Consider the following 72089-nt stretch of genomic DNA (forward strand, 5'->3'; position numbering starts at 1 on the left):
GTGGCTTAGCCACTGGTCTAAAGTGGCACAGCCCCTCGCTGGTTCTGGACCTATTTGTTCCTGGGTTATTCTCCCTGTCCTTCCTCTTGCTGGACAGACCCCTTCTGGTGCCTGTTCTGGCTGGTTGACTTAGGTTCCTCAGTGCCTGCTTCATGCCCACCCCCCGTTGTGTGTGTGTGTGTGTGTGTGTGTGTGCGCGCGCGTGTGCGTGCGTGTTTTCCCCTCGCTCATCTCCGAGTTGCCAAGTGCCTTGTTTGGCTCCTCAGCAATTCCTTTACCTGAGTAACCAGCTCCCTGCATTAAAGTGCTCTGTGTTGAACAATCAAGAGGGTTCTGTTTACCGGCTAGACTCTGTATCAGGCAGGTCCTGGCAGGAAACAGATGGTGCACTCACCAGGGGAAGCGAGAAGCCTCGAGAAGAGGCTGTTTACACTGATGTGGGCAGGAGAGAGGGAGCTGACAGGGCATGGCAGGGAGCTGCTTAGGGACTCACCTTCCCTGGGCCACCAAGGGCAAGGGGAGGAGGGTACATTACCAGAACCAGGCAAGAGCTATAGCCTTGGAAGAGAGGGCCCCTGCCTCATTGAGCTGTGGCTGTCAGCGTGGGAAAGCAGTGGCTGCCAAAATCACATCTAATGGGAGGGAGGGAAATAATACACCTTTCTCTCTTCCCACCCTCTTGTGTCCTGCTGCTGTCTCCCACTGACCAAACCCGACTGAAATCCAGGGGGCAAGGGTGATGAGGTCCACAGAGGTCAGTCCCCAGGGTCACAGCCAGGGCAAAGGAAAGAGGGAAGGATGTGGGTGTGAGTGTGTGTGCACGCGCGCGTGTGCGTGTGTGTTGGGAAAAGAGGAAGCAAATGGAGAGCAATCAGTTTGACTCTGACTCATAGAGCCAGTAAAATGTTGAGTCAGGACTAGCACACTGATGTTCTAATTTCAGGTCCCGAATTTGTTCTAGGGTTGATTAGCCCCAGAAGAAAGATGACACAGAGATCTTACCTTAGTTTCTGATTATTTTTATTGCATACAAAGTGTTGGATATTGAGGTAATTCCAGCTTTGACCTGTTACTTTGGGGTGTTCAAGCCCTCTCTGGGCATGGTGCCTTCAGAAAGAATATTTATCTGATAGATCTCCTAAGAATAACCTCATTCTGATGGAGATTTTAGCTAATTCTGACTTTTTTCATTTTGGGGTGTGTGTGTGCGTGCGTGCGTGCGTGTGTGTGTGTGTGTGTGTTGCTTTCATTGTTTTTCAACGAGCTCATAGTTTTATAATTTAAAAAATCGTGCTCTTCTCTTTTCAGGCTTTATAAAAAGATGATTTTCAGGACAACTATACCTTCAACCCCCAGGCCCATTTCTCCATTATTAATAGTATTCCCGAGTTTCTACGAGTAGAGAACTTCCTTGTTTGACAGACAAGGAGCCCTGAGCCCCTTAAGGGAAGCAGATTGTCCCAAGTGTCTCTGCGAGCTGGGGGACTGAGCTGGGGCTGGACCCAGCTCTCCTGTGTCCCTCCAGCTCCCCGGTGCTGCTCACAGGGAAGACTGATTTTTGCCTCTGCAAAAGCAAGATTCACTGACTTCTTCCCTGAAAGCTTTTATTAGACTAAGAGCCCGTTTAAGTGGAAGAAGCAAAGAGAGGACAATGGAGGGTTGGGAAGACGGACCAAGTCTGCCTGGGAGGGAGGCACAGCCGGGGGGGGGGGGGGGGGGGGAGAAGACAGGGATGGAGGCGGTGTCGCTGGGAGAAGGACTGGCTGGAAGAAGATGGGGGCTCAGCGACCAGCATACATAAACACAGACCACAGTGACCCTCCATTGCTGTTCCCCAGGAAAATGCGTCCTAATATGGTTTTACTAAAACTAACATCTGTGGAACCATGCTGGGGTAGGGTTTTGCCAAGCTCAGAGGGCTTTACTGGTTTCTGCACACTATGACGTTGCCCTGCCCCCACTCGACAGCATAGGTCTTTTACAGGCGCATGCTTTGTCTTGGGAGGAATGCACAGCTGAAATGGATTGCTTAATGTTCTCGACAAGAGTGGATCTGGTAATGTTTGAGGAAATTCCAGAAAATGTGCCTTCTAATTTCACATGAACCCATTGGAGTACTTAGCGTTTATGCGCGCGCGCGTGCGTGCGTGTGTGTGTGTGTGTGTGTGTGTGTGTGTGTGTGTGTGTGTCTGAGAGCTCAGTCCACCTGTGAGTGGTACATAGCTGGTGGCTGGGGCAGGCTGTCTCCATTAAGTGGCAGAAAGCTCTGGAGCCCCTGGAACAAACGAAATATGGGGAAATGCAGGACGGACATCAGGAGAGGAAGATAAAGAAGACCCATCGGCTGGCAAGGCTCTGCTCACAGCCCACAGCACTGGTCACTCAATATTTAAAACCATGACATACCACAAAATATTCCAGCAGCTATGAGCTGAGGTGCAGAAAAATTTTGCCCAGTCGGCAAACATATTTGGTACACAATTCTTTCCTTTCCCTCTTTTTTTTTTTAAGATTTTATTCATTTGTTTGACAGAGACAGACACAGCGAGAGAGGGAACACAAGCAGGGGGAGTGGGAGAGGGAGAAGCAGACTCCCCGCCGAGCAGGGAGCCCGATGCGGGGCTCGATCCCAGGACCCTGGGACCATGACCTGAGCCGAAGGCTCCTTTCCTTCTTGTCTTCTTCCCCCCACTCTGAGTGTTCCCACCACCTGCTGCTGTCCTGTCTCCCTGAAGCCTCCAGAAGCTTCAAAGGCAGCATTACACTTGGACCCTCAAGTTCAGATGACTCTCTCCTGGGCCCATCAAGAACACTCCCATTCCTTGGGGCACCTGGCCGGCTCAGTCAGTAGAGCATGCAACTCTTGATCTCAAGGTCCTGAGTTTGAGCCCAACGCTGGGTACAGAGATTACTTAAAAAACAGAAAACAACACTCCCATTCCTTGAGGGCCCCACATTGACAGAAATGGCCCTTAAAACTCCACCCTGAGAGGGGCGCCTGGGTGGCTCAGATGGTTCAGCGTCTGCCTTCGGCTCAGGTCCTGATCCTGGGGTCCTGGGATCGAGTCCCGCGTCGGGCTCCCTGCTTGGCGGGAAGCCTGCTTCTCCCTCTGCCTCTCTCTCTCTCTCTCTCTCTCTCCCTCCCTCCCTCCCTCTCTCTGTCTCTCATGAATAAATAAATAAAATCTTTAAAAAAAAACAAAAAAAAAAAACAAAAAAAAAAAAACCTCCACCCTGAGATTTTTTTTTGTTTCTAAACTTCTTGCCACTTAGAACATCAAGGTGATTCTCTAATTTATACTAAAGTGTGAATGGCTTATGAAAGTTAGATGTGTTGGCTCTCCTAAGGATACTTGTACTTTTTAAAAAGTGGACACCAAATATGAAGCCAAGAGATGGTTTTTGGGTGATAGAAAAAGAACTGGCTTTGGAATTAGAAAGTCTACCCTTAAATTTGTTACCCTCATCGGTGACATCAGGCAAGTGATTTATACTCTCTCCCTTGCTAACCCTCAATCTCCTCACCTGTAAAAATGTAGCTAATTATCTTCATCATAAGATTGACGTGAGGAGTAAGTAAAATGATGTGTGTAAAAGCAATATATGCAAATATAAGGTATGATACAACTCAAACATTTAATCAATCGTGGTACAATTCCAGGCACGGTGATAGGTTGTGGCCTTCCTGTTGTCACTCCCTTTATACTATAACATGTTCTAGACAGAAACCAGTCTTACCAACATGACATTCTGGCGGTGGAGGGGGCTGTTTATTGGATTTTTCCAAGTGTGAGCACCAAAATCATGAGTGCAACAGTAGAAGGAGATCAACCCAGTCCAGGTAAGTGCCACAACTCCTGGAGGGTTTATTTAGCTCCGAACTTTATGAATTCAACAAAAGAGTTAGTTGAGAAAGAAGTATCTGAGTCTGTACAAAAACTCACTAGAGACAGGCTGGTAGATACGGTGTCTGCAGATAAGGATCAGGAAGTTGCTGGCAAAACCAAACCAGCTCAGGTCACAAATTGTTCAGTTGGTACTTGATTCCTATTTAGATTTCTTAACTATATCTACTTCAATTGTAACAATCAAGAGCAAGACAGATATCGAAGGAAAGTTGAGCGATATACCTCCATTCTCACCTCCTTCATCCAACAGAGAAGTTCCTCGTTGTTCACTGGCCCAGAGGGCTCCAGCCAAATATACATACTGGGATTTTCCCAGGGACACCTCTAACCGTTCCCCAGACAGTTACCCTTCCAGTTTAATCACTGCATACCCCCCCCCACCGGCTCAGAACCAGTGGCTGATGTCAGTCACCTACTTCATTGACTGGACTTCAGTTTTCCCTGACCCTTTGAGTTCATCACTTGCGGAGCCCCAACCAGGATGTGCAGCCTTACCAAAGAGTGTTTTTCAATTTGTGAGCCTCTCTACGTAGACAGTCTGACAAATCACCAGTTTAGACGCTGCCTTAAGTTGAAATAAAAATTGAATCACATGAAACGGGTTTATCTTAAAAAATCAAAATCTGTGCTGTCCAACAGAACTTTCTGTAACGATTGAAATGTTCTAGATCTGTAACGTCCAGTGTGGTAGTCACTAGCCACATGTGGTTATCCGGTGCCGGAAATGTGGCCAGGGCAACTAAGGAACCAAATTTTTGTTTTATTTTATTTCGCTAGTTTAAATTTATATGACCACATGTGGCTAGTGGCTACCATGCTAGTCCTTGTAGATTCTAGAACATATGGTAGCCTCACTTATTTACCTCTATTATGGCTTTCTTTTCTGGTTACATCTCTGTGGGCTTCTTCACATTTCCCTAACAAGGTAAAATGATGACGACCGCTAATGTGAGACTTGAAACTAGCATAAAAAATGTAACCATTCTGTGTACAACTATATCACCCATCAGGAGTTTCATCCTGGGAATTCAACAAAGTGAATTCAAAAATTCACAAACAAAATTAAAAAAATTGCACTCAAGGAGATTTATTATTGAACTAACACTAGGATAGCACTCTACTCTGTCAGGCACTAAAGACTTTATCAATACAAACTCATTTAATATTCATAAGAATCCTAATAGGTAGATATTCTTATCAGCCCTGTTTAACAGATGAGGGAACTGAGGTATAAAGAGGTCAATAACGTTTTATTTTTCTTTTTTAAGATGTATTTATTTCAGAGAGAGAGAGAGAGCGATCAGTCACGTGCACGCACACGAGTGGGGGGAGGGGCAGAGGGAGAGAATCTTCAAGCAGACTCCCGGCTAAGTGTGGAGCCCCACCCTGGGGGTTCAATCCCACCACTGATCAGATCTTGTAAAGAGGTCAATAACTTGCTCTACACGTCATAGTTAGGAAGTAGCAAAATGAAGATTCAAACCCAGGGAATCTGGCTTCAAAGTCCATCTAGTATTGGCTTCCAAGCTTCCAGCTTTTCTAGATCAATCCGGTTCTCCTCAAAAATCATCACCCTCTGAACTCCTACAGCACTTACCTTCTGTACAGTCACCCAGCAGGGAACAGGGGCTCTTGGCTATAACCTAGTTGGTGCCAGGAGACAGAAACCAGGTGAGGGAAGCAGCACGCCTCATCGAGATGAAGGTACCACAGGGGTACAGAATCCCCAGCAATGGATGAGTAGAGAGCGGAGGGAAATCTGAAACTGCTTATCCCCTCCCCCATCCACGCAGCCATATATCATCCTACCAGGAAGAAGAAAATACCTTAAACTACACCTGACTTATTCTCTCTTGGAAGTACACTCTTTAGCATTCTGCACTGAGTCTCAAGACCGCAGGATGATGTTTCCCCTAAATTCTGCTCTGCCGGTCCCCATTTCTTTTCTGTTTTTACACTGTGTTCTTGGAATCTGTTCCAATAACCCATACCTATTAAACTCAAGCCATGAAGATCCCGGGGCACCCCCGACTTAAGCTGCTCTCAAATGAAACCAGAACAATAATCACAGCTAAGCCTCTGGAATCTGGGGGCCTGTCAGGAGCCAATTTCTCCAAGCATAAAAGGGACAACAGCGGTTTTGATGTGGAAATTTTACCTCGACCCTAGTTCTGTATGGAATGATTCCCCAGAATTATTGCCGGCTTCTATGGAAACAACAGATCGGGTATCCCAATGCTCATCTTCATGGACTTGTTCAACTTCGCTGAGGAGATGTAGCGAAGTCAAAGAATGCAGTGGTCGCTTGGTTCTGAAATGAAAACCAGTTTTAATGATCTTTGATCATTCAGTAACATGCACAAGAAAATGGACCATTTCCTTCCCTTTATTGTCAATCATACTGCATTCCAAGGACCACGCTGATTTACCTGGAGACGTTTAACCTTTCTTTATGTTTCCAGGGAAAATGGACAGGAGAGAATATAAAGAAATATAGCTGACAGGTAAACAACTGTCAGGAGGAGAAAATCGGCCGTCTCTAATGTCAGCCTGGAAACAAGTATTCAGCATTCCAAAATATTCTTATAGTGGTGGCTTTCAAAAAGCTTGTAGTGGAAATAATGCAGACAGACATGTCCTACCAGGGCTGAAATTTAGAGGATGGACAAGCCATAAACTCCCCCCCCGCCCCCCATAACTGAGGTGCTGTAACTATGGTGGGGCAGAATAGCAGTGAGTAGAAGCTCGCTATTGCCTAATGTTTCCAGGATGAGTCTATGGGAAATATTAACCATGGCATGGCCCAGAAAAAGGCAAATATGACTTTAACAGATTGGAAGCATTAGTGATGGTTGAAGGGACAAACTTTACCCAATTATGCCTGGTCCTGTTCATTTCTGTTTTCACTGATTGCGACAAATATATATGGCAGGATTTGGTAGAAAGCTGTTCATTGGTTTAGATCATTAAATATGCAATACTTAATGGGGAATGTTTTATTTTTACAAGGTCCCCATAGAAATTCAAATTCAGTTTGTTAACAATTTGGAATTGTATTTTGTTTTAGCAATAATGTAATGACAACATCACAGGCAAAATGAGCTATTTCATCATTGCCTTTGGTTTTGAATGTAAGCTTTTAAAAAAGTGTACTAAAGTGCACAAAGAAAGCTCTAGTAATCATGAACTGTGATTTAGTGAAATACTGGGTGGTTGTGCTTTTTTATTGCAAATTGTCAAATGGTGCATTAGCAATGTATCAATTGCAATTATACTGAAAAAGACACCTTGACTTAAAGCAAAGTGTTATTTCCTTTCCTTCAGAGATTTATTTGAGTATGGAGAGAACACACTGTTACATACCCCGGTTTTGTATTCAGGCCTGCTGAATGTATGCCCACACAATATTTTTTGCTGCGTTTTCCTCCATTACTTACGAATCATTCTATGCCTCCTGTTATATAATATTTGTCTGATAATTATTGATTTGCAATTAATTTAATCTCATGAAATCATTCATTTTTAAATTATAAAGGGCACTAACGTAATACCAGCAAATTAAAACCTAATATTTTGGATTTATAGGCCATATAGGTCTATCTGCCTACTGGATATCTCCACTTGGATTCTGGGTACCTTGAACTCAAGAGTGTCCAAACTCTGAACTCTTTATATTCACCCAGAACTTGTTTCTCCTTCTCTGTTCTCTATCTCAGTTGATGCCACAACCCATCACCCAGTTGCCAGAGCCAAAAACTGGGCACAAGCTTAGATTCTTCTCCATCCCCTCACTGCCTCACCAAGTCTGACCAGGTCTACCTCCTTAATATCACTCAGCTGTGTCCTCTTTCCTCCATATCCACTGCCACGTTCTTATTTCAAGCCAGCACCATCTCATGCCTAGACTCTTGCAAAAGCCTCTCGCCTGGTCTCTGTGCCCCTGAGGTTGTTCCAACATGGCCCTCGAGTACGTACATCCCAATGTCTCCTCGGGGTCCACTAATCCATGACCTCATCCCCTTCTCCTCTTCAATCATTTTTCTCACTCCCCGTCTGTCTGTCTGTCTGACATCCTGGGTTGGTCCTCCCCACTTCTTACTCTCCTTTACCCCAAATTCCTCTTTCAAGGTCCTCCTGGGAGCCATCCCTCTCTCCCCCAACACCGCAGGCTGGCTACCCCTCCTTGGTCCACAGAGAGCACCTGTTATGTTGCATTGCAATTCGTGAGTTACTTGCCTGACTCGCAGTGCCTTGAGGGGAAAGAATGGGTCATTTTCCAGTTTGTGTCTCCAGGGTCCAATACCTCTTTTCATTATAAGTGTGCAATAAATACTTGCTTAATGAACGAATGAAATCCAGTGTACCCCATACGTGATGCTCCCTGCTTGGGGGAGTGAGAACTTGCTCGAAAGTGAAGGCAAGGTTAATAGGGCCAATGATGCTGGGTGCAGGTTCGCAGACCGTTCTCCAGAAGTCTTTGGGTTTCTGCACATCTTACAAGCAGAGACTCTGACTGCCTTTGTTCCAGACTAATTGTTTTCAAATGTTTGTATAGCAAACAGCCTTAGAGTTAGATAGAGATAGTGTGGACCAAAGGGCAGGTTTGTTTACCGTCCGGTAATAACATCAAGAGTGTCTCCCTTTAGAGCAAAGGTCAGTCATGCTTACTGACCGTTATAAAAGATTCAAGTTCCCTAAGCTCAGGGTCCCTTTCCTATAATGTAACCCACACGCGTGTAGGGTCACTTGGTCCTCTTGGTGCTTCCCTGCGGGAACCGAGACTTAGCAAACCAGTGCAAGGGGCACCCCTGGGGGGCTCAGTTGTTAAGCGTCTGCCTTCGGCTCAGGTCATGGTCCCAGGGTCCTGGGATCAAGACCTGCATCGGGCTCCCTGCTCGGCGGGAAGCCTGCTTCTCCCTCTCCCACTCTCCCTGCTTATGTTCCCTCTCTCGCTGTGCCTCTCTCTGTCAAATAAATAAATAAAATCTTTAAAAAAAAAAAAGGAAACCAGTGCAAATGCCGGTGGTATTCTGGCTACAACTATTGTTTATGAGGAAGGAACTGTCCTTTGTCTCTGACCTAGGAATCTTATGTCCTTGGTCAGCATCCATGAAACTGTGCTAAGCTAACTTGGTAGCTTACAAGTAGAGTAAAATCTCAAACCTTTCTCAGCTCCCAGTGTTAACTTGGGAGAACACAATCTATAGCCAGGGATATCAAATTTCCTGGCAAAGGTAGGATCCACATTATGTGTCGTGGGAGTGGTGGTGATCTTTTTTTTTTAAAGGTTTTATTTATTTATTTGACAGAGAGAGACAACAAGCAGGGGGAGCAGCAGGCAGAGGGAGAGGGAGAAGCAGGCTCCCCACTGAGCAGGGAGCCTGACGTTGGGCTCGATCCCAGGACCCTGGGATCATGACCTGAGCTGAAGGCAGACGCCTAACCGACTGAGCCACCCAGGTGCCGCCCTTGTGGTGGTGATCTTACACTGGGGGTATGCTTTTGTCTGATGATATGAGAAAAATAGGTTGCCGCATTAACTTCACAGACCACCTTCCTCAAAGGTTAGGCAGGTAACGTAATTGGGTGATGTGGGCTGAGTTGGAGCCATCTACACGGCTCCTGCCAATTGTTGCCCCAACAGAATGAGGAACACTTTCTAGTGTTCACTTCTGCCAAGTGAAAGAAACCTTAGATATGGATTTTTGTCAGAAATATTCTCATTAAGGGGTGCTTGGGTGGCTCAGGTGGTTAAGCATCTGCCTTCGGCTCAGGTCATGATCTCCAGGTCCCGGGATCGAGCCCCACGTGGGGCTCCCAGCTCAGCGGGGAGTCTGCTTCTCCCTCTCCCTCTGCCTCTCCCCCTTGTTTGTGCTCTCTCTGTCTCTCTCTCTCTCTCAAATAAATAAATAAATCTTTTTAAAAAATATTCTCATTAATAAATGTTGAGAACCAATTTACCTTTTTAATAACACATTTTACATTAAGCTAAACAAAAGCCCATTGCTATGTGCCACCTCTGCATTAGAACAAATGGAGGGGCGCCTGTTGGCCCAGTTGGTTGAACATGTGACTCTTGATCGCGGGGTTGTAAGTTCGAGCCCCACGTTGGGTGTAAAGATTACTTTAAAAAAATAAAATCTTCAAAAAAGAACAAATGGAAAATAGCCAAGTTCTTGTGAGCTGTTTGCCCACGATGCCAAAAGGAAATCGAGACTTACATACAGCTGCCAGTTACATCAAGGTGGATCAGGAACCCCATCCCAAATCCCTATCTCCAAGATCCAGGTTTCTACCCTCTTCTTCCCTCTTCCACACATGGTCTCTTGTTGCCTACATCCTTTCTGCTCATCTTTCTCTAATTACAGGCTGCATTTGTGTTTGTGTAAACCCAATTTCACCCAAGTCGATTTGTAGCATTTTTAAAAAAAAAATCATAAATGATAATAATATCTAATGTTTGTTGAGCACTCAACTGTGTATCAAGCTCAATAGCAAGCAATTTGCAAACATTATCTCATTTAATTCTCATAACAATCTTTCCAGAGTATTGTCCTTATTTCACACTGGAGGGAAAAAAATAGTTGGGAGGATGGTTGCCAGGGGATGGGGGGAGGGGAGAGCAGTGAGCTGTGTCATAGAGACTTTCATTTTTGAAAGATGAAAAGAGTTCTGGAGATTGGCTGCACAACAATGGGAATGCACTTAACACTACTGAACCGTACACTTAAAACCTGATAAGAAGGTACATTTATGTTCTATGTCTTTCAGCACAATTTTTGAACGAACAAATACGAAAAATAAAGAAGACTGGAAGAAGGCAAGTCAAAATGGAGGTTATGTCGAGGAGTACCGTTAGAACAGTAGTTATATTTTGAGAGGGCACTTTTCTCTACTTAGAAATTTCCAACAATCAACATAAAAAAAGTAGTTGGGAGTGGGGTTAAAAGGCAAATACCGTATGAAATACCCCCAAAGGGCACACCGATGTATCCATTTCTGGAGCTATCTTTCCTGTTCTCCAGCTTCTGCTGTGCCCTCCATACCACTCTGTTCACAACCAGCCGCCTGGGTGGGTTCATGGGCTTCCTAATGACCGCTAGTCACCAATATCACAGAAGAAATAAAGTTGTGATTATTTCAAGCAATACATAAACCCAGTTAACAACTCACCTTCTGTAGGCTCATCATGGCCAGGAGCTAAGGGCCACTGTTTGGGCTTCTCTGTCCCTTCTTTCCTCAGAGCCCTACAACTCGGCCCCCACAAGGCATCAAATCACACTCGTTGGTCAATTCACAAATATTTATTGAGCAATGACTACACTCAAAACAGGAGACTACTGTTTTCTTAGGCAAACTCACATCCTTTCTGGGGGTGTCATCCCTGCTTCTTTGGGTTCCGAATCAAGCCAAGGGGGAAGAGCCTAAACCATGGCTTTGAGAAGACCACAGATTGCCCCATGGGCTATGTTGGAAATGCTGGATTGGAGAGAAAAAGAAATTCCAGTAACTTTGTAGACCAGATTTGGCTCGCATTGGCCAAATTTTCCTTTGGCAAGCATTGGCCAATTCAAGCTAGAGCTAGGGATTTCAGCTCCTAGTGTGTATGTACACATAAGGATCATTATGTAATAAGAATACATAAAATACATATTTTGTTCAGACTTGGTAAAGAGACTTTATTGAAAAGGATTGTTGCAAGGTGGAGGAGACTATTCCAATAGGGACAATGCTCCTGACCATAAGATCTGCAAGTGTCTCCCATAAAATATAGTTTAATACCCAGTTTATTAGCATCACATGCCATGCAGAGCTATCTAAAAATATTTTATTGTTGGGGTGCCTGGCTGACTCAATTGGAAGAGCATGCGACTCTTGATCTCAGGGTTGTGAGTTTGAGCCCCATGCTGGGTGTAAAAATTACTTTAAAAATATATATATTTTAAGATTTATTTATTTGAGAGAGCGAGAATGAGAGAGAGAGAGTATGTGAGAGGGGGGAGGGTCAGAGGGAGAAGCAGGCTCCTCGCCGAGCAGGGAGCCTGATGCGGGACTCGATCCCGGAACTCCGGGATCATGACCTGAGCCGAAGGCAGTCGCTTAACCAACTGAGCCACCCAGGCACCCACTTTAAAAATATTTTTAAAAAATATTTTATTGTTAATCCTTGCAACGTATCTAAGTATGTTTAATTGCACAATTGGAAGTTCTGAAGTATTTGAAGATAAGGAAACGTGGTCAAGTCTCCCTTTTATTCAATAGTGGGTCAAGGGATGGAATTTAAGCTTCTTCTCTACTAATATTTAGACTGCACCAAATAGAAAAACAGGGGTCCTGGGGGTAGCTGGGTTTGGTGGCATTAAAAACTGAGATAATGGAGCAGTGCTTTAATCTCTTGCTCCAGATATCTGATATTCTGCTATCATTTTTCAGTAATTTTATTTTTCCAAAAAAGCTTCCAATTTTAATATTTTGTCCTACTATCAGAATATGAATACTTGCCTTCACATAATTTTCAGTTGGCCAATATGCTGTCATAATACTGATGGGCTTGTCAAAACACCTGGACATATTCCACTGCAACAGATTATAGGTAGTCCTTGTTTTGCAAACCAGGCAAAGCAATCTTCACCAACGGGAAAAATTACAAGTGTTCTGTGACCTTTAAAGATTGTCAAAAACATTAAAATTTCTCTTACTGTTGGCTAGAAATGTATAAAAAAATGAAAAAATAGTAAAATTAATATTGAGTACACTGCAATTGAAAACATTAGACACATTGAGGACTAAAGGGTTTTTCTTTCTTCTGGTTTTTTTTTTAAGATTTTATTTTTGAGTCATCTCTACACCCAACGTGGGACTCAAACTCACAACCCCGAGATCACATGCCCTACCGACTGAGCCAGCCAAGCCCCCCTAAAATGTTTTGTTTTGTTTTTGTAAAAAAGAAAAAAAACTTATCAAGAGTAGTTTGAGCAGTGCTTGCCTGCTTCCCATCATATAATTTTGGATAGGGAGCAAACTTTTTCTATGCATTGGCAAATTAATTGTCATACTCCTTTCTAAGTATGAATCAGCGTCCAACATTTTGTTCTTTGCACTTTTTTTTTTTGAGAGAGGGAAAGAGAGAGAGCACACAGTTGCGGGTGAGGCAGGAAGGGGCAGAGACAAGAGAGTCCCAAGCAGGCTCCATGCTGAGTGTGGAGCCTGATGCAGGGCTCAATCTCATGACCCTGAGATCATGATCTGAACCAAAATCAAGAGTCAATGCTCAACCAACTGAAACGCCCATGTGCTCTTGTCCTTTGTACTTTTAATGTAAAACATCTCTAAGAGTTTCTTTAATGTGAAATTTTTGCCAGTGTCATTTCCTCTGGTACATCATGCTTTTCATCACAACCACGTTCCTCATTTATACGTTTGATTGGTTCCCCTTCACTAAGTTCTTCTGACTGCATAGCTAGAATTTCTTGAGGACAGAGGCATGGTCAACATTCTCACAGTCCCTTATTTCTTCTACAACTCCGTTTATGTTCGATTCAAATTTAACTTCCAATATTACTACTCCTCGTTTCTTTGTGGCACTTTCATCTTCGTTGGCCAGCTTCCTCTTTTGATTACCCATCTTTGTAAAATGTCACATGGATTCATCACTGGATACCGAGTAGGCCACACAAAGCACATGCTCTGTTGTCCTTGTTGGAACCGAAAAGCAGATCGACAGTGACCAATCAGAGACAGGCTTTGAAAGACGTGATGTAATTTGTCACTGATTGGGCTAGGCGTCTGTTAGTTATGTAGCGATTTGTGGACAAAAGAGCTAGTCTCAAAGTTTGCACTTTATGCAATCACATTGTCAGGGGACTGGTGTTATTAACTATAAACTGTGGTATCTGAAATATTTTCATATCAAAACCATGCAAAACAAGGACTGCCTCTCTAACAAAACCTTGGGCTCCTGTAGACTTTCTCTCCCAACTCTGAGTAAATGAGTGTTTCTCCAGGGTTAGTATCAGAGTTTAATTTGCACAGGTAACTTGGCAATTATGGGATGACCCAAGAAGTCTCTAGAACTCGTACACAAGTGACCCTCCACCCCTTGGAGGAGGGAAGATGGCTTGGGGTTATGACCAAGGCTCTTAGATACCTGGGACTGAGCATTTCTAAGGAAGAGGAAAATGCCAGGCTCAAAGCCTGCTCTTGAAAGCATTGCAGTGGAAGTCTGAGGGCTCACAGTAGGCAAGAATCTGGTGGCACCTGTGACCTACAGAAGACACATGAGAAAACAAGTAGGGCTCAGCCACTGGCTCAAATTTGCATCTTTTCTTGGGGCGCCTGCGTGGCTCAGTCAGTTAAGCATCTGCCTTCAGCTCAGGTCATGATCCCAGGGTCCTGGGATTGAGCCCCGCATCAGGCTCCAGGCGGGGAGTCTGCTTCTCCCTCTCCCTCTGCCCCTGCCCCTCATTCCTGCCAGCTTGCACGGGCACACGCTCACGCTCTCTCTCCCTCTGTAATAAATAAACAAAATCTTAAAAAAAAAAGTTACATCTTTTCTTGAAAGAGCCTCAGAGCATTGCATTCACTGACTGAGGGGGCTTCCTGAGCAGCTGCCTAGTAAGGATGTTGCTGAGAAAGGAACTCTGCACTGCCAGGCAACAGAAGGATCTGGGACTACTCCAAGTACAGAGCTGCAGAGAGATGCTGCTGAGAGAAAGGGTGGAAAAATCATACAGGACGGCCTGTTTTGGGTTTCTTTCTTTTTTTTTTTTTCTGTTTTGGGTTTCTTTGGCTATTATTTACTAACTTCCGTATTTTATAAACCTCACACAGAAAAACTTACTCTTTCATTCAGTGAGTAATTACTGAGTGTCAACTCTGGCCTGCACTATGCAAGGCCCTGACATAAGCTGGTGCGAGTGACAGACCTCTTGGGAAGGTGGCCATCAAATGGCTAATGATGCCGCTGATCGTTTAGTTATAATCAAGATATCGAAGGAAGTGCCGCAAAAGAGATTCACATAGTGGCATGACAGTGTGTAAAGGGGTGGGGGTATTTGGGAAAGGCTATCTTGAGCGAGCGACATTTGAGCTGAACTGTGAATGAAATGCCAGTTGGGTTGCCCAAAGCCCTGGCATGTCCCCCATATTTGGAAACTTTATGACATTTACATAGAAAATGATTATTTCCCCTCTTCCTTTTCCAGACTAAGAGAAAATGTCTCTAAATTTTATGAATTTTTTTCTCCCTGCTCAGGGGGGAGTCTGCTTCTCCCTCTGCCCCTCACCCTGCTCGTGTTCTCTCTCGCTCGCTCTTTCTCTCAAATCAATAAATAAAATCTTTTAAAAAATAAATAAAGCATTATTAGGGTGTGTTTGTTACCTTAATGGAGAAGGGCTAGGTTTCATCCTAATCCTCACGGAAATCCAAGTGGAGTCCGAATGAGTGAGGTTTGACTGCATTTTGAAATGTATAAAAGTTGACACATACAAAAGCTAAAATATGAGTGAAAATCATACTCCATGTTTCAAGATGAGGTCAACGAAAGGTGGTGGCAAGAAAAAGGAAAATTTTCTCTCTGAAAGGCAGAAAATAAAGAACAAGCAGTGGGAGCTAAAAATCCGAAAGACAGCTGAAAAAGTTCTGAATTGTAACTCCCAGGGTTTTAAGTGTTGAGATGAGTTTTCTTCATGTGAAACAAAAGGCAAATCAGTTAATGAGGCTGAGGTGAAGTGTTATGAATCTGCAGAGAAAGCAAGCTGACAGCTTGATTGGCATATTGAAGGAGAGGAGGAGAATGAATGGAAAATTTATCAGACAAAATTTACAGCTGCCTTTTTCACCTCAGAAATGAGCGAGGACGTAGGGGGAAAATGCTTTCATCCTTGAAAATAAGAGGCTAAGAAATATGGGCCTTGACTGGAAACAGGGAGGATTTGTCCAACTGATACAAAATCTCATCGATGCATCTAAAGGTGAGAATGAGACAAAAATCATATGGATAGAATACCTATGAAGTATAATTGTGAGTCTAGTGCCCCCTGAGGTATCCAGCAAGGCCCAGGTTCTTTGAGGACCAACCTGCCTGGTCCCAACAGAAACAAAAATAACTGGGCCCAAGGATCATATGGGCAGGAGTAGCAGTATTGGAGGATTTTGTCTTCCCTCCATCTCTTGCTTTCCATTTAAGGCCCTGATCTTTTCACTAGGTTAGCTCCCAACCACATACATTCTTTCTTTGTTTCATGGCTTGTGGCTTTTTCTCTGAAGTGCTTGGTTAGACAGTGTACCTGGTGAGCTCTTCCACTCGGCCCCTTGACCATTTCTGTGGCCTCCACCAAGCAGAGAGCCTCAGAATCCTCACAATCCTCAGTTCTGGGTTTGTTCCTGAGGGTTGGACTCCAAATAGGGAGAGTACCAAATAGCCGACAGGACGTTTCAGGGTTCATGGGGACCGGGGGTGGGGGGCTTCCAACTTCCAAGGCAGAGCAGTGACTTGAAAGTCATGGCACCCATGCATGGGTCTGGGCCTAGCCTGCTTTGTGGTTATAGCTGTGATTGGGGCCAGACCAGGTCAATGTCCCTTATGATTATCCTTTATGGGCTGTGCGCTGCGAGACATTTTCTTAACTTCCAGTGGGTCACACGCCTGTTCTTTGCTGTATCTCAAGGCGCTGTTGAACCCAGATTGCTCTAAAGTAAGTGCATTAGTCAGGGTTCTCCAGAGTAATGGAATCAATAGAAGATTTATATCTATGTCTATATGTCTGTATATTTCTATTTCTATATAGATATAGATATCTATAGGTCTTATATCTCTTTATATAGATATCTGGATCTCTAGATCTTTCTCTATCGAAAGATCTATATCTTTGTAGATCTATATCTTGTATGTATCTTTCTATAGAGAATGATAGAAATACATAAATATCTTGAGAGATTTATTATAAGGAATTGGCTCACATGCTCACAAAAGCTGAGAAGTCTTATGATCTGCAGTTGGTAAGCTAGAGACCCAGGAGAGCCGATGGTCTAAGTTCCACCCTGAGAGCAAGAGAAGACTGATGTCCCAGCTCAGGGGTCAGGCAGGCAGACTTTCCTCTCACTGGGCATTTTTGTTCAATTCAGGTCTTCAACTGATTGAATGAGGTCCACTCACGTTAGGGAGGGCGGTCGCCCGTACTCAGTCTGCTGATTCAAATGTTAACCTCAGGGGCGCCTAGGTGGCTCAGTCGTTAAGCGTCTGCCTTTGGCTCAGGTCATGCCCCCAGGGTCCTGGGATCGAGCCCCGCATCGGGCTCCCTGCTCGGCGAGGAGCCTGCTTCTCCCTCTCCCACTCCCCCTGCTTGTGTTCCCTCTCTCGCTGTGTCTCTCTGTGTCAAATAAATAAATAAAATCTTAAAAACAAAACAAAACAAATGTTAACCTCATCCAGAGACACACCCAGAATAATATTTGATCAAATGTCTGGGCACCCCGTGGCCCGGTCAAGCTGCCGTTCGGTTAAGCGTATCACTCAGATTATCCCTATAGTGAGTGGTACCCACTTTCTAAGAAAGAGGGAGGGAGATATTCTGGCTCGGTCATTAAGCGTCTGCCTTCGGCTCAGGTCATGACCCCAGGGTCCTGGGATCGAGCCCCGCATCGATCTAAGAGATATTCTGGGAGGACTCTCCACTCCCACCCACCAACCAGAATGTCTGTCCCACCCTTCTGCAGTTCAGGAATAAAGGAGAATAATGAGATGTTATTTTGCGTGTATGTACGTATATCTGTATGTACGTATTAACAGTAATGTTGCAATGGTCCAGAAGACTAAGGAAAAGCCTTTATTTCTGCTCTTGTGCCTTCTGATCCCTGGAAAACCTTGTAAATTTAGGGCAGAACCCATGACTTTTTAGACTCCCCAGAAGAGTGGGAAAAAGAATGGGCTTAGAAAAAGAGCTCGTTCTTGTGTATTCAGTATTACAAGTTTTTTTTTTTTAAAGATTTTATTTATTTGTTAGAGAAAGAGAGAGCACAAGCAGGGTAAGTGGCAGGCGGAGGGAAAAGCAGGCTCCCCACTGAGCAGGGAGCCCGATGCGGGGCTCGAACCCAGGACCCTGGGATCATGACCTGAGCCAAAGGCAGACGCTTAACCGACTGAGCCACCCAGGCGTCCCCAATATTACAAGTTTTTAATGAAAAGTTTTCCCCCTAATTGGGCCTGATTTCCTGATATACCACCTGTTGGTCTTCTTTCCCCCTAGCTTCTACCTCTCCTCCTTCAACCTGCAGCTGTTGCTGGAAAATGACCACCATCATTCACCGGGAAGTTCCTGCCTGTCAGTGCTTAAATGACATATTCGTTGGAATCTTCCATTTATGTTGAGACAGTATCCAGATGCCTTATGCCTTATTTTACACCTCCTTTACACAAACACAAGGCCAACTGATAGCCACAAGCATGATGAGTTTTGGTCATTAAAATTCCTGAATTCCTTTGGGTTCCATTTGGAAACAGATTCCATTACGGTTTTAATAATCATTCCTGGTTGTTACTTTGGTTTTGTTTCCTCATTTGTCTGTTTCGTTTTATCTGGCCAAGCTGCGAGAAGTTCTGTAGAGATAAGGTGTTCATATGTCCCAATTTGCCTGGGACAGTCTCCATGTATGATGATCGCCTTGACTTAATTTGTTAATGACCCCTTTTTTCATTCTCAAAAGCATCCCAGTAGAGATGATAAATCATGTATTCACCCTATAAATAGGGGCCATTTGGAACAGATTAATGTTAATTTAGTCTCATGGGTAAATGGTAAAGGTTTCCACCGTGTTCCTCTGTGCTTTTCTGAGACCAGATTCAAATTCCAGCATAGATGTTTCTGCACTCCAAGGTAAACATCTGAAAAGGAGGTCCTTTTTGGAGTAGTCTCCACCATGCCATTTCAAGGACTCCTGGAGATTTCTATATATTTGATATTAAATATTCCAATCTCAGGAACTTTCAAATTTTGCTCCAAAGATCTATTCCTAGAACCCGAAGTTTTTTTAACATTATTTTAATGTAAACTCGGGACATCTATCCTTCAAACTTAATTTTTTTATTTTTTATTTTTTAGCAATTTTATTTATTTATTTGAGAGAGGGAGAGCAAGAGAGAGAGAGAGAGAGAGAGAGCACAAGCAGGGGGAGGGGCAGAAGGAGAGGGAGAAGAAGACTCCGCGCTGAGCAGGGAGCCCCACTCGGGTCTGGATCCCAGGCCCCCGAGATCATGACCCAAGCTGAAGGCAGACACCTCACCGACTGAGCCACCCAGGTGCCCCCAAACTTAATTTTTAAAATAAACAAATTTGATTTTGGAAAGAAAAGTTTATTTTTACTTGAAAACCTGAAGAACCTGCATTTACCTAGGCGTTTTTCACTCTAGACAACTGATTTCTTTCCTTAGTAGGTCTGTGTCAGTAGGATTGTCCAGTGTCCATTAGAGCCCAAGTTGCTGCTCAAGACTGTTCATGGAGCTTAGCCTATTTGACTGCACCCAAATGTGAAGCAGAGCAATCTTCATCCTTCCGATGCACTTCTGGAATCATTGTTCAGTTCACTGTTATGGGACCTTTGCCTGAGTATAAACCTGTGCTTGAGTCAGCCGTCATGGGGTGCAATAGGAAAGAGTAAGGGCTATGTGCCACAGCTGGATGGAAGCTGTCGGACGGAAGGGGGAAATTTCCTGGTGCTGCGAGTTTCAGGAAAGGCTGTGGGACGAGCCTTCTTGTCCTTCTTTTCTTTCTTCCCTCTTCCCTTCCTGGTCTCTGACTTGCATTTATTTTCTTTTGTCCCTAACCCCTTGTCCTCTCTTCTTCTCCTCCCTTCTACAGTTCCTTTCTCTTCTTTCCCTTGTTCCTCCTACTTTTTTGCACCTCACGCTTTGTCCCCTTTCCTCACTCTGCCTTTGGGCCTGTCATTGGCTCCATCTTGCAGTGGATCTGAAAAACCTCTCATTTTTCTCATCTCTTAAGCCTCTGACAAAAGCTAGGAGCCCTCTCCCTGGGACAGAGCACAGATGTGCAAATTGAGCGTACAACTTCCGGGAGTTGATGCTGCCTGAAGCTTTCCCGGCTAAGAGCTTCTAGAATAAGTGCGCTCGTGGTCCACTTCTCGTTATAAATCAAGTGATAAAATGGTTGCAAGGAATCACCTTAAGGAGACAAGAAGCAACTTCAGTGAAGCAAGTTGACAAGTAGGTAATCAGCATGGATGTCAAAAGATGGCGCCAAGTCATAGAGCAGGCAGTGAGCTTTGGAGAGCGCATGAAACCCAGAACAATTTCAGACGTCCACACACTCCTACAGTTGGTTGTTAGCTAGCCAGTGCTGAAAATAGGGACACAACATCATCTACCCGATGACATCTGTTTGCTGCACCTGCGGCTGCCATCGGTGGTAGCTGTGGATGGCACCCTCTCTATACTATAGGGCCCTAAAGCAGTATATACTTGTAAGGAGTGACATTAAAGTGAATTTAACTGGTCAGTAACATAATAGCCTCGAGTAATTCTTTTTATGAATGAGTACTCTGAACATTGAAGGGTAATTTTAGGCTATTGGGAGTTATTTTTATTTTAAACACACACACACACACACACACACACATACACACACACACACACACACTTCATTTAGTCCCTGTTCATTCCAAAATATATTTTAAAATTTCTTCCTCATGGTACTGTCCTGTGAATGGGGAAAAAAAACTGCTTTGCATATTTCTTATCTTTCCCCAAATCTCCTATTTGGATTTTTTTTTCTCATTTTCTACCTACTGCCCAGGAGAACCAGATGACAATTTTATATTCAAAAGAATTTGCATGATATAAATGCACTCTTAAATAAGCATAATACAAATGTATTGCTCTATTGTAAATTACTAATATAATCTCATTTCCATCTGGAAATTCTTTAAAGCGTGGTTAAATTTTTAGTAATGGTAAGTTAATGACATATTAAAAATGAAACAGGAACCATTTAGCCGATATATCAACAACATTATTATTATATATTTTAAAAGGTCATCATTTATTTGAAACGTAATTATGGAATGACTCTAAACCACACAGAGACTTACTTTTAAAAGTATACATTACATTTTCCCACTGATACTTAGCTGTGTTTTAAACAGTGGTGGTTGGATTTTTAAAGAGAGGAAGCACTGTATCATTATCGTGTGTTTATCCTTTGAACAAATTTGGCCCATAGGGCACTGACCTTCTAAAATCAAAACCAACTGTGCCACATCAATGAATCGATAGTGTTAGGTCTGCTCTTTTCTTTTGCCCTAGATTCAGGTTCTGGGGGTTATGTGAACTTAAGATAAAAAGGAATATGATGAAAATAACTTGGCTAGCTGGAAAAAAAAACCCACTTGGGCAATGAGGAAGAGTCAAGTGTATCACTTAAATGGCACTTTGTTTTGGGTAAAGATCTCTCGAAATTATCATGATACATTGAACATGGTGTGTGTTGGCAGTTAATTCCTGATAATTTAAAAAAATGAGGTGCGTAAATGATCCAAAAGAGGATAATATTTTGAGACTTCTGTTTCACTGAACATGTATCTTCCTGCTGTGTTTTTCTTAAACAACTATTAAAATCATTTTATGTTGCCCAAGGGGCACATCTCAGTCTGGTGGTAAGGGGTACAGGCTCCCCGAAGTGTGCCGTGGTGGGAAAGACCCACATCAAATGAAATATTTACCACAGAAATATTTACTGATAGAAAGTAGAAGTGATACTCATTAATTGGTATTTATATAGCACTATACAATTTATAAATTTTGCATATGTGCTCCCCAACTTTGGGAGGTAGGAGAAGCATACATAATTAGTACTCCTTGCTTACAGATGGATGGAGGATGGATGGATGGATGGATGGATGGATGGATGGATGGATGGATAGATGGATACAGAGAGAGAAAGAGGAGAGAATGAATCAATAATAGGATTCTATTTTTAATGAACCATGTAAACACTTAAATTTCAGTTTAACATAAACCCCAGTTGTATCCTTAAGTGCCGTAGACAAGTTTTCTTAATTTTGCTGATATAGGTGTTATACGTTATTTTCTATCTCTTTTTTTAAAGATTTTATTTATATATTTATTTATTTGAGAGAGTGAGAGAGAGAGCATGAGCAGCGGTGGGGGAGAGGGAGAAGCAGGCTCTCCGCCGAGCAGGGAGCCCAAGGCAGGGCTCGATCCCAGGACCCTGGGATCATGACCTGAGCGGAAGGCAGTCGCTTAAAGGACTGAGCCACCCAGGCGCCCCAATTTTTATAGTTTTGAAAGACCCTGATTCAGTCATTCTGAACATCAATGCACTAAAAATTCCCCAGGGGAGCTTGTTTAAAGTGAGATGCTTGGGGGGACAGTGCCTGTCTGGCTCAGTCGGTGGAGCATGTGACTCTTGATCTCAGGGTTGTGGGTTCGAGCCCCACATTGGGTGTAGAGATTACTTAAAAATAGAATCTGTTTTAAAAAATGAGACGCCGGGGCGCCTGGGTGGCTCAGTTGGTTAAGCGACTGCCTTCGGCTCAGATCATCATCCTGGAGTCCCAGGATCGAGTCCCACATCGGGCTCCCTGCTCAGCAGGGAGTCTGCTTCTCCCTCTGACCCTCTTCCCTCTCGTGCTCTCTATCTCTCATTCTCTCACTCTCAAATAAATAAATAAAATCTTTAAAAAAAATAAAAAATGAGACGCCTGGGCCCCACACTCCGATATTCCACCTCAATTTCTCAGTAGGGCCAGTGAATTTGAATTTTTGACAATTTTGACAACCCCCCAACCCCAAGAATTCAATTAAATGAGACCGAGAGACTCAAGTAGCCCTCAAAACGTCTTCCAACAAAGTACATCTTGCACATCTCTGCGTACCCTTTCTTCGGAAGCTGATTCATAGAACAAATTGAGAGTCCAAATGCTTGGAATTCTCATAAGGTGGGTGATCCTCGTGAATCACTCTCTGTTTACAGTGAACATTCTGTTTTCTTGAGGCACCTTGAGTATAGAGATGAACATATTGTACCCTGTGTTCTGGTGTGGGTCTGCCCCTCTCTCTCACTTGACGGTGACCTACCAAAGGCAAAGTCTTCACTGTTAACAGCCTCCCCTCTGCCCCACCTTGCACATAAGAGGTTTGTGGCAAATACTCATTTGATTGACTTAAATGGCCAGGATTTTAAAAATCAGAAATGCATATGCTTTCCTCTTCCAAGAACTGCTCAGAATTGCCTAAACATAATTCTCTCCTGCGTAGCAGTGAGCAAAAAGCCTTAGGAAGGGTTCTTCCCACCCTCCAAAGAGGCACACAGAAAATATTGTTTTAAAGGGCTCTTCCCCATGGTTCAGGCCTCCCTTGGGCCCACCCCAACCACAAACTCATGTAGAACAGATAATTTACTTACCCATATTTTCCTAAAGTATTTTCTCATAAAACACTTGGAGCCAAGTAGAAAAATTTCCCTGAAATGTTGAACCCATTGTAAAGCTTTGGAGTGAGGTTTCCATGCAGGTCTTGTTTGATGAGTTATGAGCATTGAACACACACACACACACACACACACACGAATGCACACACGCACCAGCAACAACATCTGCAAAAACGTCCATGTGCATCATTCCATTGTGCTACTCAAAAATATAAAAGAAAATGAGTTAAATAAAAACACGCAACAGTGAATGTGTCCACTGGGAGTACTTCCTTGTGTTTTACATTATCACAGCTCAACATTAAGTCAGACCCTTAACTTGATTTTAATGTATTTAAGCAATAACCATCAAGGCACAGGGTACTTTCTGGGAATTAATGAGAAGCAAGAAGGGTTGATGGCCCAAAGTCAAACCAAGGACCGTTAACCCCAGCTGGCTATTAATTCCCCAGGAAATGCCTGGCACTGAAGTTGGTATTACTATTTATAAGCCCTTTATATATGAAGAAAAGAAATACATATATCCCCCCTGCCGTGCCTTCATTTCGCAGAGTGCTGTGGGAAAGCAGGGAGCTGAATCACACTGTTGGTTCGGCATCAGGCCTTTCCTGCTAAATTAAAAGTAATTATCAAAATGAAGGCTTTGGTCTCTAGCCAAAGACATACGTAAGAGCCCCCACACTACCCTCCTCCTCCTTGCCCCCACCGCTGGGAAATTCAAGGGCGGTAGTAATGCCAGCCCCTTCCCGGGACATTTTTTAATGAGGTCTCACACACGAGCAGTAAAGTGCGTGAATCTTAAGCATACAGCTTGATAGAATTTTTAGATAGGTACTCACTCGCATTATGGCCCAGATCAAGGTGTAGAACATTTCCAGAACCCTAAAGCCTTCCCCATTCTTTCACCCAGGCAGCACCCCAACAAAGGGAATCACAATTCTGCCCTCAGTCCCGTAGAGTCGTCTTGCCTTTTCCTAAACGTCATAGAAATACAAGTGTGTACTCTCTTTGTGTCTTTTTTTCCTCACTCGACATTATGTCTGTGTTAGTCATGTGTCATCCTTTTTTATTGCTGCTCCAGCATAACTTTACTTACTTATTTAGTTCTTTGAGAGAGAGGGAGCACGGGAAGGGGAGGGGCAGAGGGAGAGAGAACCCCAAGCAGACTCCCTGCTGAGCGAGGAGCCCGATGCAGGACTCGATCTCATGACCCTGAGATCATGACCTGAGCTGAAATCAAGAACTGGCCGCTTAACCAACTGAGCCACCCAGGCGCCCCTCCAGGGTAACTTTTAAATGTCCTCAAGTTTTATAAAACAAAAGCAGAAAACTTTTTTTTTTTCTTTTTCTGACCTGTAAGAAGGCTTTATGCCTCAAAGCTTGAATGTCTAGATTCTGTTTGCCCTGATAAGGTAAGACATATTTACGGGACCCCGCACACTAAAGGCCAGCAGCACCGTGCGTTTAGGACGTAAGAAATCCTACCTGTCACAAGGTAGCTGCTTTAGAAGGTTGTTCTGAGGGCAGTGTAACCAGAATTGGGTGTAAACAGACATTCGTAAAAATGTGGTTGGGGTATCTTCCCTAACCTCCTCCCCCTGCCCCGTTATGAAAGGAATTATTATTAAGTTCCTAGTATGCACTGGGTGCTTTATCATTTTTGTCCTCACAACACCTCTTGAATCTAAGTATTGTCTTCTCCAGTGTACAGTTGGGGAAACTGAGGAATGCTGGCTGATTTGCCCAAGGTTATAATAGTAAGTGGCAGGGGGGCGCCTGGGTGGCTCAGTTGGTTAAGTGACTGCCTTCGGCTCAGGTCATGATCCTGGAGTCCCGGGATCGAGTCCCGCATCGGGCTCCCTGTTCAGCGGGGAGTCTGCTTCTCCCTCTGACCCTCTCCCCTCTCATGCTCTCTCTCTATCTCATTCTCTCTCTCAAATAAATAAATAAATAAAAAACTTAAAAAAAAAATAGTAAGTGGCAGGGTTAGGACTTGGCATCTGTCTGACTTGGAAATTCAAGCCCTGTCATCGTACCCACAGCCAGGTGAGAAGGGTAGACCAGAGGAAATCAGCGACTGGGGCGAAGAAAAAGACCAAAGCAGGATTTGCACTCTGATTCCAGCATGAAGGCCGACGTTTGTGGGGCACACCTGAGCCATTAGCCCCTGGATTATTTCAGTGACTTTTTAGTGGAGCTTAGCTTTAGTCTGCATTCCTCTGTGTGGGGTATGTCTTAAGTGTCCTCTCAATATTCTTCCAATGTTGACACCTAACATTTATTGAGAACCAACTATGTGCCAGGCACCATTCTAATGCTTTATATGCATCGCTCCTTCTATAAGCAGATTTGCTCTTGCCCTGTATTTTGACCCAACCATCTAATTCACATACAAATTCCTAAAGGACAGAATGTGTCTTATCTTTCTTCTTCTTTTCTTCTCTTCTTCTTCTCCTCCTCCTCCTCCTCCTCCTCCTTCTTCTTCTTAGTATTATTAAAGAGGGAGAAGGGGGTGGGCAGAGGGAGAGGGAGACAGAGAATTTTGGGCAGGCTCCGTGCCCAGCGCAGAGCCCAACGTGGGGCTCGATTCATGACCGGAGCTGAAATCAAGAGTCGGGCACTTAACTGACTGAGCCACTCAGGTACCCCCTCCCATATTATTATTTTTAAACTTACTCTGAATTCTGTATTTAGTGGGTGCTGAGTAATTATCAGCTATAATATATTCATTGAATCCTCCAATAAGTTTTCATCTGGGGGCATGGAACACATGATGAATACTAGGTAACAGTGGGTGCCTGGGTGGCTCAGTTGGTTGGGCGACTGCCTTCGGCTCAGGTCATGATCCTGGAGTCCCAGGATCGATCGAGTCCTGCATCAGGCTTCCTGCTCAGCAGGGGAGTGTGCTTCTCCCTCTGACCCTCTCCCCTCTTGTGCTCTCTCACTCTCTCTCTCAAATAAATAAATAAAATCTTAAAAAAATATATTGATAACAGTGATCCTACTTCCTTACTGAAAAATTAGGAGATATTCTCTGAGTAAAGATTTGGTTTTTAAATTTTTGAATATAAAAAGCATATAGTATAATGATTAAATGACATGTGTTTGTTATTATTCTGGTTATCTACTGCTGTGTAACCAGTCACCCAAACTTAGTAGCAGGGAGCAACAGCTCTTCCATTATGCTCTCAAATTCTGCGGGTCCAGAATTCAGGCAGGGGACAGCAAGTGTGGCTTATTTTTCTTCCATAATGTCTGAGGCCTCAACGGTGAAGGTTCAGATGGCTGTGAGTGGCTTGAATGGCTGCCAAGGACTGGAATCAGGTAGAAGCTTCCTTTCCTCCTATGTCCGGCATTTGGTCTGGAATGACTTGAAGGCTGAAACTGATAACTGGAGCACCTCTATATTCCCCCTCCGTTTGACTTGGGCTTCCTCACATCCTGGCATCTCAAAATAGTCTGACATTTCACATGGTGGCTCAGGGCTCCAAGAAAGAATGTTCTAGCAAATGAGGTAGAAGCTTGCATCACCTTTTTTGATCTAGCCTCAGAAGTCACAAAGTACCACTTTTAGTGGACTCTGTTGGTTAAAGCAGTCACAAGCTTGGCAAGATTCAGAGGGAGATACGGGACATAGATTGCCACCTGTCGATGGAAGTATCGGAAGAACTTGCGGCCATGTTCCAATATCACCACAGATATGCATTCACTCATGACTTTTACTGAATTGCATAACATCTGCAGGGGCCCAAGAAAGCCAAGACCAAGTTGGCTTCAGTAGAACAATGATGGAACTTGAAACTGGTGATTTGGGACTGTGAACTGTAATACTTTGGTGCCCAACTAACTTTATTTTGTACCCATGGGACATCTTGGCTCTCCAGGAAAGTCTTTAAATTAAGCACTCCCATCAATGTGGGTGGGTCGCTTTTGCTTTTCCACCATTAGAGTGAGGGGACCTTTCAGCTGATAGCTTCTATCTTGTTTCCTCACCCCTTCCTAGGCAGTGATATACCTTGAGATTTTCTACCTACTTTCTTGTCAGAGCTGAAGGGGAACGTTTCCTGTTTCCTGTGTGAGAAATCAGTAAGCCTTACCTCATAAAATTCTTAACTGGCTTAGGAAGCTGGGATCCAGCTGAGGAGACAACTGTGGAGCAGAATAATCGATATCTAAGGTCACAACCCAGGTTGATAACCTTGCGGTGAATGTGGCTCCAGTAATCTAGTAAACAGTTGCGCAGAGTATTTGCATTTGTTATCTAGCAGATTCGTCATTTTGTAACCATCAGTCTTTCTGTATGTTCAGTTGTTCTAATCTAGAATCAAGTGGTCCAGAATATCAGAGGGCACTTGGAGTTCATATGTTGGTTCAATGCATGCCTTTTAGAGGTGAGGACACTGAGGCCAGGGAAGTTGCCAGGGGAGCCTTCTCCAAAGTCAAATGGCTAGAAAGGAATGGAGCACGGAACAGAACCCAAGTCTTCTTACTGTCAGTCCAGACTCTTTCCACTTGTATCCTCACTACCCATTCGTAGTGCCCTTCAGACTTCCCTAAAAGAACCTTACCCAGAGAGGCACCTGGGAGCAGAGGAGTCAAGAGACCTTCTCCTTTTGTTTTTCCCATTCTCTTTTCCTGCACTAGATTGAGGGTGGTATTTTTCTGGGGTTTTAACAGAGTATATGGGACCTTTTTGCACGGAGGCACATTTAGGACCGGGGATTACCTTCTGCTTAGGAGATGTCTTTAGTTCCAAAAGACTGAGGGTCAGGACAAGGTTCAGAGGATAGGAAGCATTTGCATGAGACTCAAAGGTAAAAGGTAGAGATATAGCAACTTCACATCCTCCATATTTTTCCAAGGCAGTCTTGATTTTTAATTTTGGCCAATTGTTCAGCCATGTGTCAGTTGGAGGGTTTTCTAAGCAAGCTAAGAATAGGAAAAGAATCTTTTTCAATGTGATTAAGAAGATCTAGGGGCACCTGGCCGACTCAGTTGGTAGAGCATGCAGCCCTTAACCTTGGGGTTGTGAGTTTGAGCCCCATGTTGGGTGTAGAGATCACTTAAAAATAAAATATTAAAAAAAAAAAAAGAAAATCTATGAAATACTTACAGCTAAGATCATGTTTAATGATCCTCCTAAGATCTGCAAGAAGGGAAAGGTATCTGCTCTCATCACTTTGATTCAACACTGTTTAAGGTTTCCTACCCAGTGAAATAAGGCAAGAAAAAGAAATACAAGGCATTGGGGGGCCTGGGTGGCTCAGTTGGTTGGGCAACTGCCTTAGGCTCAGGTCATGATCCTGGAGTCCCGGGATCGAGCCCCACATCGGGCTCCCTGCTCAGCAGGGAGTCTGCTTCTCCCTCTGACCCTCCCCCCTCATGCTCTCTCTATCTCATTCTCTCTCTCAAATAAATAAATAAAATCTTTAAAAAAAAAAGAAATAAAAGGCATAAAAATTGGAAAGGAAAAATAAGACTCATTATTTACAGATGAGATGAGTGTTCACATAGGAAACAGTAAGGTATCTACAAAACAAACCTAGTAGAATAAGTGGGTTTGGCAAGATTGCATGGTACAAGGTCACTATACAAAAAAATCATACTTCTCTATATTTACAATAGACAATTAGAAAATAAAATTTGAAAGCAATATTACTACAATAGCCTTGGGTACCACTGTATGTGTAGGAATAAATCTAAGTCTATGGATGCCTATAGTACCTTGCAATTTACTATGCTATGACTTTTGACAATTTCACTAATAGAATAGTTGCTCCAACCCAGTGATTTCCCATCTACTCTGTGCTTCCAGTCGCACTTTGCTATCTACTAAATGCCCTCAATTAACCACAAAATTTGCATCTTTGTTGTGCAAAGTAGCATGAAATTTGTTCAGTAAGAACATATTTTATTTTGTTGAACATTTTAAAACTACATTTTGTCATTTAAAATAATTATCTTTAAATTGTGGCAACAGGGGAAATAGAATTTATTAAATCCTCACACAACCAAAACATGGGCACTGTCAACTTTTCATGGCTTCTACTAATTTTGATGGCTAAGTTAACTCAAGTGAAGCTAAAGAATGGATAAATGGTATTAAAATGAATTTTATATGTCCAGATAAGTATGGACCAGTAAGTAAGTAAGCCACCCAGGCGCCCCTGGGCATAGAGATTCTTAAAAATAGAATCTTAAGGGACACCTGGGTGGTTCATTAGGTTAAGCGTCTGCCTGCGGGTCAGGTCATGATCCCAGGGTCCTGGGTTTGAGCCCCATGGCTGGCTTCTTGCTCAGTGGGGAGTCTGCTTCTCCCTCTTCCTCTGCCTGTCACTCCCCCTGCTTGTGCGCTCTTTCTCTCTGTCTGTCAAATAAAAAAATAAGATCTTTAAAAAAAAAGGAAGTAGGGATGCTATAATAAATTAGAAATGAGACACTGTTTTCCTTGGAAGGTGATAGTTAGATCTGCTACTCAAAAGCTTGGACAAGCATGATGTACCATGAAGTGTATTTTTCCAAAGTCCAGAAAAAATAAATTTTATCGAGATCTGCCTAAAGTGAAAATTGCATCACTAAATAAAAGCGGCAGTCTCCTAATTTTTGTGCAGATAGAACAAAGATCCAAATCCAGTTTAGGACCATCTGGGATCACACTTTCAGAAAAATCTAGAAAGACAATCAGACCTTCCTTTTAGTCTTGAATTCAGAAGTCCTCTCCTCTCCCTTCTCCCTGACCCAGGATTTACAGGAATAAAAGGAATTTAGGATGACATATGTACATGTGAAATAGGAAAGGGAGGACTTTTCCACCCTCAGAAGCTACCAGTATAAAAAGCACACAACACCTATAGGTTTGACCTGATTATAAAAATGTGTTCTGGGGCAACTGGCTGGCTCAGTTGGTAGAGCGTGGGACTCTTGATCTCCGGGTTGTGAGTTCGAGCCCCATGTTGGGTGTAGAGATTACTTAAAAATAAAATCTTAAAAAAAAAAAAGTGTTCTAACCGAAATGTCCTTTGAAAGACATTTTGAATTTTCAGTGGAAATGGATATTTAAAAACTGTTCAAATCATTGACAGTTGTATTGTGGTTATGTAAGAGAATGTCCTTCTTTTTTGGAAATATGCTCTGAAAAACTGAGGAGCAAAGGGACCTAATATCATCGACTTGTTCTTAAATGGCTCAGAGAAAAATACAAACACAGACATGCACAGACAATGATGATAAAGCAAATGGCGCCGAAGGTCAGCCATTAGTGAATCTGGGTGAACGTCATATGAGAGACTCTCAGGTTTGAAATTATATCAAAATAAAAAATTTCCAAAAATCTTCTAAATCGTGTACCTTTCATCATCACTGTTGTGAGCTACCTGTAAAAACCACATTTTAGTGGTGCCCAGCCTGAATTGGAACTCTATAGATGGGGCTTCAAGTGATTGTTCGAATATAGAACCACTGTCTAATATGTTTTCAGAAAGAACCCATTAATGTTCATTGAGGCTCCCAGCAAAGTTCGTCTCTTTAAATAAGCAAAACTGAACAAACACTTTATCAGAAATAGTTTTGGAGTTGCCTGTCCATGCGGCCAAGCGTCCCCAAGAAAAAAATGATTGCTTCCCTGAGCTAGAAAGGAATTGGATGGAGAAGAGCATTTTTGCTTAAATAAGTGCTGTTAGAGGATGAATATGTAATTTGATCAATATTTGAAAGGTGATAAATTAGAGGAGGGAGGTCTAAGAAGGGTCACAGGAAAGACTGGAAGGTGAGAACATACGGAAATAGTAGGAATTACTGGTGCAGTAAAAATCATCATCGCTGGTGCCAGCCCCGAGTTCCAGACGGGAGAGTAGAGACTGTTTTTCTCCCTTTGGTGCAGCAAATAAAGGAAGTGGCATTCGGAATAATTCCTGTTACATAAAAATGGCAAAACACAGGGTGAAAAATGGAATCTGGCCAAACCTGGTGAGAAAATGAGCCCAAAGACTGGTACAATGCCTTTTAAAGAAAAAAAAAAAAGCAGAGGGAAATTGCCCATAATTTGTTTGAATTGGAATCTTACATAGCGTGGCTTAATTTCTTTCTTTGATGAAATGTGTTTATTCTTTCTGGTATTTTCTTTAAGAGATGTGATCATTTATCAAATTATAGTTTCACAGAGCGAAAAAGAACATTAAGAATAGTCATGTTTCTCACTGGGAACTGCATGGCTTTCTGTGACCTGGCTTCAAATGTCATATGGTGGCATTTCTGCATTGTAGTGGTCAAAGCAGTCCCAAAGGGAACCCGGGTTCAAGGGTAGGGGGACATAGGCTCTACCTCTCCAGGGGAGGTCTGTCAAAGAATGAGTGACCATTTTTTTTTTTTTACAATTGCCACACTGCCTGACCGATGCTTGCGCCTCAGTGCTTCCTTCTAGCCCATTCGGATTTCTACAAAGGTAAGTTCACCGTCATTTCCCACGAACGTTCCTCCATCAGCCACAGTATTCGAGTCTGCGGCAGTGGCCTAAAAGAATACAGACTTACTCGACTGCAATTCTGGAAGTCAGAAGTGCAAAATGGGTCTTCCAGAGCTAAAATCAAGGTATCCATCGCCAGAGCTGCTTTCCTTCTGGAGTCTTCCAGGGGAGAATACATTTCCTTGTGTTTTCCCGTTTCTAGTGGTCGGGGTTGTTTCTCCATTTGTGACCCCTTCCATCATCAAAATTAGCTGCGTTTCCTCTTCAAACCTCTCTCCCCACCCCCCCCGACCTTGGCTTCTGCCCTTCTGTCCTCACAGCTCCTAATTCAGACCCTCCTCCCTCTCTCTTGTAAGAACCTTTGTGATTACAGTGAGCCCACCTGGATAATCCGGGATAATCTCCCCACCTCAGGATCCTTAATTTATTTGCATCTACAAAGTACCTTTTGCCTTGTAAAAGAATACATTCAAAGGTTCTGGGGATTAGAAGGTGGACACCTTTAGGGGGTCATTATTTTGCCAGCCATAGCCAGGTTGCAGGAAGCAAGTGGTGGATGCTTGCCTTTAGAACACCCGTGGTTACTCTGTACTGCTTTGTAAAATGTGGATTTTATGATTTGTTGGCCAAAGTAAAACTCTTTTTTGTGGGGAGGGGCAAAGTAAAACTCTTAAAGAAACCAGATGCGGTATCTGTTTCTTTTACCTTCTGAAATGGTTATGGAAAAGTTGGATGTTATCATCCATCCCATGACCATCAGCTTAATCTTGCCTTTACAGTAGCATGGTACAGCTTCTAATTGTCAGGCTTTTGTGAAAGATTCCCGATCTGATTTTCTAATTCTTCACTGCAAAATTCCATGACAATTCTTTCCAGACTTTAGCCCACGGCCAGTCACAGAGTAAATTTTCAAATAATGTGTGCCTAATGAATTGAATCTCTGCATTGCTGATAAAAATACAGGGTATGAATTCGCTCTTTATCAGGTGGTGCCTTCAAACTGTAAATAATAACCCACAAAATGTTTTCTTGAGAGTGTTTTTTTTTTTTTTTTTCTGAGCACAATCATTTGCTTAGTGGAGCTGCTGGATGATGTTTGTTATGCTGGCAAGTGTTAAAATAAAAGAGATTTCTGGACAACTGGAGCAAGCTGACATTGACCTCCTTCTGAAGTAAGACTTTCTACACTTCTGTATCACAAATGATAAAACTCGCCACGTACAAAGGGACTTTTCCCAATAATGTGTTTATTAAAGGAAAAGAGATGTAAATATCTCAGCTAATTAGTTACAGCAGAGTTCTGATGTTTACCTTCAATTTCTTCTTACTATAACCCTTGGCCAGGTCTGGCTAGAGTAAACGCCCCCATTTTGATTTTGTCAGTATCTTCATCTTCTGTCCACTAATTGGCCAGGGTGGCCAATTGTCATCTCAACCCATGCTGACCCACATTGCAGTACTCACTGTTTTATATTAGGACTGATACATGGATTGGGCAGGGAATTTTTCTGTTACTTTACTTTAATTTTTTAAAAAGATTTTTAATTTATTCATTTGAGAGAGAGCGAGAGAGTGAGAGAGAGAGAGAGAGAGAGAGGGAGCAGGGGAGGGTCAGAGGGAGAGGGAGAAGCAGACTCCCCATTGAGCAGGGAGCCTGACCCAGGGCTCGATCCCTGAGCCAAAGGCAGACGCTTAACCCACTGAGCCAACCCAGGTGATCCTTAATTTAATTTTTAATTAAGTTTTTAATTTTAATTCCAGTATAGTTAACATACAGTGTTCTCTTAGCTTCAGGTGTACAATGAAGTGATTCCACAGTTCTATACATGACTCAGTGCTCATCACGACCAGTGCCCTTCTGAATCCCCATCACCTATTTCACCCACTTCCTCATCCCTCTCCCCTCTGGTAGCCATTAGTTTGTTCTCTATAGTTAAGAGTCTGTTTCTTGGTTTTGTTTTCTGTCTGCCAGTACTCAGAGTTAAGAATTCACGTCACAATGTCTACATCACCAATGATTCCATAGCTATTTCCACTTGCTAATGGAGAGATACAGGGAAAAATGGATACTTAAGGAGGATGGCTCCACATTACTTTTCCTTTTGGAAAAGGTATGCCCATTCCCTGCCTGTGCAGAAGGGTTTCACACAACAACCTCAGGTTTGGCAGAAACAAATAACTTTCAGGCTGAGTTATTTCTAGTAAATGATCCTCTCAAAACTAGGGATCCTTAAAACGTGTGCACATACCCCGTGTCAAAGTCACCATCTTATGTTGGTCTATAGGTGGTTATAAAAGCTACGTTCCCTTGAACACTGAATTCCTTGAACACGAGTTAGGCAATGGCTATGCCCAGCGAGGTTCCCCTGGCCTGATGTTTCTCACTGGAAACTTCAGGAGATGCAGAAATGGGAGTCTTTAACAGAAAGCCAAGAATCTGTGAGAAAGCTAAAATCTACGAAACTAGAAAAATCCAAAGCGTGTCCCAAATGTCAGAGCTAGAAGCAGGCCTAAGTACAGTAGATAGAAAGAAATAGAAATGGGTGGAAAAGGGGCGCCTGGGTGGCTCAGTCGGTTGAGGGGCCGGCTCTTGATTTCAGCTCAGGTCATGATCTCAGGGTCCTAGGATCATGCCTGAGTCAGGCTCTCCACTCAGCAAGGAGTCTTCTTGAGATTCTCTCTCCCTCTCCCTCAACCTCTCCTCCTGCTCACACTCCCTCTCTTTCTCTTTCTCTCTCTCAAATAAATAAATAAATCTTTTTCAAAAAATTAAAAAAAAGAAATGGTGGAAAATAGTAAATGGAGAGTATTCTGGAGCAAAGACTTAGAACAGGAGCTACTAAGGATAATAATAGCTTCCCACCCTTACTAGCTTCAAGGTGCTTCACCATCCCTTGCTGGTTCTCATTTCCCTGCCTTCATCTTTGTAAATATTCCCCTTATTACATTTGGATGTGCTTTCTGTTTCCTGTTGCTGAAACTCTAACGAGGTAAGAGTCAGTGAAATGGATATTCACTATAGTTGGCAAAAATTCTAAACATTTCTGAATGGCATCGCTATCTGTTATGTAAGCTTGTATTTTTTTTTTTAAGATTTTATTTATTTATTTGACAGAGAGAAAGAAAGAGCGAGCACAAGCAGGGGAGTGGCTGGCAGAGGGAGAGGGAGAAGCAGGCTCCCGGCTGAGCAGGGAGCCTGATGCGGGGCTCGATCCCAGGACCCCTGGATCATGACCTGAGCCGAAGGCAGACGCTTAACGACTGAGCCACCCAGGCGCCCCTGTAAGCATGTATTCTGTGCTATAACTCACCTTTCCATGTAACTTGTGATACAGGAAGAAAATGCTTTGTTCCTACCTTTTAGTGGCTTCTGGTCTGCCAAGATGACAAGATTGACACACAGTATTATAACACCACAAAGGAATTGCCATAATGCTGCTAAATATAATGGGCAAATGAAAGATTTACCCAAGTTCCCTTGGCCTTTTTGGTAAAATTCTCTATTGGCAACATAAAGAAAGGAATCACTGCTGGGTTGATGATCTATTACCTTCCCATGACTTTGTAAAGACAGAGACCTCCTTCTTGGCAGACATCTAAGCAAAGACTCAGCTTGCTTATTGGTGTTTGTTATATCTTTTTCTTTTTTTCTTAAAGATTTTTATTTATTTATTTGAGAGAGAGAATGAGAGATAGAGAACACGAGAGGGAAGAGGGTCAGAGGGAGAAGCAGACTCCCTGCTGAGCAGGGAGCCCGATGTGGGACTCGATCCCGGGACTCCAGGATGATGACCTGAGCCGAAGGCAGTCGCTTAACCAACTGAGCCACCCAGGCGCCCTTGTTATAACTTTTTCGTATAAGACCTTCCCGAATCAAGTCTATCTTGGGCCAGGTTTCCCAGAGCAGAGACTGCAAGGAAGACTCAGGTAGAAGCTATTTCTGAAGGAAGTGCTCCCAGGAGAAACCAGTAAGGGGGATGGGGCAAGCAAGACGGGAGGGGAAAAAAGCCAAGAGTGTGAGTTCAGGTGATGTCCCAGCGGAAGCTCAGGAGTGTAAATTGCGCCTCAGAGTTTGTTGCCCTTGTGACAAGGGAAGGGGGATTTTTCATATGCCTGAACCAATTAGTTATGGCTAATGGGCTGCCCAGGGTAGGAGGGTGAGGTGGGAGGAACATGAACCTGCCAGCGGGTCCAGCAAACTGGATCCAGTAGCCCAAGGATAGGTTGCTGAAGACAGTTGCAGGTGTGAGCAGTTAGGAGCAAAGCAAAGCACACAGAAGCTAGGGGATGGATACGCAGAACCCATAAAGGAGGGTCTAGGGGATCTGACCAGAGTACCAGCATTATCTGCTACACAGCCTTTCCAGAGGCACATCTGCAACTGGTTAACACACAGTGAAGCAAACTGGAAGGGAAAAACAAACAAACGCGACTTTCCTCATATGCATATGTTTAGGTTCTGGAGACTCTGGAAGAGATTACTAGTGATATCTTGTTCCTAAGGTGCCCAACAGTATCCCAGGAAGCTGGACTTTTCAGTGCTAACACCCAGACAGTCCGATGTAACCTAGGATGGTGGGTCACCCTACCTGTATCTGAAATGCCACTCAAGGAAGACCTCTCGGGTGGTGTTACGGAAGATCTAACCCAAGCAGAGCCAGCCGTGAGTGTAGAGAGGTTGCAAACCGCCCCTGATGTAGCACTTGGTGGTTTTCAGAGCTGCATTTATTTTATTTTTTTTTAAAGATTTTATTTATTTATTTGAAAAAGAGAGTGAACAAGAGAGAATACAGGCAGGGAGAGATGCAGGCAGGGGGAGAAGCAGACTCCCCGCTCAGCAGGGAGCCTATGCGGGGCTCTATTGATCCCAGGACCCTGGGATCATGAGGTGAGCCCAAGGCAGCTGCTTAACCAACTGAGGCACCTAGGTGTCCCTCCAGAGCTGCATGTAGAGTCTGGAAATCTGGAAAGAAACTGAGTCTCCACAAGGGGCCTGGGGGCTGCAGCAGAGGATGGGGGAGGGCTTCAACTTCGGACTGCCTTTCAGGTACAGCAATGGCTTTTATGACCCAGGACAGACACAGGGAGTGCGCTTCTCAAGATGCATGTCTAAGGAAGACTCTCATTCCCCAGGATAAGAGAGGGTGCAATTCTCCAGAGAGCATCACAGGAATGGGGCTAGCTCAGGATCAGAAACTCTCCAGGGAACTTTCCTGGGAGGTTTCTCCCGGATAAAATTCCCACAATAGTGCTTTCATGTTCCCTATTCTCCAGAGAGAAGGGCATGGGTGGAAGATGTTTGACACACATTTGAATTTTGTGTGTGTCACTGTTGAGTTCTATTGATGTGATAATAAATTTCCATTTAGCAATATTCTTGTTTAGCTTCGGTTCAAATCTACTGTGAATGATGATGAGTAATAACACTTCAAATTATATCAATTTTCTATACGAGGAAAATATGCCATTTTTGTGACATTTTTGTTTTTGAAAAGGGGAAATCAAAAGGTGATTCATGACTCCAGCTTTTAACTTATGTATGAGTCGAAAAATTTTCTAAAGAATGTTGTCATGATGATTTCATCCAGGATAAGCTGAAAATGTTTGAGTGAGGGTTTTGAGTTATTGAATTACAGATAAGTTTGTATGCAGGTGTCAATCGCAATGGTAAGAATCTTTTGGCTTTAGCGGTTCCCAGAGCTAAAGTGAGGTTTCATTTATTTTATTTTATTTTTTTAAGATTTTATTTATTTATTTGACAGATACATCGAGAGAGGGAACACAAGCAGGGGGAGTGGGAGAGGGAGAAGCAGGCTTCCCGCGGAGCAAGGAGCCCGATGCGGGTCTGGATCCCAGGACCCTGAGATCGTGACCTGAGCCGCAGGCAGGCGCTTAAGGACTGAAGCCACCCAGGCGCCCCTAGAATGTGGGTTTATAATCCTAAATGCATATATCAAATATTTAGGGACTTTTTAAAAAAGATTTTATTTATTTATTTGACAGAGACACAGCGAGAGAAGAAACACAAGCCGAGGGAGCGGCAGACAGAGGCAGAGGGAGAAGCAGGCTCCCCGCTGAGCAGGGAGCCCGATGAGGGGCTCGATTCCAGAACCCTGGGACCATGACCTGAGCCAAAGGCGGACGCTTCACCGACTGAGCCACCCAGGCGCCCCTCTGCCTATCATTCTTAAACATTCTACAAGGAAACATTTACGCTTAACGACTGAGACACCCAGGCGCCCCTTAGGGAGCTTTTAAATGCCCCAGGGCCTACACCCCACTCAAGAATGAAATCTGGATTTTGAGAGTGGAGTCCGGGCGGTGGGCTTCATGGGCCCGCGATGGGTGGCAGTTTCACGGGGCCCTACACGGACGAGGGCCCTGCGTTGGGTTTAATGCTCTGCCACCGTCTTGAAAACTCTTAAGTAATTTTTGAACGAGGGGCCCTGCAAATTATGTAGCAAGCCCTGGGTCCGGGCATTAGCATCTTTTTAAAAGCTTCCCAGGCGGTTTCAGCGTAGGAAGCACTGAATAAAGTGCACTAATAAAGAAGCCTTGGATCAGCTTGCCAGCAAACAGTGGACTCTCTGCTGATGAAAGAACCCGGAGCCAAAGCCTCTCAAAAAGACTGGCGGTTGCCCCGCCCCGGGGCTGCTGTGCTGGGCCCTTCCCGAGGCTTCTGACCCCGCCCACCTACCCTGGAGACTGAGCCAGGAGACCTGCTAGGGGCCAAGCGGTGTGAACCTTGTGGGAAGCGTCTACCACATCTCCTACATCCAGCCCGAGAACCTAGGGTGAGACAAACAAGGATGGGCGATGCCTTTCTCCTGGTCCACTGCTTTGGAAATGAACAGGCGGAGAGGGCTGGGTTTACCCTGTACCCTCTGCCAAGGTGAGGTGGGGAGAGCAACCCTTACGTTTCCCTTTGAGCCAGGTACCCGGAGAGGTCTTGAAACCCTGTGAGAGACTTTGCGAGTCTTCTCCTGCTAGAAATCTCGGACCCCTCGGCACCAGAAGGAGTGACCTGACCGTTGGCAGGACAGAGACTAGAGAGAAAAGAAGGCAGAAAACCCCAAAGCCCTGAGTGCCTTTCCTTATTGTCCTAGCTCTCTGGAGGGGGACTGAACCTGAATCTTGTGTTCTTTGAGTGAGAGACACCCTTCGTCATCTCTGTGGTTGGAACACTTGGACTTCTGCACAGAAAGCAAGGCGAGACCAAATTATGCAAAAGAACGGTCTCGAATGGACAAGTCCTATGGTTCAAAAATTGTCAGGTAGATCTATGTTAATACATTCAGAAATAAAAATTGAGCTGATGAAGAGGAGGGACACAAAGTGCTCATCATGAATCTTGTTTACTTTGTACACTATCTCATTATTATCAAGTCTTTGCTACAACAAAATAAAATTAGACGAAAAAAATGAACTGGCTTATCCTCTTCAATAGGTAAGCACGTTGAACATTCTTCAGTCCTATTCCGGAAACATATGAAGTTTTAACACATATTTATCGAGCACCTACAATGTGGCAGATACTGTTGCAGGGGCCTGGGCCTCAACAGTTAACACAATAGACAAAAAAAAAAAAAAAAAAAATCCCAGCCCTCAGGGAACATGTTATTCTAGTGGGGAGAGTTGGACAATAAAAATAAATGAGTAAAATATAAAGGATGTTGATGGGAACAGATGCTACAGAGAAATAGAAAGCAGGAAATGGAGCTGCTGGAGGTTGGAGGTCCGTGGGGGTTGGGGATTCAGGGAATATTTAGATGATCACTTTGGCCTTGGGCAGTGGGGAAGTTTTGTCCTCACTTCTGGCTGGGATTGGCTACCGTTACCCTGCTACCCCCCCGCTCCCCCCCCCCCCGCACCCCAGAAGGCTTAGTGCCCTGAGACCCACCTGCTGGGTAGCATCTCCAGACACGAAATCAGCCACCCTAATGAGACCATCGAGTAGGTCTAGCAGTTGATGGAGTTCATGTGCCTTGTAAAGAAGAGCGACCCTTTACTGCGAATATCCTAACAAAAATACCACGAGTAGACCACTAACATTTTGGGTTGTCAACTTTTCTTCAGGGGCCCGATTTCAGATTACAAAAAAAAAGATCGGATATAAAATTGGTTTGCATTCTACTGTGACACTTTGATTCAATCTGTGGGCTACCGTTGAGCTCCGCCCGCATATTTTCATGAGGGAATACATCTAGTGAGGTCTCAAAGCAACTCCTGACTGCTTCACACATTTTCAGAAGTTTTTAGAGTCTAGGTATCGAGATCCAACAAGAGACACACAGGGAGAATTATTCCAGTTTTCCTTTCTTCAGAGAATCGACGCTTTCCTTTTTTTTTTTTTTAAATATTTTATTTATTTATTTGACAGAGAGAGACACAGCGAGAGAGGTAACACAAGCAGGGGGAGTGGGAGAGGGAGAAGCAGGCTTCCCACGGAGCAGGGAGCCCGATGTGGGGCTCGATCCCAGGACCCTGGGATCATGACCTGAGCCGAAGGCAGATGCTTAACGACTGAGCCACCCAGGCGCCCCATGACGATGCTTTCCTTTTTATTTCTCCTGGCACTTCTGGCTAAAGCACCGCTCTATTTATGTTCAAGTTGGTGCGGACTTCTCTCAAAAGTATTTGGTTCTGATGGTGACTGTGGGTCTATCTCGGGGTCTGTCCCCGGCATACATCGCAAAATGAGTTCTTCTCTAGGCAGGGGCAGCTCCAGCATTTCCATTAAGGAAGGACACGGGGGCCCGCTTCTAATTGGAATTTGGAGGTGGGGGCGGGCATAGGGAGTCCTGCTGGGGCCTGCTTGAGGTTGCATTTGCATTGCAAATACATTATTTTTCTTCAGTTTAGGTATTTTAGGGGAAATGGCTGGAGAGGGGTTGAGAGCTGGTGGAGGGTGTTAGAGAGGCTCAAAGCCTCCCGCCCTGCCTCCACACTACCCTTTAGGGTCACAAATGCTTCCCGGTCTGGGAGGAGCAAAGAGAATAAAGCTCCTAGCTGACCTGTCACTCCTATGTTCCAGTCCCGTGTCACGATCAGAGTCAAGTCTAGGAGTTCTATATAGAGCTCTGAGATTAAGTTTGCCTTGGGCTCTCCTTTGCTTCCTCTTCTCTGCTTTAACCTTCACCGAGCTCCTCCTAATCTCTGCTTCTCACTTCAGCTTGGCAAATATTTATGGAGGATACTCTATGAGCTCAGCATTCTACTAGGCATGGGGGGGGATAGAATGATGAACTGATAAACATACAAGTTGGGAACCGACATGAGTTCAGGCTGGGAAGTCTTCCAGACTCATTTACATTTTAATTTGGGATTACTGAAGACCAAACGCTCTAACACAAAGGGAGGAAGCTATTATAACCCAACAACTGGAGGTAGGATTGAATCAGTGGAGCCTGTGGGGTGTTGGGGGTGCAATGTGTGCAGAGGACCCCATCCTGCACATTTTTAAGTCATGCCACCTAGGTATCACGTAATCTCAGAGGAAGGAGAAAAATCTCCAAACGTCTTTAGACACGTTAAGATTCTGTGACTATGATTCTTAGTTGTGGCCAAGTCCCATTTTGGGGGAGCCATGAGATTAGATAAATGCTCAAGATTCCTTCCAATTCCTGGATGATTCCACCCTGCTGTTGTCCTTCATGTACAGAGATGACTCCGCCTATCATTTTTTTTTAAAAGATTTTATTTATTTGACAGAGAGACAGCCAGAGAGAGAACACAAGCAGGGGGAGGGGCAGAAGGAGAAGCAGGCTTCCCGCCGAGCAGGGAGCCCGATGCGGACCTCGATCCCAGGACCCTGGGATCATGACCTGAGCCAAAGGTCAATGCTTCATCGACTGAGCCACCCAGGAGCCCCTCTGCCTATCATACTTAAACATTCTACAAATAAACATTTACTCTGTGCTGGATATGAGAGATTATGGGCTGGCATCTCCCGGAGTTGATGATTCCCTGGTATATTGGTTTCCTAGGGCTGTGGTAAAAAAGTACCACACAATGGATGGCTGAAACAACCGAAATTTATTGTTTCATGGTCAAGGGGGCTAAAAGTCCACAATCAAAGCATTGGCCGGGCCTCTAAGGAAGGATCCTTTCTCTTGTCTCTTTCCATTTTGGGTAGTCCCAGGTGTTGCTCGGCTTGTGTCTCTTCTCTTCCAGCAAAAACACCAGTCATATTAGAATAAGGGCGCACCCTACTTCAGTATGACTTCATTTCAATTTACATCTTAAATACATCTGTAAAGACCTTATTTTCAAATAAGGTCACATTCACGGGTATCATGGGTTAGGACTTCAACATATCTTTTTTGGGGACACAATTCCACCCACAACATCTAGTGGCCAACAATGTTTGTCTATGTCGAGGAATAAGGTTTCGATCGGCAGCCATGAAACAGACCAAAACAAAATGGTCCTCGGGGTAGGAAACCATGATCTGACTAATCTGATGTGCTTCTCAGTTGTGCTAATGAGTCATACATGTATTTACCAGATCTATCACACTGGCTTAACCCTTCCTTCCATCATGGAATGATATGGTTAAATATTTGGTGCTCGGAAATTTATGGGAAGATCTGGACAGAAAAAGTTACTCTAGGGGTAACCTGGTTGGCTCAGTCAGAAGTGCATGGGACTCTTGATCTTGGGGTCATGAGTTTGAGCCCCATGTTGGGTGTAGAGATTACTTAAAATAAATAAATAAAATTTCAAAGAAAGGTATTTTCCTGTGAGTAAGGGAAATATTGAAGTACTCCTTAGTTTATCACATACCCAAAAACCATAAGAGAGCTTACCAAGAGTTTCATAACTGAAGGATCTGTCGTAAGTATTCAGGTTTATATTTAGCTTTGAATTATACATATACACTCCCCCCCCCACACACATTTTAAGTAATTTAGCTTAGAGCATCAACATTTCAATCTGAGCATTATATGGGTACTATTGTCTCTGTCATTGTCTTGTGTGATAACTGGTGACATAGTTTCCTAGCACTAGGAGACCAATTATAGTCTGGTATTCTGCAAATTCGCATCAATGATGTTGCTCACTAATCCCAATCAACCAAAGTGAAGAAACTCAGTTCATGCTTTTCCTAGAGCCAGAAAAGGAGGCTGGCAAAATGGCTATCCTATCATTTTACCCTTACCCCCATAAATGATCTCCAATCCTCAATTATCACAGAAAAGAGAGGAGAGAAGACTATGCATAATATGTTCGGGCTCCCTGTGAGTTATAACACAGCCCAAAGAGTAAATGACCAAAAAAATTGTTAAAATCATTATCAGGAGAAAATTGCTCAAGAGGGGTAAGCTGGTGTGTTCCAGAACTCTGTGCCGGGGTGAGGATCAGAAAGGATTAAGCTGTTACAACAAACTCGTGTTTTGTTTCAAGCTCACTGTTTTGAATTTGGACTGGTCATCGGAACTCTCTCTCCATGGGTCCACATGGGATGTTCAGATCTGTCCCTATCAATGGCATGGACATTTCAAAAAAAACTTTTGAAAACAAATGGAGGGTGACACAGGATGCCTTGGAGACTGCAGGAGTGTCTGGTTGCACTTTCTTATTTAAAGATTAGTGAAAAATTCTCAATAGCACGGGAACTAAAAGGGAAACGTGAAATGTAATGGTATTTGGTCAGTGGAGCAAGGGATTTGCAGTGGTGAAAGAAAATACAGATGAAGTTATTTGGATTGTGCTTTTTATATATCTCTTAGCATAATTCAGGCTTAGAAAGGATCCGGAATGTGATTTTGTTGGCTTAGTTTTTGACCTGAACAAAACGGATTTGCCAGTTTTGTTCTTCTTATTATTCAAATGGGACACACCCTCCTGGTTTTGAGAAATCTGATTGTCATCTCTTAGTCAGAACCGTGCTTGACGAAGTACTCTTTCCAATTTTGGATGGTTAATCATGCTGGATTTTTACCAAAGACCTCAAGGGAAACTTCACTTGAAGGACAAAGATGCTTGTCAAGTGAGCTATGGATTAGAATCTGATTCTTGGGTGGAAGTTCAATGAACATAGTTTAGGCCAAGGTAGATTCAGTAAGGCAGACACAAAGAAATAAAATACGCTTCTGGGGAATGGGCAAGGCAGAGCAAACACACTGGAACTCATTAAACAAGTAGCTGATGAGCAATTCATAACCAATATCTGATATATCATTGAAGACCCAAAGGTCACGTAATATCAACTCTATTGCAACACACATGCACCAAAAGAGTCTGGCTGGCCATTGTTCTTGAGCTAGCCTTAGCTGTTTTTATTTCATACAAAGTGTTTCTCCGGAGGCACCAAAAAAAAAAAAAAAAAAAAGATGTAAGAGTAAAATCGGATTTATCGGAGGCATTTACTTGGATTAATTAGGTAATAAAAGCATTTTCAAATTGCTAATTTACTAAGCAATGTCACCGGAATGCTGAATTACTTTACTTTTATTATGATGATCAAAAGAGATAAATGCAGGCCCAGCCACAAAACCAAAGCAGAGAGAAGAGAGGCAGCAGTCCTTCTTTGCATAATTACTGGTATTTGTTATCCTTGCCTTGAAAAGGGGATCATCAGTTTTTCTAAAGACTGTTTTCTTTGCTTCAGAGCCTCTTCTTCAGAATGCTGTTTATCATCCACGTTGTCCTCATTTACCCAGCAACAAATGCACTACGAATATGCTTTTCATTAGTCAATTTAATTTTGGTTCAGAATGTTAATTAAAAAGTGTGCATTTCATTCTTCTAGGGATGGAAATAAAAAAAAAAACACACTCTTGGTTCTCAAGTGTTAGGTTAAATTGCCAAGAGCAGAGTCGAAAACCAGGGTTAATCAGTGTGAAACTTAGTTATCAGGAGCCTGGAGTTGACTTTGATAATCGATTATAATTCATTTCCCTATCCCTTCAGGAAAACAAAGGCTCAAAAATCATGGAGTCTATAGCTTTATTTATATTTAGGGGAAAAATTTTGAACAAAACAAATATAAGAGGAAGCAGAAAGGAACTTTGCCTCAAAGAGAAAAACACTAAAGAAAAAGCTGCTAAACCAGACATCCCATCCCTAGAAAATGAATGAGAATTTTATCATTTCTTCGTTAAAAAAAAAAAAAATCCGTCCTTTGCCAAATCCAAGAATGTTGCCAACTCGGGAGAAAAAGGATCCATTTTTCTACATAACCACATTTAATAATTTCCATGAAATTGACATTTTAGAATAATGGCAAAAAGCCAAATTATAAATTATGGATTCCTAACCCCTAAATTCTGAGCTCATTTTCTTAAGAAATACCTAAAATACACTTTAAAAACGAATCCAATTAATATAATTACAGAGGGCTTAAATAACACATACAAACTGGATCTGTTACTGTAAAACACAGCTGTTCTGTTATTTATATTTTGCTATTACTTAAAATTAGAAATGTGGCCACATATATTAAGTAACTTTTTAAAAAGAGTGAATCGGTTGTCTTCTGCATCATTAAATTTTTAAAAAGCCCCTACAACCAATTAGCTTGGAAATCTGATATTCATGCCTCCTCTGAATATTGCTGCGGTCGTAACGAGGAAAACAGCACATCCAGGTATTTAATGTAACAGAAACAAGGCACAGGCAGCAACTTGTATCCCCTGGCAGTTGACATGCTAATTTCTTTGCCTTCTCTCTTTTGCTGCTTACTCCACCCCGCTTCACCAACCCCCTTCCCCCCCAAGAAACGAGGCACCCTTCGGGCCCGTGGAAGGTGCCTTGCGGGGAGTGGAGCCGCCGGAAGAGCGAGGGCAGAGCGCGCGCGGTGCCCACACCCTTGACCGCGGGGTGAGCGCGGGTGGCCGCTGCTGGCGCGGGAGAGGGGAGCGGGTCAGGAGCGCGGGGTCTAGGCGGAACCCTTCCACCCCCCACCGCCCGGGTGTGGGGAGCTGCGACACGAGGCCCGGGGCCCGCAGCCCCCGGCTGGGCCCGGGCGGGGAGGGGCGGGCGGGGGGCGGAGCGCGGCGCTGCGCGGGGCGGCGGGAAAGGGGCGGGGAGCACAGTTCAGGCTCCGGCGAGCAGAGGGACGGTGGCAGAACCTGCGGGCTAAGGTGGGAGGCTCACCCTCAGGGAGGAAAGGAAGCGAGGACCGCACGGCTGGGCAGCGAGGAGACGTTTGGAGTCCGGGGCTCAGGCCGCCTACACCTCCTCCTGCAGCGGACACGGCGCAGCGGGCGGCGCACCGGCCCCTTCGGCTACCCTGCGCGCAGGTGGGCAGCCCCGAGCGCGGCGCTCTTGCTTCCTCCAGGGCCGCCGCAGGCCGGACTCCCTGGCGTCCAGGCCACCAAGCTCGGGGACGAGGACCGGGCAGGTCCGGGGGCAGCGGGAAGGTGCACGGCCCCTTGGTGTGCCCGCTTGTGCGCGCGCGCTGTGTTAGGTGGGGAGGAGGTGCGGAGAAGCTGCCTCCCTGGGGATTCTCCCCCTCGGGTCTCACAGTCCCCACCCCCACCCCCTCCTCAAGAGCCGAGCCCCGGAGTGGCTTCGGAGGACTGCGACCGCCCGCCCCCCCCCCCATCTCGGTGGTGCGTGCAGGTCGCTCCTCTCTTCGCAGTCTACACCCAACAACCATCCGGAGGCCTCCTGCTCGGGGCTCTCGGGACTGTAGAAACCTGGGGAAACGAGAGAGTGGTGGCAGGACCAGCCGGTGCGTGTGCGGGGAAGGCAGGAGTTGCTGGAGTATTGTCTGCCGGGCGGGTGCCTGAGCCCGCGCGCTCGCTCGCGCTTTCGGGGGCCGGAGTGGGGTGGGGGGGAGGGTGGGATGGGGTTTGCCGAACTTATCTCCGAAGGCGGACGGTGCACATGCACTTGGCGCCTTGTGCACGTTTGGACGAGGGTTTAATGGAGGCACGTGGGAGCAGGACTGGTCGCTGGCGCGCCCCCAACGAGCCTCTTGGGATGGCCCAGCGCGTGTTCAGGGTCGGGAAGGAAGGGAGTGTAGTGTGTGTGAATGTCCGTCCTAGGGAGGAGGAGGAGAGTGGCTCCAGGAGACTTGATTTTCTTGGATTGGCTGCAGTTCTTTCAACCAAGCCAGACTTTCGGGGCGTTAGAGTAAATTGCAGGTAAGTGGGGAACGGATCTCTGATGGGGCCAAAAAAAAAAAAGCCCGCAGGCTTTGCGGGTTCGGCGGGCGGGCTGGCTGGGTGGCTCCTGGAGCTAGCTCGCCTAGCGGCTGGGGGTGGGGCTGGGGGTGGGGGTGGTGCTTGCGTCTTTGGCTTAAGGTGCTGGTGCTGGGGCACTTGTTCTCGGTGGACTGTGGGACTCCGAGGAGGTAAAGAGCTGCGCGGCGCGGTGTGTTATTCTCATTTAACTCTAGAATCTGTATCTCTCTCTGTCTCTCTCTCTCTTAAACACACACACACACACACACACACACACACACACACACACACACACACACACACACACACACACACACACAGGTTTGGTCTGTTAGTCTCAATTAACCCGAGATAATCTTTGTCTCTCTGTTCTCTCTTACACAAAACACACCCTGGTTTGGTCTGTTATTCTCAATTAACTGTAGAATCCGTGTCTCTGTCTCTGCCTCTCTTCACAGGCGCGGGCACACACATATCCCTTACATCTCATGGCTCCTTTCACTAACTGATAGTTGTTTGTGGATTTTTATTTATTGCTTGTTCTGCTCATAGATTTTGATTCATCTGACTTTTTTTTTTCTTAAAGAAAAAAAGACCTACCTGTATGAAAATCTGTGGGGTGTCGGAAAGACCTTTCAGCACTCTACATTCACATTCAAAACGGGAGTAGGGCATTAGATGAAAATAACCCCACCTAACTGCTGTTTAGAATGGAAAAAGCACCAGTTCATTTTAGAATTGATATTATTATTCTAAAGAGACATTTTACATTTTATGACCGTGTGAGAAAGTACCCTTTGCCTGGATCTCTCCCTCATTTTTTTTCTTCTTTGTGGTAATTTACGGAATTCTTAATTACCCAATTAACAGAGTGATTAAGTTGTCTTCTGATTTGAAATGGCAGATCTTGAAATGGTTGTAGGTTGGCATGTGGATGAGTTCTGTGACTCCATCTCGTTCTTTAATGAACTGATCAGAGAGAGTGGTGTTGATCTGAGACTTAATGCATGTTTCGATATCTGAGTAATTTACCAAACCATTGGGGGAGAGGGACTCCTTAGAAATTTTCCACAGAGGAGAAAGAACACTTTTATCTCTTGGAGCAAATATTTTGCTACTTGTTTCCCAATTGTCCCTGTTAGTTGCCTAGAAAAGATGCGTGGTTGATGAATAATACATAAAGCTTATTTCTTTTTTATGTCTACAGGTGGCAGTGTGGAAGCCCAAAACGGGAGCTTTCCAAAGTGGCTTCTGAAAAATAAGAGTGAATATACATGAGTAAGCTAGTACAGGAATCAGAAAAACCACAGGTATGTAGAACAATTAATACACCTAGCCGGCTTTATAATTATTGCATTCCAATATCTTGACATTTATATAGACTTTTATGAAGTGAAACCTATTTTGAGGTATTCTCCAAGGAGAAAACGGCTTATTCTATTCTAGACAATGTATTTAAATAAAATCCCGCATGTCGTTCTATTGCATTACTTTTTACTCTCCTAAAAAAAGCATTGCTTTTCTGTTGTAACCGTGTGGCTTTGCATTTAACCAGTTGTTGTTTGATACTTGCTTTGAAAAACACTTAATGAAACTGTATAAAATGGCCAGTTTGGGGGAATACTTTCATTTGGGACACTTTGAACAAGTCACCCTGTTGAGCCGACATAACTGCATCTGCTTTTTACAAAAACTACCTCTCACTGTTGACTTGGCGTACCACGTATCAGAATATGGATGCATTAGGCTGCTTCTTTTAAATCAGCCTTTTTTTTTTTTTAACCACCTTCTCCGTTTTCTTCTACCAAGCTGAAAGCTGAACATACACGACGTACTTTCATAATTCACCCATTTCACTCAATTAATGGCAGGTTGCATATGGGATCAAAGACAATCATTGAGACCATTTTTCATTTTGACGCAGTTTAAAAGAATTTGCCTTTGAGGATCATTGAAATACAAAGTTTTGCGTATTAAGGCCGTTTTCCAATAGCTGGGTAGCACAGTGTTACGAATGGTAGAAGAAGGGGGGTGGTTTCATCTCTGGATTTTTATCTTAGAATGGTGGGCCATGGCTCATGATACTCTCAGAAGGAAGCTAAAGTTATTACTGTATTGGCTGTTAAGGGACAGGCATCAAAATGGCTGTTAAAGAGAATGAAGCCTTCTCTTTCCTAGGGGTGTATGCATTCATCACAATGCCGGAATGTGGTGATATCTTGTGATTTTTGACATTCTGCCTTTATGGCTGAAGAGGGATTTAATTAGCCCCTGCCAGTGAGGGTGTAAAACAAAGTCAGATGCTGTTCCTGAAGCTTAAAAAGGCCAAATTGGACACTTACCAGTAGAAGGCAAATTGGGAGCTCTGACTCAGAAAGTATAGGCTACACTAAGGACTGAGTAGCTTCAGGAAAGGTCGTGGACATTTAGGAGCACGTAAGTTTGCACTGCGTGGGACTTAGATTCCTTATCTGACTCCGGCGCCTGGAAAGTAACTAATCATCTCTCTAACGCTTCTAATAGGAATAGGGTCTAATCTTCTAGGGCAGAAAGGAAGAGAGCAACAAGTTGAGGTTTTATTCCGTTTTTGAATCCTACCAATCTCATTGTAGAGACATGAGGTGCTGTAGAGATACTTTGTTTTATGAGGTATGGCATCCATACAATAAAGTGTAAAATGCATTATTCCAACGTGTCCTGCTCAGTGAATTTTGACACGTGCGCACACCCGTGTCAAGATAGAGAACACATCCACAACCCCCGATTTTCTCCTTTTTCCCCTTCTGGTCCGTTTTTACCCTGCTTCTAACCTGATTGAAGGTAGCCATATTATGATTTTTTTTTTTCACATTGTGATTTTAAAAAACTCCATCCATTAGTTTTGTCTCCTGTTAAGTTCCATATAAATAGTATGCTACAGAAGGGATCCTTGTGTATGTCTTTCACATTAACATATCTAGGAGATTCACCCATGTTGTTGCGTGTAGTAGTAATTCATTCTAGTTTATTGTTGATTTGCAGGTTCAGTGTATGGACATAGTACATTTGTTTATCCGTTCTGTTGGAGTTTTGGGTTGTTTTCAGTGTGTGGCTAATATGAATAAAGCAGCTATGAACATTGTTTTTTTATTTTTATAAAGATTTTATTTATTTGAGAGAGAGAGCACGCGGGGCGGGGGAGAGGAGCAGAGGGAGGGGAGGGGAGGGGAGGAGGAAGGGGGAAGGAATCTCCAGCCGCCGACTAGGAGGCTGAACAACAAGAGGACGACGCGGGGCTCGATCTCATGACCCTGAGATCAGACCTGAGCTGAAACCCAGGACTCGGAGGCTCAACCGCCTGAGCCATGCAGGTGACCCTGAACATTCTTGCTACGAACATTCTTGCTATGAACATTCTTGCTTGCGTTTTTTGGTGCACATGCCCACTCATTTCTCTTGAGCACATAACCTAGGAATGGAGTTGCAGGGTAATAGAGGAGGCTTCTATTTAGCTTTAGTAGATAATTGGGCCAAATAGCCTGCCAAAGTGATTGTATCAATTTAAATTCCACAGTGGTGTAAGGAGTTCCATTTGATGTGTACTTTCGCTAACACTTGGTTTTGGGGCTCTTTTTAGCTTCAGCCGTTTGTGGTGGGGGGCAAATGGGTATCTCCCTGTGGGTTTTAAAATTTGAAAAAAATTTAGTTGTGGTAAAATACACATAACATAAGATTTACCACGGTAATCACTTTTGCATGTGCAGTTCGTGGCATTAAGCACATTCACCGTGTTGGGTAACCACCATTAGCACCATCCATCTCCAGAACGGTTTTCATCTTGCAGAACTGAAACTGTGCCCATGAAACAGTAAGTCCCTGGTCTCTCTTCCCCCAGCCCCTGGCAACCACCATTCTGTTTTCTGTCTCTGAATTTTTTTTTTTTTTTTTAAGATTTTATTTATTTGACAGGGAGAGACACAACACAGCGAGAGAGGGAACACAAGCAGGGGGAGTGGGAGAGGGAGAAGCAGGCTTCCCGCCGAGCAGGGAGCCCGATGCGGGGCTCGATCCCAGGACCCTGGGACCATGACCTGAGCCGAAGGCAGACGCTTAACCACTGAGCCACCCGGGTGCCCCTGTCTCTGAATTTGACCACTTTAAGTACCTCATATGGGTAGAATCCCAGAGTACTTGTTCCTTTGTAATCAGCTTATTGTACTTAGCACAATGTCCTTAAGATTCACTCGTGTTGTGTTACGTGTCAGAATTTTTTTCAGGCTGAATGATCTTACACTGTATGCATATACCAAATTTTGCATATCTTTCTGTCGGTGGACACTTAGGTTGCTGCCACCTTTTGCCTATTGTGAATAGTGCTGCTCTGAACAGGGGTGTACAGATATTTCGAGACCCTGCTTTCAGTGTTCTGGGGCACATACCTGGAAGTGGAACTGCTGGGTCATACGGTAATTCTATTTAAATTTCTTGAGAAACCACCACACTGTTTTCCATAGCTACGGCACCATGTTTCATTCTCCAAAGTGTGGAGGGGGTTCCGGTTTTTCCACATCCTTGCCAACACTTGTTCTGCTCTTCCTTTTTTTTTTTTTTTTTTTAAGAGAAACTGCGTGTACATGCACGTGAGTGAGTTGGGGGGGGAGAGAGGGGGGAGAGAGAGAGAACCCCAGGCCCCAGGCAGCCTGCACCCCCAACCCAGCACAGAGTCGGGGCTCAATCCCGCAACCCTGAGATCACGAGCAAGGCTGAAATTGAGTCGGACATTCAACCAATTGAGCCACCGAGGCGCCCCTGTTCTGTTTTTTTCTTTTTTTTCTCTTTTCTTTCCTTTTCGGTGTCCTCTCCACTCCCTTTTGATAGTAGTCATCCTAATGGGTGTGAGGTGGTCCTTATGGTTTTATGTTTCCTAGTGACTAATGTTAAATGCCATTTCATATACCTCCTGGCATTTCGATATCTTTTCGTGAAATTTTTGTTAAAATGTTTTGTCCGATTTTGAATTGGCTTTTTTTTCCTGTTTGAGTTCTTTTCTATTCTGTAGAGAAGTCCTTTGTCAGATACACGTATTATTACAAATATTTTCTCCCAGTGTGTGGCTTGCCTTTTCACTATCTTCGTGTAATCTTTTGATGATTTTTAATGAAGTCCAATGATGGATTTTCCTTTCCTTTTATGGCTCTTGCTTTTTGTGTTCTGTTTATAAAGCTTTTGCCTACTTCGGGGTTATTTTTTTAAAACCTCTCTTTTAGTTATTGAAAATATGTAAAGGCAATCTGTTTGGAAAATGCAGTATATTAATTATAAGCTCATTTCAAATAAGTGCCCTGAGAATGAAAGTTGGGAGTGTTCTTTGCTGCAGCAGGTGCCAGAGAAGGGGTTTGAAAAAGCGTGTTTTTCAATATGATACGTGGGCACAGGTGCTGTTACTCAAAGTGGCCCCTGTTTTGGTCTCCCCCTAACACTGGTAATGTCCTCAGGGCCCCTCTGGAGTGGGAAGAACCCTAGGGAAGAGCCTGGTGATGACGTGGCTAGAGGAAAGAATGTGGCAAAATGGATGAGTATCCATTTTTCCTTAATTCATAATCCATACTTGCTGAATGATCCTTCCCCTCTTCCATTCCCAAGGAGGGTTGCCACTGGTCGATGCTCCTTCTTTCCTTTGCCTCCGAAATATCAATGCCCCTTGGTATTCTGCCATTTATTAGCCTTTTCTCTTCTCCACCTAATATTTTTTCCCCTCGGTGCCCTGCATTCATGTTCACTCTTGGGTCTTGAGTTGTCCCTCTCCCTCTGCCCTGTGTTCAAAAGGCTCCGCATGTCTTTATCTCCTGCTCTTACCATCTGTCTTTCAACGGAAGGTCTAGATCTGTATCCTTACCTGCCTCCTGGACATCACCCACTGGATATCCCATAGGCGCCTTTATAAAACACACGTGTTGTTCCTTTTCAGTCTGCTCTTCTGCTTTCCTGCCTTAAGTAATGTATTTACCATTGATCCAGGATCCCAAAGTAGAAATCTTGGCACTGTTTCCATCCTCCCACACGGCCCCTGTTCCGCTCAGAAGCTATATTTAGTTTGGTTCAACCGGTCTCCCTGAGTCTTCCCCTTGCCTCTAATCCCCCACTTGGCATCAGCTTGCCTTTCCTAAAACACAGATTTAATCATGTCATTTCCTACTCAAAAGTGATTTGTAGCTCTCTACAGCCTACAAGAGGCATTCAGATTCCTTAGCATGATTTACAGTGTGACATCCTTCGTTATTTGCCTTCAACCTGCTTTTCCTGTTCCGTCATCTGCCATGTCCTCCCCACACTCCATCTGTCCTAAACTATTTGCCATTCCTAGAACATTCCTTGAGTTCTTCCCTGCATCTGTGCTTTTTGCACATGGCTCTTTCTCGTCTGCTTCTGATGTCCATTCCTATCTACCGGTGACTTCCTATTTTTTCCTCTAAAAACCAACTCCATTGTGACCTCTTTGAGTGAGCCTTCCTATCCTCTGCGTAGATCTTGTTATTCACCCTTCTTTTAATGTCATTAAAGAAGATGCCTAAATGTCGGCATGATTGCATATTAATCTCTGTGCTCCCAGTAATGACTGAGAGCACTACTTCACATATGAGGGCATTAACTACATGTTCACTGAGTGAATCCATTCCTTTTGTAGCAGTTAGCTTTTTGCTGCTTAACAAAACACCACAATATCATTTTATCAGTGGTTTATTTTTATTTATTATTTAGTTATTTGAGAGAGAGCGCAAGCAGCAGGGAGGGACAGAGGGAGAGGGAGAAACAGACTCCCTGCCAAGCAGGACCCCGGGATCATGACGTGAACTGAAGGCAATGCCACGCAGGCTCCCCTAGTCAGTGGTTTAAAACAACCAGCACTTAGTTTAGCTCTTGATTCTGCGAGTTGGCAGTTTGGACAGCACTCAGCCGGGCAGTTCTTTAGATCTGGGCAGGTTGTCTGCTGGGTGGGTTGTGGGGGGTGGCGCTGGCTCTTCTAGAATGGCCTCAGCTCTTCTCCACATACAGTTTTTAAAAATTTTCTTTTTAAAAGTAATCCCTATGCCCAACGTGGGGCTCAAACTGAAAACCCTGAGATCCAAAAGTCACATGCTCTACCGACTGAGCCAGCCAGGTGCCCCAACATTTTTTTTTTTTTTTTTTACTCTTTAACCAGGCTTGCCCCGGGTTCTTCACACTGTGGGTGGCAGGGTCCTAAGAGTGTGGGGCGCACACAAAGCCTCCTGAGGCCGTGGCTTGCAACTGCCACAAGGTTACTTCCTCTGAATTCTGTTAGCCCAAACAAGTCACAAAGCCAGCCCTGATCCAGGAGGTGGCAAAATAGATTTCCATCTCTTGAAGGGAGGGAGCTGTGTCATGTTGGAAAGGAGCAGAGATAGAGGAGGATAATTGCAGCCATTTTTTTTTTAAAGCAATATACTGCATTTACCTGGGAACAGGGTATGTGATTAGTGACTTGGGTCACCAGCAGAGAGGGCAGTTTTGACTCCAGATGCATCTAACTGTATCTAAGATGAGTCCAGCTAAGATGGTCCCATGTTTCCTAGCATCCTCCTTTGATTCTCCTGCCGAGTCCTCTGTCTTGATCCTTTTATCCAAAGCATATTTAAGACAGCCCCAGTTTCTTTTTGGCCTTGATGAGATACCATTGATGCTGTAGGATGGGGAAGCTGCTCCAGTGTGCTGGAGAACGGGGAAACCTCTCTTTCCTTCTCATTCTGGAAACTGCCGTGGATACCCTTGAGCATTGGGGACCTTCTTGTTATGATGCACGCTTTAGTATTTGCCATTGATTTGTCCCTAGCATCCAATTTAAAAGGCATTTTGGGGGAGGGAGAATGTCAGGAAATGAAAAGAGATCTGATTGATGGGGGTTGTTCATCTGTGTTCTTCCTCGCCATGGGTGAAAATTGAAGATCTCGTACTGAGAAACAGTAGTAGTTTACCCAATCTTAATGTGTGTGTGCTTTTGCAGCTGTTACAAACTGTTCAGAGTGGAAACCTGAATTTAAATATTGGGTTTTTTTAAAAGATTTTATTTATTTATTTGACAGCGCACAAGCAGGGGGAGCGGCAGGCAGAGGGAGAAGCAGGCTCCCCACTGAGCAGGGAGCCCGATGTGGGGCTCGATCCCAGGACCCTGGGATCGTGACCTGAGCTGAAGGCAGACGCTCAACCGACTGAACCACCCAGGAGCTTCTGAATTTAAATATTTCTGATGTACTACCTATTCAAGGATTCTTTTTAAGGACTAGTGTACATTAAGAGGAAGTATGGTTACAATATATGTGCAGGAGCTTGGTTGAAATATACATGAAGTGTATACTGGTAAATATTCTTAGAAAAACATACACGAAGTGACCCTGACTTCCAGAGGTAGTAGAGTAACCTTGGATCAGTTTGAGTTTCTCCAGAACTTTTAGTACAAATTTATATGTGTTAATAGAGCTGTTGGAAGTAAAGAACACAGATCTAAATTTTTCCTGCTTCAAGCCCATTTCTACTGATCCTAGAAACAAAGGTGAACTGTGAAGTGACCAAAACGCATGAAATAGGAGGCACTTGAAGGGCCTAAAGACCCCTTATCACTCTCACATGTTTGCCTCCTGCCTTGTGCCATTCCTCGATTGGCCACTGACAGAGGCGTGAAACATCCACAACGCGACTAATCCTCTGTCAAAATAACAGATGTGTTACTATTTATGGGTGAAAAGAGAACTTTCACTTACGTTAACAAATATCTTAACATTTTTTCTTACGGCATGCTTTTATTTTGTAGAGAATGAACGATGTAGATCATATCTCACTGTATTCTATTTATAGATCAGTTTCTTACTGAATCTCTGTATTGTCTTTGCTGCTGGCTTAAAATAACGTAAATTCAAATGGCCGTAGTTCAGTATTTTTAGAAGGCCATGACTAGTTTGAGTTAGAAAAGTCAATATTTTTGTATGGTGACTAACATACAATAAAATAAAATTAAAAGAAAGAAAAATCAATATTTTTAACTATTCCCAATTGAGCAAATCAAGGCATTTTAACAGATTGAAATAGGATACTAATTGAGATAATATTGGCAGGTATTCATGTTTTGTTTTTCCAAGAGCTAGTTTGATAGCCTAGACAATAGTGTAAAATGTTTTATATACTATATTCCTGGCATGTTGCATAATGTGAATTCTCACTGATGTATAAATACATAGCCTATACGTACTATAATATCTGGGGAAGGAGCGAGGGAGGGAGACGGAGAGAGACAGAGGGAGAGAGAACACACATCCTCCTGTGTAAGGTTAAAATACTAGCAAAAGCTGTACGGAAATCATGGGTAAGCATAGAGCTGAGTTATTGAAACAGCCACATAGAACAGTGGTTTGGGTTTTACCAGGGCAGCCCAGCTGTATGTGTGTGGGGGGAGGGTCTTGGACTGTGTTTTGATAATGAAAATAAACAAAAACATGACATGTATTTGACCAGGAAAAGGTAATGGAGGAAAACAATGGAGTCTTAATGAATTTCCTGAAGAGGAAGAGGTATGGCTATTTTAGCTAATCACAATGTCTCAGATTTGACGGGTTATATTTTTCCCCAAAACATCTGTGGGAAATTAAAAGGCCACGTGTACTGAGGGGACACCAGGTGCTTTGGTGATAAAGAATCAATGCAGAGGGTCAGCCGTTGTCTTTTTCTTTACCTCTAGGGAGGGCACTGTGGGATATTTTCCTTTATTCACCATGCGTGTTCTTACCCATGTTACGGAGAAAGGCCTTTAGACACACAGAAATAGCCTGACTGCTGGGGTTTAAGTGATAGCCCCTGGCCATACCTTTCTCTACCTCTCTGACATGTTTTTCTGCTCTGCCTGTGAACATCAGGTTCACAGAGTGACCAGAGTCAGTGTGTGCGTGTGCGTGTGCGTGTGTGTAGGAGCTCTTCCCAGTGATGATGTTGGGTCTCCATATCTACGTGGTCAGTGAATGAGCACCTGGTGTGTGGTATTTTGCATCACCAGCAGTGATTTTCCATCACTATCAGTGAAAATATATATTCGTTAAAATCAAAGCATCACACCAAGAGTTCTCACATTTTATTAGATTTGACCTTGGACTGGTCTGGTGTGAGCATCACAAGGCTGGACTAGAAGTTAGAAGGATGCTGTTCAGGTTTCTAGTCAGCTTCTAAATAGCTGTGGGTGCTGGGTACATCTTTCTTAATGCTATGGGCTTCAGTTTTGGCCTCTCTAATGTGAAGGTTGGACTGTTCACCTCTAGCGTCCCATCTTATTCGGCTACTCCATCAGTCTTAATGCCACGATTGTGGCTTTTCCCCCTGATTTCAGTAAACTCCACGATAAAACTATTACTGGTATTAAAAACATTTTTTTAAAAGATTTTATTTATTTTAGAGAGAGAGCACGAACAAGGGGGAGGAACAGAGGGAGAGGGAGATTCAGACTCCCTGCTGAGCAGGGAGCCGCATGCCAGGCTGCATCCCAGGACCCTGAGATCGTGACCTGAGCCGACGGCGGACACTTAACTGACTGAACCACCCAGGGTTGATGTCTTTCATCAGTATTGGAAAATTTTCGGGGCACCTGGGTGGCTCAGTTGGTTAAGCAACGGACTCTTGATTTCGGCTCAGGTGATGATCGGAGGGTCATGAGACTGAGCCCTGAGTCAGGCTCCACACTCAGTGGGGAGTCTGCTGGAGATTCTCCCTTTCCCTCTGCCCCTCTCCCCACTTGCATGCTCTCTCTCTAAAAATAAATAAATCTTTCTTAAAAATTCTGAGCCATTATCTCTTCAAATACTGCTATTGCCCTGTTCTGTTTCTTACTTTCTTCTGGCTCCCCAATTACATGGGCAGGAGACCTCTTCATGTTCCTTATGATACGTTTTTTTTTTTTTCTTTCCTCTTTTTTAAAAAAAGTTTTATTCTTCATTTATTTTTAAGTAATCTCTACACCCAACATGGGGCTCGAACTCACAACCCTGAGATGGAGTTGTTCACTCTATGGACTGAGCCAACCAGGTGCCCCTCCCCTTTTCTTTTTGGGCTTTACTAGGGGTGTTTTCCGTTAACTTATAATCCAAGTTTACTATGTCTAGTCTGCTATAAAACCCAACCCTGCTAATTGACCCATCTGAGTTATTTCAGACATATTTTTCTTAAATTAAGGTATTTTAGTTTTCTATGATGTCCATTGGATTTTTTTGCGTAGATTCTGATTCCTTTTTGAAATTCTCCACCTTTCCATCCGTTTCCTCTTTTCCTCTCATTTCCTTTGACCAATTAATCAATTATTTCAAAGGTTTTGTCTACTGAATCCCATTATCTGGATCATCTATGAGTCTGCATCTGTTGTCTTTGTTTTCTCTTCAATATTGGTTACATTTTCTTGCAATTTCTCTCATGCCATAACATTATCATAATATTTAATTTTATAACAAGCAATTTTGTGTGAAAGAATCTTACTAGTTCTACACCACATCTTCCTCCAGAGAGGATTTCCTCCTTTTCCTCTGTTAGGTAAATATAGTGAGGAGCTGATCACCTTCGCGCCATCCGGAGTTGAGCTAAGTCAAGGCCAGGTTGCAGTTTTAGGAAGACTCAGCCCAGCTATGGCTGCCTGTGCTCCTCAGGCCTGGTTCTTCCAGGCTTTTGATTGAAACCCTAAAGGATCTTTTGTCTTTTTGGCCCTGAAACACTGTGGGAGATTAAACTTTGCCCTTTGGGGGTCTTGACCTTAGCTTCCTGTCCCCTTGATTTTAAATTCGTGTGACTGTTTTGGGGCGCCTGGGTGGCTCAGTTGGTTAAGCGACTGCCTTCAGCTCAGGTCATGATCTCAGGGTCCTGGGATCGAGCCCCGCATCGGGCTCCCTGCTCCGCGGGAAGCCTGCTTCTCCCTCTGACCCTCCCCCTGCTTGTGTTCCCTCTCTCGCTGTCTCTCTGTCAATTAAATAAATAAATAAATAAAATCTTTTAAAAAAAAATGCTTAAATTCGTGTGACTGTTTTGAGAAGAAACCTGGCTATGTATTTGGGGGAGCATTCCTCTTTTAGTAAAAACTTCATCCCTGAAATGTTGTGAAACTGGAGACCTCACTCTGCCTTTTAATAAATAGCCTTTGGCCTTAATATCTCAGTCTTCCTCTTAACAGCTCTAGAACTGGACAAATGTGGGTATTTCCCATTTGTCACATTAGCCTCCATTAACGTGTTCACCAAAAAGTTTTGCTCACTTATTTTCCTCAGTAGAAATCCTTTCTCTTGGCAAGTCTTACCATGATCCTCCCAAGGGCCCTGAAGGAAGGAAATCAGAGGTTTTCTGCTCACCTCAGAAGGGCTCCCCTTCCTTTGACATACTTGTCCTTGAATCCTTTATAGTCTAACGGAAGCCTCATACTGTTTTTTTCTGCATAAAACGTATAAGGTGGGATCTGCAGTTTCATAATATACATCATTTTCATGTCATCTATTCTCGTGGAGTCTTCGTTGAAACATTATTTTTTTTTAAGATTTTATTTATTAGAGAGAGCGAGAGAGAGCAAGAGAGGGAACACAAATAGGGAGAGTGGGAGAGGGAGAAGCATGCTTCTTGCCGAGCAGGGAGCCAGATGTGGGGCTCGATCCCAGGACCCTGGGATCATGACCTGAGCCGAAGGCAGACGCTTAACGACTGAGCCACTCAGGCATCCCGAAACATTCGGTATTTTTCAACTTTGTGATAAAAGTAATTTTGGTAGTGAAGCACCTGCTGACTCATTACAATATTGCCAAAGGAGGAAAATGGGACTACTTAGACAATATGGTCCTTTTCAAAATATGTGCATTTCATTTTTTTTTTTTTTTTTTTTAGTTTTTCAATTTTAATTTGTCTAGAAAACACTTTTTAGGTAGAAGATGGTAATGGAGGCACTTTCAGTTGATTTAAAGTTCTCTCAGATGGGTTCCTTACTGGACACATTTACTTCTCTTTTGTACTAAAAGGAGGCATGACTCATTACAAACCCTCCCATTTGTGAGGAGAATTTGCTCCAGAGAAATCTAGGACATTAATAGGCAGCATCCATATGGTTTGCACGTGTAAAAAGGAGAGAATGAGCCCCTCGTATTATTTAAATTGGAACCATTTCAGTGTTAAGGAGCAGTTCTGTTGTTAACTTTTCTTAGAAGCTGCGTAAGACCTGGCCAGTGCCAAGAGCCCTAGGCCTGGTGGGAGCTCTGAGTTCTAGTATTGGCTTGGCCTCTCACAAGCCGTTTGTCCCAGGGGAGACCTCCGTTTTCTCATCCTGAGAATGTTAGGACATTGGAACAGTTGAATTCTAATCCTTGACCATCTCTGCCCTTTGGATTCCTGTCATTTATCATGTGGAAATTAAGGTTGTACTTGCATTTCAATGAACTATTTGCCAGGCTCAATTGAAAGAATAAATCCCTGCAAATTTCTTTTGACCCCTGCATTCTCTACGCTTGTGACACCAAGTGGGAAATCTTAGATCCTGTGTCTCAGCGTCTAAGAAGCAATTTTTGTTTTGTTAAATCGTGTGTCTTGAGTCCTGAGTCCCTGGATTCGAGTCCTGGGTTTGTTACTTGTCTGCTCTGGGGCCTTGGGCATTTCACCAACCTTGGGCATTTCCTTAACTGGAAAATGGATAGAAGAATACTACAGCCATGCCGGTTTCACCGAAGAAGGCAAATGATTCATATGTGAAGGCGCTTTATAAACAGTCAAGAGCTGTAAAAACATCAGTTATCATTAGGACTGTAATGACACATCCCTTGTCAGCAGTAACCATCTGTTTGTTGTGGCTGTCACTATTAAAAGTGAGATGTGAAATCAGCCCAAGGGTATTTAAATTATATACACCTTGACTTTTGTTCCCACTTCGTTGTTTTTTTTTTTTCTTTTCTTTTTTTTTCTGGGGGCTGGGGTGGGTAAGCTGACACTGCAAAGGATAAACTCTCCGCTTGAAACCATTCAAACGTAGAGCTGGAAGGCCAGTGGGATTATTTTAGCAAATCCCCTTCTTTGAAAGATGCCGTTTTAAGAAGTTTAACTGACTTAGCAAAGGTAACAGAGCCGCTTTGAGATAAAACCGCAACTAAGACACACTGTTCTCTGTTTAAACCTTGACTTGTGCAGTGACTTCTACTGTTTTGGTCAGGGACCCGGATAAAGAGATTTCTTTCGCTTTTAAACATTGGGGTTCTCCATTTCTCTTCTCCCTAACCTTCCGACATCCTTGACTTCTCTCCTGCCTCACAGCCAGCCCTCCCTTTCTAACCCTTTCTGGTGGTGGTGCCTCGCCCCACTCACCCCACTCTGGAGAAGAGAGCCCCCCACCCCTTCCCCAAAGCTGCTCCCCCCACCCACGTGTTCTCTGGATTCTGACTCCGCTTGCCTCTTCTGGCATTTATTTATTCTAAAAGTTATACTGTCTCTGTCCCATGTTGTCTTTCTTTCCCTTACAGTTGGTTCTTCCCCTTGGCCTACGAAGGTGCCCAAGCTTCTTGTAGGATTTTTTTTTTTTTTTTTTTTTTTACTTACAACACCACTTCTCAATATTTGGCTACTAGAAGGAGAAATTGGTAAGCAGAGTCCCTCCTTTCTCAAGTTCCATCCATTCCTTTTCTTTTTCTTCAATTTAAAAAAAATCGTGACACGCCCATAATGTAAACTTTACCATGTTAACCATTTTTATGTATGTAATTCAGGAGTACTGAGTACCCTCGCGTTGTTGGGCACGTTGTTGGTCCTCTCCAGGAGCCTTTTCGGCTTCCAAACTGGAACTCTGTCCCCATGAAGCACTGACTTCCCACAGCCCCCTCCTCCCAGCCCCTGGCAGCCACCGTCATTCTTGGTCTTTATGGGTTTTCCGTGCATTCCTTCTATAGTCTTGCACAAATGCAGGGACTGGCGCTTGGTGGTGGCCAGAAAAGTTCTCTGCCTCCTTCCCCTGCCTCTGTCTCATCCTCTGCTCCCCCGGTCCCCCATTTGTTGCAATGCGTTTTCTGGTTTCTCCTGGGAACGATTCGCTGCCCAGCTTCTGGGCACTTTTACTTCCTTCTTTGGCCTCGGATCCCTTGTCAGAATCTAGGCCGGCTTCCTCCTCTCCTGATTCTGTCAATGGTGCTCTTCTGCACTGCCCATCAGAAGCAGCTCAGAGGCACCTGCCCGCTCTGCCCCTTTCTGTGCTCACCAGCCAAGGGGGGCTGTTTCCTTACACCCTTGGCACACCATGCTGAGCCTCCATGCCTTCAGCCCCTTGCTTCTCTTTTCTTCATACACAATTAACCCAAATGCCTTTTTCAGTAAAGCCTTCACCCACAACCTTAGCTTCTGCTCCACAGAACTTCAGAAGTCTGATTTCAGTGTTACTGGGATTTCACTTCGTCCCCCCTCTCCCTTGAGTTGGTGAGTGATTCATGGGTAGAGACTGTGGCTGATTCTCCATCAGACGTGGCCCTCACACTAGGCCCTTTGGCAGGGCTGAATAGATGGAGAGCATTCATTCATTCAAGGACACCTCTTATAGAAATGTGCTTTTCTGATTTAAGAGACTGAATGTTGATCAACCACAGGGAACATCAGAGTATAAGACCAGAAGAGAGCGACTCACCTTGTGCTCTGTTGGGGGAATCTATGATATCAGCCAGTTGGTTAAATATGGAGTCATTGTACATGAAATCCCACAGTGTGCTGGGTAAAATAATGGTCCTCCAAAGATGTCTATGTCCTAATTCCTGGAACCTGTGAACACGTTCGATAGGAAAGGGGAATTAAAGTTGCCCATGGAATTCGGTTGCTACTCAGGTGACTTTAAAATAGATTATCCTGGGGGCACCTGGCTGGCTCAGTCTGTAGAGCATGTGATCTCAGGGCCGTGAGCTCGTGAGTTCAAGCCCCATGTTGGGTGTGGAGCCTACTTATTTAAAAAAAAGAAGAAGAAGAAGAAGAAAAGATTATCCTGGATTACCTGGGTGGGCTCAGTGTAATCAAGGGTCCCTAAAAGGGGTGTGTGCTGTAGAATCAGCTTGTAGCTAATAAGTTCCTGGACTGCTGAGGGTCTTAAATTGCCTTGAACATTATCTTTGGTTAATGCTTCATTGATAAATTCCTTTCTATAACAGATCTACTTAACATCCGTTTTCTGTGTTATTAGCTGTAGTGAAAGAAAGGTATTTCATTGAATGCTTGTATAAATCAGGTGCTTTATATATATATATATATTACCCTATTTAATGTGCTAAATAACCCAAGAAGTTGATATTATTAAGTCCATTTATGGATGAGGACACAGGCAGGGTGGTTAACTTACACAAGGTCACATTGCGAGTAACTTGGCGACCCTGAGTTTTTATTGCACATAAAAAGAAAAAATTCTTGAGGTGTGGCATTCTCACTTTTGCAAGGCATGCTCATGGCTTCTACAGTCTGATGGTATATTGTACAAAGTCTTGCCTTGAAATCGGAAAGGTGATTAAAAGTTAACCAGGAGTCCAACAAAATCTGGATTATATTTTGATATATTTCCCTTTTGTCCTCCGCCCCCCCCCCCGCCGTGCGTATGTATGTTGCAGTTTCCCAAAGCTGCAATGCTAGTTTTGTTTTTTTTTTAATTTTACATTGTCTGTTCTTCCATATCCTGTGTCTTTATAATTATTATCTTTAATAGACAATAGGTGGTGTCCAATTTTTTATTGTTAAAAGGAATGCTGAAGGAACAGTTTCCAGCTGGGACATGCTGTTCTCTGGAGAGCAGGAGCCCAATCCAAACCACGCAACGCAGTTAAAACCTCGGCTTGGAGGTGGTCGGCACCGTATCTGCTCACATTTCCATTAGTCAGTGTGTGTCCTAGGGCCAAACCCAAAGTCAAGTAAGTGGGGGCCATGTACTTCTCCCCCATGATGATCAAAAGGATGAGTAATCCTGTTATACAAAAGAAGAACTAGTTGGGAATAGCAATCCCATCTACCACCTGGAGGGGAATAAGATGATTAGAGCTAGAACATAAAAATAGAAATAAATAAAAGTAGCAGATAGAGACAGGCAGGTGGATTGTGATTCTGACCTTGAGCAGAGGCTCTGTCTTCAGGCGCCTCCTCTGTGATGTGGAAAAATGAAAAGAAATGATGTCTCCAAAGCATGCTGTGCTCGCCTGACAGGTGAAAGGCTGCCAGCAAATACGAATTCCCTTTGACGGTGTAATTTTGCCATGGTACTGGATGTGCTATTTTAGTGTCTGTTTGGATGGAACTTGACTTTCTTGGGTTTTAACTCAAATACACACGAGTGCTGTGGATTTTCTCGTCATTAAAGAAAAGATGGGCCTAATTTCTGGATAATTCTCCTTAAGTCCCTTTAAAAAGTACACAACCACCGGGAAGCTAATGTCAAATTCCTGACCCCATTTCCCAAGCAGCCAAAATCAACATTTCCAAGGTGGGAGCTTGTTAGAATTGCACATCTTGGGCCCCACCTCTGACTTAACTGAATTGGATTCTGTATTTCAACAACATCCCCAGGGGATTCATATCTACATTAAAATCTGAACAACACTCATCTAGATTGTCCTTAGAAATGCTGTTCTATTTTTATTTGTTTTTTTTAGAGAGGGATGGAGGAGGGGCAGAGGGAGAGGGAGAGAATCTTAAGCAGGCTCCGAGCCCCAGAGATGCTGTTTTATTTATTTATTTTTTTAAAGCTTTATGGCTCTTTTTTTTTTTTTTAAGATTTTATTTATTCATTTGACAGAGAGAGACACAGCGAGAGAGGGAACACAAGCTGGGGGAGTGGGAGAGGGAGAAGCAGGCTTCTGTGGAGCAGAGAGCCTGATGTGGGGCTTGATCCCAGGACCATGGGATCATGACCTGAGCCAAAGGCAGATGCTTAATGACTTGACCCACCCAGGTGCCCCAGAAATGCTGTTTTAAAAGAAAAGTTTTCTTGGGGCGCCTGGGTCGCTCAGGTGGTTAAGCATCTGACTCTGGATTTTGGCTCAGGTCATGGTCTCAGGGTTGTGGGATCCAGTCCCGTGTGAGGCTCCAAGCTGGGCATGGAGCCTGCTTAAGTTTCTCTATCTCCCTCTTCCCCTCCTCCCCTCCCTCTAAAAAAAAGAAAGAGAAAGAAAAGTTTTTGAATTATTATTTGCCTTTCAGTTTGATCATAATACAATCAAAAATATTTAGGTAAGATTTTTTAAAAGCCTTCTTTTAGGGTATCTAGTATTTAAAATGGGCGTAGTTAGAACAGTAAGAATTTAGAATTGTTTTTCTCTTTCCCATCTTCTAAGAAAAACATTTATTATGACCTAGAAGGTTTAATTTTGATTATGAGCTTTTGGCCCATGACCCTTTGTTTGGCTTATTTGAATTTTAGAAATCTTAGATTTTAAGGGATCAAATGCCCAGCAGTATTAGAAATAATCTAACATGTAATGTTTAGAGTCTTTGGAAGAAAATGATAATACTTAAATTAAAGAATCTTTTGTTATCTGGCGCCGTTATTTGATAGTAATCTTGTTCTTGAATTTTTTAAGTGTAGATTGTATGTCTAAGGACCTAACTCACTGGAGGGAGGGTGCAGACACTGAATGAAGTGGTGTGTGTTTGTTTAAAAATCCTTTACAAACTCTCAGATGCCCAGCCAGTGTAAGGTGTTCACCTTGGTTTAGGGCAAACCACAGCCTGTGGGGCCATATCTGTACCTGTGTTTATAAATAAAGCTTTATTGGAACACAGCCATACCCATTAATTTACTTCATCGTCTATGGCTGACCTGACGAAACGACGACAGAGTCACAAGAGACCATGTATGGCCTGCAGAACCTATAAACTATTTACTCTCTGGCCCTCTGCAGAAAGTTTGTTGACCTCTGGTATCAATTAGTGAAGGATAGCTTTTTGTATGTGTGTGAAATTCTTGTGTCTGAAGATTCTTGATTGTTTTTTTCTTTTTAAATAGAAAAAAAGGAGTCAGCCTAACATTTAATAGGGTTTTCTTTTTCTTCTTCCAAATTGTATGTTGTTTTTTTTTTTTTTCAAAGATTTTATTTATTTATTTGACAGAGAGAGACACAGCGAGAGAGGGAACACAAGCAAGGGGAGTGGGTGAGGGAGAGGCAGGCTTCCTGCGGAGCAGGGAGCCTGATGTGTGGGGCTCGACCCAGGACCCTGGGATCATGACCTGAGCCGAAGGCAGACGCTTAACCACTGAGCCACCCGGGCGCCCCCAAATTATGTTAATATTAGGGCCCTGACCACAGGTTAAATTGTGGGATTTAACCTGTGGTTAAATACAATCCTGTGATTGTACCCTGTTTCTTTTTTTAGGTCTTTCAACCAGTCCTTCGCAAAGTGCTGGAGATAATGCTTTTATCAGCTGATGACTACGCAGATGGCAATAGTTCATCAGTGAGCTGTGTTTCGTGGCTATATGCTACTTCCCCCTCATGCAGCCCAAAGAATCTTTTTCTCTTGGAACCCACTAACCTTAGGCTCTTCCTTCCCTGGGGTGCCGCCTTGTGGTGACAAACTCACTGACAAACTCCCGCACTGGTTAGTCACGGAGGAAAGTGAGTCAGCCAGTGTGTGACTCATCGCAAACTCAGCTCAGAGTAACAAACCCCATCATACACCTCAGAGATCATGAGTCATTAGACTGAGACAACCTGCTGGTGGATACGATTTGGAAAAACTCCCCTATTGTGATCTTTCAACCCTTTCCCCTCCTACTATAAATGGGCTTAGAGTAAACATTAACAAAAGAAGAAAGACATTACTCATTAGTGTCCTTTGGGGATTCAGTCTTGATTTTAGCTAATTCAGTATTATTCACACTTTACTTTGTTCTGTATGGTTATGGGTATATATTTTAAAATTAAATATTTTAAAATTATATATATATACACACATACACACATTTATATCTATCGATCTGTTTATATCTCCATGTATTTTGAGTGTGTGTACATGTATATGTATAACTAATTCTCATTTCTGGTAAGCCTTGTTACCTAAAGTTAAGAGAAGAGGCTGTGATTGTACCCTGCACGGGCCCTTTTGGTATCTGGACCCCCTCCTGTGAAAATTTTACTCAGGTAGGTGTTAATCCATCACTCATTTATGAGTCCACAAACAGGAGAACCTTTATGCAAAGAATCACATCCATTTTCTTTCCACTTAAGTTATTTCTAGGGAAAATATGTTGACAAAGCATAGCAGTCCACTAATATTCCATCAATTCAAATAGCTACCATAGTAACTGCTAAGTTCTTCTCTGAAGAGTAGGACTAATTTTCGAAATCTGCATAAAGATACCATTTATTTGCAACTATTGTCAGGGGAGAAAAATACGTGTGTCCTAAATAATCAGTTGTTTAGCTATACATGCTGGGAGTTAATGTCTTCAACTCCAAACTACGTTGATAATGAGCAAACATATGAGCCAGCTTATTCTGCTGTAGCTTTTCACTTGTCCACCTGCATGAAGATAAAGAGAGATACGTTACAAGAATTGACAGATCTGGGGTGGATTCAGTGCAAATAGCACTTCAGAGACATTTGAAACTGATATTCAGCTAAGTGTTCCCATAGTTTAAAGCTATATTCGTTTCTGAGTGTTGCCAAGGATCCGAGTGCTATGAGCAGCTTGCAGCAGAGATTTGTGTGGTTGCTATGTGCAAAAGCCCTAGAATAAGCAAATGGGAACTGATACCAGGGTGGGTAAATATTACTATAGTAACGACTCATTTCTATAGGAGAAATTTGGAAAATAAACCTAGAATCCCTGGAACATGGGTAGAAATGCATGTTGCACAAAATGGACAGTACAGAAAAGCAAAAGTCAGGCTTCCACTTCCGTTAAGAATAAAGAAATTTAAAAAAAGTATAAAAAATATATAATTTAGTGGCCTCAAATAAAAATTTCAGCAATATATCAAAAAGATAATAAAAAAAAAGAAAGACCTCAAATGAACAATTTTCTACTTTTTCTAGTTCTTTCAGGAGTGAGCCAATCCTAATGTTAGCAGAAGGAAGGAAATTATCAAATTAGAAATTAAAAAAAAAAGAATACTTTTCTTTTTGATATGGGCTAATTGAAAACATTATGTTTTGAGTGACTTTCTCATGCCCTGTTGAGCATGGATAAAATCACAAGAGAAAGGAGGAGTGTTCCATTTTTTTTTTTTTTAGCATCACACATTACCAAATTGTGCTTGTCGTATGAAATACAGTGTTGTAGAGAAGCTAATTGTATGTCTCCTTTAATTCCATCATATCAAATAACTCTTGATCATGAAATTCTTTTCTTTTTAAGATTGATTTATTTATTTGAGAGAAAAAGTTTGAGAGAACAAGAGCAGGAGGGGCGGAGGGAAAGGGGGAGAGAATCCCAAGCAGACTCTGCGCTGAGCGCAGAGCCGGACGAGGGGCTCGATCTCAACAATCCTGAGATCGCGGCCTGAGCCAAAACCAAGAGTCAATGCTTAACTGGCTGCACTACCCAGGTGCCCTGATCATGAAATGTTTTAAATACAGGCTGGATCTCTTGGGTTGCCCTTTATCTGACTCTTTCATTTTTAGTAGGGTAGAAAAAGGGCCACACCATTATTTAAGCAAATTTTTTTTTACTATGAAGTATTGACAATTAGGTTTCTTTTTTTTTTTTTTTTTAAGATTTTATTTATTTGACAGAGAGAGACACAGTGAGAGAGGGAACACAAGCAGGGGGAGTGAGAAAGGGAGAAGCAGTCCTCCCCACTGAGCAGGGAGCCCGATGTGGGGCTCGATCCCAGGGCCCTGGGATCATGACCTGAGCCAAAGGCAGACGCTTAACGACTGAGCCACCCGGGAGCCTGACAATTAGGTTTCTTTGCTGTCTTTTCTTCTGCTGTGGTGGTCTCAACCCTTCCTGCTCATTAGAATCACCAGGAGAAAGTTTTACAAAATATAGGTAACCTGGGTTCTACCTCAAATTTCTGGTTCAATTCTGATTCAAGGTGGAACATGGGCATGTGTGTGTGTGCGCCCACGCACGTATGTGTATGTGTTTAACCGTGTGGTTCTAATGTTTGGCCAGGGTTGAGAATTACTGTTCTAGACCCATAACAAATCCTTAACAATTAACCACGTTGTACTGATAATCTGTAAAATGGCGTAAAAACTGTAAGCTTAGGTAGATGGCACCAGGTTATGTCTAGAGCGTCTGGGAGTCTCCTGCAGCTCTGAATTTCTGGGATTTTAGTCCCCTGTCCTGTAGGTGATGTCTAATTATTAGCCAACTTACTTGAGACCCTTAGTAAGGAAATCCCTTTGTGAAAAAGGCCCAAGCTGGTGGGGTGGGATACCTGACTTAAAGAGGTGGCTTCACTCAGAATGATGGTCCCCCAATTCTGCAGTGAGAGATTTCTGTAAAACAGTCCTGTGAGATTTGTTTTATTTCACTGGGACAACTCGGGACACTGAGGCTTAAAGAGACTATCTCATTAGGATGTGGCAGAGCTAGGATTTGCGAGCAGATTGGTTTGTCTCTTGGACACATGCTTTTTCCCTGTTAACACACTGTTTCTCACAGGTTGGGTGGATCTTCCATGGCCTCGGTTGCTTGTGCTATGGTGCATGCAGAAATAAGATGGACTGACTGCTCGAGCAGCCCCTGTTGCCATGGCGAATACCCGTGTATTTGAACGCATTTGGACTAATGTGAACAAATGCTCATTAGTGATGGGTGACATGTATGTCCTTAATGCTTGCAGACTGTGAAGACTCTTACTATTTTTATGTATAAGTTCTGCTGTGGTCGTCTAACATATATATGTAAAAGGGTTCTTACAGTCCTTTTCAGAGAAGAATGGTTGGAGCAGCCTACTAAAACCATATTTATTGAACGTATTAAATGTAATTTATTGAGAGTTCTGTAAAACTTGTCATCTAACAATGTGAGGTAGTTCCTGATGATCGATTTTTAGTAACTGAATAACTGGTAGTGCCTTTGCTCACAACTTTACGTGTCAGGTCAAGAGTGTAACCTTATTAATAATAATGGGGAAGTACCCACCTTCTAGTTACAGCAGAGATAATTACAAAAGCAATTTTCATTTACTGACCTTCTGTTACGTGACAAGACACTGCAGATGTATTCTCTCTAATCCTTATGAGTTAAGTGGAATTTTTATTTCGCAGTACAGAAAACTGGACTTGGCTAAAAAAAAAACCTTCCCAAGACTGCAGTGCTAGTATGTGGTAGAGCTAAGAATGAAACTTAACTTTTCTGACTCTAAAACTTGGCTTAAAAGCTGTCGTGGTAGGAAGACTCTTCCTTCCTGTTAGTCCTCTGTTTTGTTTTGTTTTTTTAAATAAAGGCATTTCACTGAAAGTGTTTCTTCAAAGTGATTGTTCCAAATTAGTTTATCCTTATGTCTCAAAGAGCCATTTACCATATGGATCTCCCCTTTCCCCGTTTGGTAGCTGGTTCTTTGGGGATTTTTCACAACCTCTTATGTCTGTATGCGTGTGTATGAAATACAATATACGTGCAGAAATGTGGTGGAAACAGTGTGCGGCTGAAAGAGATAGTGTAAACAAGCACCCATCTAACCACCACCAAGGCCAAGAAATGGAACCTGGAAGCCCTCTTTCCCCTCCAGTCATTATCCCTTTCTTCCAGAGATGCCCTGACTTTATGAAAATCTCTTCCTTGTTTTGTTTTTTAATTTTACTACTTAGATATTTATCTCTAAATCATGTAGTTTTGCCTGTTTCTGAGCTTTATGTGAATAGATTAATATAGCAGATACTTTTGCATCTGGCTTTACTTGCTCAACAGATTCCGTAATACCATTTTCTGCATAAGGATCGTGCACATACTTTGTTAGACTTATTTCCATCTACTTGTTATATTTTTGTGTGATCAAAAGGGCATATTTGTCAAAATTTTATTTTTAACAATTGCTCTTACAAAATTAGTAATTAATTTTTTTGAGCTTTGATGTTACGGTCAGTAATGTTGGTAATAAAAATCCTTTAAAATTGTAATAATAGGGGCGCCTGGGTGGCTCAGTCGGTTGGGCGTCTGCCTTTGGCTCTGGTCATGGTCCTGGGGTCCTGGGATCAAGTCCCACATCAGGCTCCCTGCTTGGCGGGGAGTCTGCTCCCCCCCCGCCCCGCCCCCCTGCTCGTGCTCTCCCTCTCTCTCTCTCTGTCTCTCTCAAAAATGAATGAATCTTTAAAAAAAATAGAATTGTAATAATAGTGAGGCCTTTGATTTTTTTTTCCTATGAACATAGTCTTCTCATCTGTAAATAATACCCCTTTTTCCTTTTTTTTTTTTTTTTTTGACTCATATCTTTTTCTTGCCTTATTGTCATGGCCAAGACCTCTAGTACAATGTTGAGTAGAAGAAATGGTGGTAGACATCCTGTCTCATTCCCTTTAGGGGAGTGCTTTTGATATTTTACCAGTTAGTATTATGTTTATTATAGGTTTTTGGCACATATCTTCTTTTAGAGTAGGAATTTCCCTTCTGTTGCTCAAGTTATTTTTTTTAATCAATAGATGTCACTTTTTCTATATTGAGATGAGAATGTGATTTTTTTCTCTTAATCTGTTAATATGGTCAATTATATTGACTGACTTTTATTTTTTTTTATTTAAATTCAATTAGCCACCATATAGTACATCATTAGTTTTTGTATATTGGTCGGCTTAAAAAAAAATTAGGTTGGAGACCAGATTTAAATTCAGTTCGATCAGGGTGTTACGATCCTTTTGAAATACTGCGGATTTGATGTGCCTAATATTTTCTTTAAGGTTTTTGAACCTGTGATCAGGAATGAGACTGGCCTATGGTTTTCAGCTCTAATTGTGTTTTTGTGCTTGGCTCAATCTAAACTTCAGGCTGTGGAAAGTGCCCCTTGCCCCTGTTCTCCGGAAGGATTTATATAATTTAGCCTTAAATCTTGCATTAAGTGTTATTGCTTCCTTAAATTTTTTGGTAGAACATGATGGTGAAGCCATCTAGGTCTGCAGTTTATTATTATTATTTTTTTTTTTTACTGTGGGAAGGTTTTTAATTACTCATTCAGCTTCTTAATGGAC

General features: G+C 43.3%; 1 pseudogene; it reads left to right on the plus strand.

The window, feature by feature from the left end:
* Positions 1 to 26620: 26620 nt before the first annotated feature.
* LOC148163111 (uncharacterized) lies at positions 26621 to 46918 on the plus strand (annotated as a pseudogene).
* The last annotated feature ends 25171 nt before the right edge of the window (positions 46919 to 72089 follow it).

Source organism: Eumetopias jubatus, unplaced genomic scaffold (assembly GCF_037043125.1).
Source record: "Eumetopias jubatus isolate StellerSeaLion01/CBP00866 unplaced genomic scaffold, mEumJub1_p1.0 scaffold_11, whole genome shotgun sequence".
NCBI classification, from domain to species: domain Eukaryota; kingdom Metazoa; phylum Chordata; class Mammalia; order Carnivora; family Otariidae; genus Eumetopias; species Eumetopias jubatus.